Here is a 71,668-nt window from a genome sequence, read left to right as displayed (position 1 = left end):
TAGGGTCTTTACTTTATTTATGTGCTAGTAGACCGGATATTATGCTTAGCGTATGCATGTGTGCTAGATTTCAATCCGATCCAAGGGAGTGTCACTTAGTGGCTGTGAAGCGAATCCTTAGATATTTAGTCGCTACGCCTTGCTTTGGGATCTGGTATCCAAAGGGGTCTAACTTTGACTTGATTGGATATTCAGATTCCGACTATGCTGGATGTAAGGTCAATAGGAAGAGTACATCAGGGATGTGCCAATTCTTAGGAAGGTCCCTGGTGTCATGGAATTCTAAGAAACAAACTTCCGTTGCCCTATCCACCGCTGAGGCCGAGTACGTTGCCGCAGGACATTGTTGCGCGCAACTACTTTGGATGAGGCAAACCCTCCGGGACTTTGGCTACAATCTGAGCAAAGTCCCACTCCTTTGTGATAATGAGAGTGCTATCCGAATAGCGGAAAATCCTGTTGAGCATAGCCGTACAAAACACATTGACATCCGGCATCACTTTTTGAGAGACCACCAGCAAAAGGGAGATATCGAAGTGTTTCATGTTAGCACCGAGAACCAGCTAGCCGATATCTTTACCAAGCCTTTAGATGAGAAGACCTTTTGCAGGCTGCGTAGTGAGCTAAATGTCCTAGATTCGTGGAACTTGGATTGATTTATAGCATACATGTGTTTATGCCTTTGATCATGTCCCTTATGCATTTTGTTGATTACTTGTGGTGCTCAAGTTGTACATGCACTCCCCGGACCTCACAAGTCCTTTGCAAGTGATGCACAGATTTAGGGGGAGATGTGATACAACTTGACCCTTTGAGACTAACTGTGTGCTTGAGTTTGCATGATTTAGTCTCGAAGGTGGATTGAAAGGGAAAAGGTGGACTTGGACCATGCAAGACTTCCACTGCACTCCGATGAAAGAGTAACTTTTTTCCAAGTTCATCTTAGTGCTCTTAATGCCTTTTTACTCTTAGTTGAAGATTTTTGGTGAGGCAATGGGGTTAAAGGGCCAAGATTGATCCCATTTTGGTGCTTGATGCCAAAGGGGGAGAAAATAAAGGCCAAAGCAATAAATGGATCAGCTATCACTTGAGAATTTTGAAAATAATAGAATAGAGCTTCTGTTTTGTCAAAATACTCTTATTGGCTCTCTTTGTCAAAAGTTGGCCTCTCGTGGGGAGAAGTATTGATTATGGGAAAAAGGGGAGTTTTTGAAATCTTGAATCAATTTCTCTTGGATTGACTCTCTTTATGTTTTAACATGTGTGTTTGACTTGGAGATAGAAATTTGAGTTTGATTTGCAAAAACAAACCAAGTGGTGGCAAAGAGTGATCCATATACGCCAAATCTGAATCAAAACAACCTTGAGTTTTCATTTGCATTGATATTGCACTTGTTCTAGTTGCTTTATGTTGTGTTGGCATAAATCATTAAAAAGGGGGAGATTGAAAGGGAAATGTGCCCTTGGGGCCATTTCTAAGTATTTTGGTGATTGAGTGCCAACACAAGTGTTTTTGTGTTAATCTATGCAAAGTGGTGGACAAAGTGCAAATCAAGTCAAAAGGTATGTTTCTAGACTTAGTGCATTGTTTTATGGACTAATGTATTGTGTCCAAGTGCTGGAAACAGGAAAAAACAAATTGGAGAGAGGTAGCTTTGTTTCAGCCAAAGCCAGCTCTGTCTGGGTGCACCGGACTGTCCGGTGCGCCAGACTGGCTCAGGCGAACTTGCTGCTCTCGGGAAGAAATTAACGGTGTACGGCTATAATTCACCGGACTATCCGGTGTGCACCGGACAGTGTCCGGTGAGCCAACGGTCGGCCGGGCCAACGGTCGGCCGCGCGATCCGCGCGAGACACGTGGCCGAGCCAACGGTCGGGAGGGGGCACCGGACTGTCCGGTGTGCACCGGACAGTGTCCGGTGCGCCAACAGCTCCCAGGCGCCAACGGTCGGCTTCGCCAAATAAGGAAGGAGATCCGCACCGGACTGTCCGGTGCGCCAGGCGACAGAAAGCAAGAATTGCATTCCCGGATTGCTCTCAACGGCTCCTAGCTGCCTTGGGGCTATAAAAGGGACCCCTAGGCGCATGAAGGAGTACACCAAGCATTCCTTGAGCACTCTTGATCACTCACACTCCATTCTTGCGCACTTGTTCAACATTCTAGTGATTTAAGCTCTGTTCTAGTGTGCTAGTCTTTTGAGCTTAAGTCTGAGTCTTGTGTGTGCGTATTTGTTGTGATCTTTGTGTCTTGTGTGAGTTGCTAATCCCTCCCTTACTTCGTGCTTCTTTGTGAACTTCAAGTGTAAGGGCGAGAGACTCCAAGTTGTGGAGATTCCTCGCGAACGGGATTAAGAAAAGCAAAGCAAAACACCGTGGTATTCAAGTGGGTCTTTGGACCGCTTGAGAGGGGTTGATTGCAACCCTTGTCCGTTGGGACGCCACAACGTGGAGTAGGCAAGCGTTGGTCTTGGCCGAACCACGGGATAAACCACTGTGCCATCTCTGTGATTGATCTGTTGTGGTTATTGTGTTTTGTTGAGACTCCTCTCTAGCCACTTGGCGATTATTGTGCTAACACTTAACCAAGTTTTTGTGGCTTAAGTTTCAAGTTTCGCAGGATCACCTATTCACCCCCCCCCCTCTAGGTGCTCTCAGTTTCCAAGGATTTCTCCTTGGCAGACTCTGAAGGTCCAGTTTCGATCTCAGCCTGGTGCTTTGTAGCTTCGGCTCCAGAGGCTGTTGTTTCAATCTGTGCTTTTTGAGCTTCGGCAATTTTTCTCAGAGTAGAGCTTGAAGACTTTATTGTCTCCAGTACATCTAGAACATTAACCATCCTTTTTCTTTTGGGGTCACCACTGGACCTTTCTGAGTTTGTGGCACTCCAACTTCTGCCGAAGGGCTTAAAATCTCTGATATTTTTATTCCTTTAGCTTTCGGCTCTTCAATTCTTTCAGCCTTCGGTGTTGCAGTCAGCTCTTCAGATTTTTGCGCAGGTATAGGTTTTTTGGCTTCAGTAGCCGAAGAGGCCTCGTCGACAAACTCGGGCACTATGGCCGGTTCAATAAAGTGCGGTCGGTGAGTAAGGACTTTCACCCTTTTCCTCTTCGGCACAGGCTCGCTTGGAGCAGCTGAAGCATCATCTTTCTCGGAAGTTGCATCTTTTCTCTTTCGCCCCCGTAGAGGGTAGCGGTAGTAAGGGTACACGAACCCAATAGCATCAAAAACTCGGTTGAACCTTTTCTTCTTTCGGCCTCCGAAGGCCGCAGATAACGCAGTATCTTATGCCTTTGAGTATGGCCCAAGCAGTTCATCGCTTGTGGCTTCAATACATTTCAGCCAATCATCATCTGGCTCAACAAATTTACCCTCGTATCTGAAGGTGAATTTCATCCTAATCAGCCCACCTTTGTCAGGCTTGGTGATAGTTTCTTTTGGCATTTCCCACTTTTCTACACGTGGCCATACTCTGAAGGCTATGTGCTCCTGGACTAAATCCATTGTCCTGATGAAAGAGCAAACTACGCCGAAGGCCCTCTGGCATTCTTCGACTGCCTCGTCAATATCCACCTTCGGTTTCCGAAGGCCGAAGCGCTGCCAGATAGGGCGCATAATGATATCTTTAATATCTTCTCGTGCCTTCAAATCATTTTTCACATAGAACCATTCCTTCATCCAATCTCCGGGCCATCTCTTCCGAAAGGTTGGCACGGGACAACTTGACCCAGAGCGAGCACCGAAGCTATAACAGCCAAAATTGTTATGATATTGTTCTTTACCCCAGGGTTTCGTCTCATATAATAGTTCGTGTATATTGCAGAAACTTTTTGCATTTGGTTCCAAGCCTTGGCTCCTCACGGCCCATACGAAGATCCCCATTCTTATGATAGCTTCGGGAGTAAGTTGGTGAAGGTAGACCTGATATATCTTCAGAACTTCAACCACAAATTTGTTTAAGGGGAACCGAAGCCCAGCTTTAAAAAAGCTTCGGAAGATCACGACTTCATTATCTTCGGGAGTAGGCACAGTCCTCTCCCCGTCATCCGCCCTCATAGTAGACATGTCTCGAAAATATCTTCCCCTCATGTTATCAAGATGACTCTGTTTAATGCTGGATTTTCCGTAGACTGTGTGACTTGGTCTCCACGGTCGATCTTCGGAGTCTTCACCCCCACTTTCTGCATCATAGCTATCACTTTCACCGGTATCTTCAGATAAGCCTTCTAAAATTTCTCTCGTAATCTTCTCTATATTTGTCCTCGCTATCGATTCGAGAAAGCCCAGATTCTTCTCCTCAGAAAGGCTCAGTTTCATTTCAGCAACAACTTTCTTTTCCTGAGACATCCCTTCGAAAATGTTGAAAATGTGCTCTTAGGGCCGAAGCTAAAAATTGCAAAAGCTGGACAAGCGTTTGTAGGCAAAGAGCTATTTGAGCAGGCAAAGCAGGTGGCAGGAGAGCGTGCCAAATGAGCTCGCGGTCGGATCATATTTATACGCCAAGGGCGTTGCAAGTGGGACGGCCCCGCTTGTCATCGACTCGTGCTACTCTAGCAAAGGGAAGGTGTTTTTTCAGACCTTCGGCTTAGGGCCTTCGTCCATATCGCAATCTGAATTTATCATTCTAACAAATTAATATTGCGAGGGGCTACTGTTGGGGGCCTTCGGCTTTCGAAGGTCATCAAAAACATGATTTAACAATGTTTCTAGAGTATAATACATGAACAGGTATCTTCGGACTTGGATCAGAACTACAACATGAAGAAGCACAAAAAACACGAAGGGTGGCGCAGAGCCGAAGCTATGTGCAGGAGAGCTTCGGCATGATAGCAGAAAAGGGAACCGACTTAAAAAGGAAAAGGCTATTCAGACCTCGATGGGTTATTGTAGGGTCATTAGCAAATGTAAAGGGCATGGGTGTAATTTTACATGGGCTGTGTCCCGTGCCTATAAATAGGTGAACAGTATCCCCGTACTGTTCACGCTGACTTGGCATTTGCTTTTGCGTCACGCTTGTACTTTTGCCTTCTTTCAAGCCGAAGGTACATTTGTAATTTAATGTCATTTCTATTTTTCCATGTTAATAAAATAGAAATGAGCTAATAATGATATATAAATGTTCATGTTATCTTTCGCATTTCATGTGATTCTCATTTTCACTATCATGTACCGTAATAATGAAGGTATGTCCTTCATGACCTTCGTTCGAAGATCGTTATATCCCAAGGGAAATAATGCTTCGAAGGACGAAGGACATTAATCATTTAACCTCCTTTTGTGTTGCCTTGTTCTTAACTCATAGCATTTGAGAACAAGTCCCCAACACTAATCCTGCTAGCTGTTTTTCTGCTAAGTGTATTTGGAAGCATCGGTTTCTTGTATCTCGGAACCTCCGGATATATTCATTAACCGATTCATCCTTCCCCTGCCGCAGGGCCACTAAGTCTACCAAATCTAACTCATAGTCACCGGAAAAAAAGTGGTCATGAAATTTTTGTTCTAAATCCCCCCATGATGAAATAGAATTAGGAGGTAAAGTGGCGTACCATGCGAACGCGGTTCCTGTCAAAGATAATGAAAATAAACGTACACGAAATGCTTCTATGTCGACCAATTCTCCTAATTGTGCCAAAAACTGGCCTATATGTTCGCGCGTGTTTTTTCCTTGGTCACCCGAAAATTTTGCAAATTCGGGTATCCTGGTTCCCTGGGGGTATGGGTGGTGATAAAATCGGTTGTCATAAGGTTTCCGATATGTTTGCCCCCCATGTAACATGCTTACTCCGAGCTTATCTCAGAACGCCCCGGCTATTTCTTCCCTTACTATATCAATGGCAGCCGGTGCAAGACCACCGGCTCTCTGGTCAAACATAGGTGGGGTTGGCTGAAAATTAGCGTGTTGTCTTCCCCCCCCCCCACTGGTTATGTGGTGCATTGCCACTTGCCCTATATGGTTCATAGGTTTGGTCGTTCCTTTCCGGCCTTCTAGGTGGGGCCGGAAAGCTTTCCTGGGCTCGGGATCTTGAATTAATGGGTTGATGCATTGCATAGTGTGATGGGAAGTGTTGCTGGGATGGGTGAGGATTTAGGTAACAATCCTCCTCAAAAAGGTCATGTGCGGACTGTCCGGACATTGGCCCGGACCGTCCGTGATTATGTGCGGACCGTCCGTCGTTGTATGCGGACGGTCCGATTGGGTAGCTCAGATTCTATGCCATATGTGGTGGCTCGGGTGCATGTCTGGGTAACTCATTAAAAATGGGCCCGACTGTGGCTGGCCTGGACGGTCCACGATCACGGGCGGACAGTCCGGACATGTGCAGATCGGCTGATTTATTGCCGATCTGTGGTTGTGTTGGAACTCGCTCTCAGCAGCAAGAAGGCCAACAAGGGTAAACAGTGGTGGCAACAGGGTTACGTGCACGGGGGCAATAGCTCTGTTGATCTAGCCTCTCACGGGCACTGTGCGGGGGTATTTATAGGTATCTGAGTGTCCAGCGTCTTGTGTAAAGGACGCATGTGCCCTCAGACACCTATTTTATCCCCAGAATATTCCCATAAAGCAGGGTTACAAGCCGTAATTACAAGTATTCCTTTACAAGTTAGGCCCGTAATACAGAGGCGGCCACGCGGGGCCCGTTACAATGGGCCAGATCACACGTGGGCCTTGGGGCTGAACGAGGACGCGCCGTGGTAGGACGTCGCCGCAGGCCTTCGTCAAAATGCCGAGTCCTGCGAAGGGTGTCCCTGCCCGCTTTGTCTCCGTCGGACCAGCGGCTGCAGCGAAGGCCTCGAGCGAAGGGTGGCGTCTTTGCCTTCGCCCCAACATTTGCCCTCCGAGGGACCAGTTCGACAAAGTCACCTGGTGCCGAAGACGTCGCTAGATGGCGGAGACGCTGCCCTCGCTCGAAGTGGTTCCGCGGGGGTTTTTGATGTGACCGTTGATGGACGGCGTACTGTTGGATTGCGGGTTTCCCGAAGCGTCGCGGCCTGTCGGATTGCGGGTTTCCCGAAGAGCCGCGCCCTGCCTATAAAAGGGGGCGGGGGCGGCGCTGTTTGAACTCTGCCTTCCGCGCTCCGTGAAACCCTAGCCGCCCGCCGTCTTGCTGCTCCTTTTCCTCCGCTGCTCCCTTTGCTCGCCGGCGTCCTGGCTCGAGTGAAGCAAACCGCCCGCCGCCGACGACGGTACGTAGCAATGCCATCCTCTTCTTCTTCCGCCGACGCCACGCCGCCGGCCGCCGCCTCGTCTGAGGAGACGTCGAGTGACGTGATGGTGGAGGAGTTGCGCGCCGGCGACTCTGTTGAATTTGGTGTGTCACGGATGACGTCAGCCCGTATTGAAGATATGCAGCGGTTGGGCTACTTTGGCGGCGGAGTCGCTCGTGCTCCGGGGACGGAGGAAGTCCCCGAGCCGGAGGGCGAGTTGGTTGTTTTCGAGGCGTTCTTCGTCGCCGGACTCCGCTTGCCTGCGCACCGGTTTGTCGGCGAAGTCCTGCGTAGATTCAGCGTTCAAATACATCAGCTGACACCGAACGCCATAGTGGCGCTGGCGAAGTATGTCTGGGCGACGACTTCGTACGGCGGGCAGCCGTCAGTTGAAGTTTTTGCGAAGAATTATTGTTTGCATTGGCAGAAAAGGATGGTTGAGGACGGAGTTGCCCAATTCGGGTCATGCACATTCACGCCGAAGACCGGCAAGACCACAATGCCAGTAGTGGAGTTGGTCCCGTGCGCCCGCAACAAGTGGGGCAATTGGAATGAATTTTGGTTTTATGTTGCTGAGGCTAATGTCGAAGGCCATAAAGGGCTCCCCGTGTCCGAAATGTGCTCTCACTATTACTCTGCGTATCCGCCTTATGAAGTGGCAGAAGAGGATGCAGACGAAGGGGCCCTTCGGTGCGCCGCCGGTCAGAGCAGCGATCGAGATTTAGTTGAAGAGTTCGTGGCGTACGGGGTCTGGCCCTTGGCGCACGGCTGGTCGCTGGGCGAAGTATGCCCTCGCCAGATGCCCTTTCACGGAGGAAGGGTGGTGCGAAGTCCTGCCTTCGCACTGAATTTGCGAAACCGTGACCCGGCCGCCTTTGTGCGTGATGCGGAGGACTTGGCGGTGCGGCTCGTGGGGCGTTACGTGCCGAGGACGGAAGGCCAGCGCAGCTTTGACATCCGCGGGTCAAATGAACGTTTGAACAGGGTCTTCGAATTGAATCAACTGCCGTACGACGGCTACCCTGGTCAAGACGAAGCGGACCGCCGTGGGAAGAAACCGGCGGTGGAGACTGGAGGCGACCCTGCGCTGGTGGCCGCCGCCTCCTCGAAAAAGAGAAAATTAGGTACTGCGATGGGAAGACTTGGGGTGTCTGATAGTTTCGCTAGAGAGTTAATGAGGACGTGCGCGGCCCCGGGGGAGAGGATGTCTTCGCCCGAGCTCCGGGAGTCTTCGGCTCGGATGCTGAGGGTTACCGGGGGTTGTTGGCCTAAAGACATTCCTATCCCCTGCGCGGCTGAGGAGGACTGTTTTACATCTCGTATGGTTCATTGGTGGAGAGTTTTTCCTTATGGGCGAAATATCGGTCATGTTGTGTGGGCAGTGATGGACAAGGATCGCCAAGGGGCGGCGCGAAAACGCCAGGCGACTGTGAGGGTTCACGAAGCTCGGCCGAAAAAACAGCGGGGAACGGCGAAGGCGGAGGCCTCCGGCGGAGGCAAGCCGCCGCTGCCGGCGAAGGTGGGCGCCTCTGCGCCTGGCAAGGCGCCGGAGGTGACGGTGGGCGCCGGAGGCCCCAAGCTGACGAAGGTGGTGCCGTCTGTCAGCGGAGTGGCGGAGGCTGCGAAGGCGGTCCGAACGTTACCGCCGCCCGGCAAACGCGTTGCCGACTTCGGCACCGAGATTAATGTGGAGGATTATCTTGGGGGTAAGTCTATATAAATATATACACACATTTTTTTTTAATTTGTTGACGCGTTGCAGGGTCGGACGAGGGCCCGCTCACTCTAGTTGTGCCTGGCGCGGCGATCGCGACGGCTGCGCCAGCGCCGAAGGCGGGGGGAGAGGCCCTTGGCGCCGGAGGCGAGGTGTCTGCCCTAGCACTGGTCAGGGACGAGGTGGGCGTGGCGACCCGCCGGCTGAAGGGAGCGACGGAGGCGTTGAGTCGAGCGACGGAGGCGCTGAGTCAGGTCCGCCGAGCTATGCCCTCTCCGCCCCCCCCCCTTTTTTTTTACGTAACGGCCTTACGTGTGTTTTGCAGGTGGCTGACTTCACCAGCCGCACTGCGTCGGGGGCCCTTACGGCAGCTTTGTCTGCCGAGGTCGAGAGACTTCGGACGCAACATGCTGACGCTGTCCGTGAGAAGTCGGCCTCCGACAGCAAGTGCCGCAAACTGGCGGAGAAGGTGGCCGCCCTGGAGAAGGAGAAGGCTGACCTCTGGCGCCAGCTGGCGGGGGAGAGGAGGGAGGCCAACGAAGCCGTCGCCAAAGAGCAGGCTGCTCAGGCGGAGGCCAGGCTGGCGCGGGCGGAAGGCAATATCGCCAAGGAGCTCGCCGGAGAGCTGCAGCGGCGGCTTACTGCCCTGGAGAGCCGCGCGGAGGGGGCCGAGGCCGCGATGCGAGCGGAGGCCGAACGGACGCGCACGCAGCTCATGACTGCATATCGCGAGCTGGGTGTGCGGACGGGTGACTTCGAGGTGCCGGAGCGAGAGGCCGGACTTCGCTGTCTGGAATGGGTGCAGGAGGAACTGCAGGAGCTCCCCACCGTCTTGGCGGGGTTGATGTCGTTCACCTCCCTGGTCACCTGCGAGGCAGCGATGAACGCGCTCTCTCGCGAAGGCTGCCGGCACTTTGAGGCCCTCGACCAGGCAGATGAGGATTTTGGGCGAGATATCTTTGAGGTCGAAGACCCCGTGGTGAAGGAATCCGCCGGGGCCCTCTATGACCGGATGTGGGGTTCATACGGTTGTGAGGTGGTCCGGGCGCGGGCCGAGGCTGCGAGGGCTCAGGTAACGTTGTCGTTTGCTCGGCGTTTGCTGGATGCGGTCTGTGCATGTGTTTGCTGAATTTTTGTGCGTTTTGTCTTAGGCGGAGCGCGGCGAGCGGGTGGACGACTTCGGGGCGCTGAACAGCGCGCTGCCTGACCCGGAGACGACCCCTGCGGAGGCCGCGACTGGAGTCGCCCCGGGACCGACCCCGGAGACTGCGGAAGATGCACCAGGCGCCCCTGCACCTGCTGCGGCCGGCGAAGACCTTCCCCCAAAGGTGGCCGAAGGCGCGCCCGATGCCCCCGCAGCTGCTGTGCTGAGCGCGCCCGATGCCGGCGAAGATCCAGCGGAGGTGGGGGCGGAGGCAGCGGCGGAGGCCTCGGCGGAGGCTCCCACAGCGGCAGGGCCCTCGCAGGTGGCATAGGTGGTGTTTTAGGGTTGAGGAATTTTTGGATGTTGTACTGAACTTTGGTTGCTGCGCAGGTTCAAGATTTTGGGCCTGCGCACGCAACCGCTACTACTGAGTTTTTGGCGGCTTCGACCGCGGAAGATGGAAATGAATATGGTGGGTCTGTTTCTGAGTTTTTTGATTTTACTGACTCTGGGAGCTCGGTTGAGTGGTCTGAGGAGTCTTCGGAGGGGGACTTGGATTATTTTGCGGCGTTGGACGTGGCTGCGGCGGAGGCTGCGCCACACGCTGCGGACGCGCCAGACGTGCCCGGTCCTAGCACCGGGCACCGACGACGAAGGGCGGTTGCGAAGCGTAGGATTAGTGCGGAGGAAGGGGCCCGGCTTCGCGTTAGCAGGGCTGGTCGGCAGGAGCTGCTGTCTTTGCCGGCCGCCGCGGGTGCAGGGGAAGGGGAGCTGCGAAGCCTTTTTGCGGGTGAGGAGCTTAGGATAATGTTGTTTAATTATAGAGAGATGGGGATTATTCCTAAGGTTGAGCCGATGTAGGGCGCGGTGCCCTCGCTTGTGAATGTGTAAGGGCTTGTAAAATGGAGTTGTGTGCCCTCGCGTGCCTGTGCCTGCGAGGGCGCTGTGTACTTTGTCTGGTGTGATTGATTATGCTGTGCCAGCATGATTATAATTGGTCTTGGTGTCGTTTCTGCTTTTGTTGTACTGGGTCGGCTGCGCCCTTAGGCGGCTCTTGCGCGAAGTCTTTGCGATAGGCTTCGGATTTTTGCGCGCTTGTGCTTAGTCCGGCTGCACCTTTAGGCGACTTCTGCGCGGATAGTCTTCGCGATAGACTTCGGATTTTTGCGCACTTTTTGTGCTTAGTCCGGCTGCACCCTTAGGCGACTTCTGCGCGGATAGTCTTCGCGATAGACTTCGGATTTTTGCGCACTTGTTGTGCTTAGTCCGGCTGCACCCTTAGGCGACTTCTGCGCGGATAGTCTTCGCGATAGACTTTGGATTTCTGCGCACTTGTTGTGCTTAGTCCGGCTGCACCCTTAGGCGACTTCTGCGCGGATAGTCTTCGCGATAGACTTCGGATTTTTGCGCACTTGTTGTGCTTAGTCCGGCTGCACCCTTAGGCGACTTCTGCGCGGATAGTCTTCGCGATAGACTTCGGATTTCTGCGCACTTGTTGTGCTTAGTCCGGCTGCACCCTTAGGCGACTCCTGCGCGGATTGGTCGCACGCGAGGGTGGCTAGCGCTTAGCCTCGCGGTGACTTCGAATTGGTCGAATGCCGAAGACTGTTGTTGCGGTCTTTTTTCGACACATGCTTTTGCGGGGGATTTTTCTCACATATATTACATGGCTCCGCCTCGTTAAAAACCTCACCCCCCGGGAGGAAAAGAGTGCGGGCCGGTACAAGATTGTTTGCGGCGAATTACAAGGGCGAAATCAGCCCTAAATGGGTCAAACAAAAAATTTGCGAAGGTTGTCGACGTTCCAGGAGTGCTCTAGGTCCTCGCCGTTTGGCGTTGTGAGCCTGTAAGCGCTGGGGGAAGCTTTTGACTTGACTATGAAGGGGCCCTCCCACTTGGGCTCCAACTTGCCCTTGGACTCCGTCCGAGCTGTTCGGATGAGTACGAGGTCCCCCTCGCTGAACTCCCTCGGGATGACTGCGCGGTCGCGCCATGCTTTGGTCTGGGCCTGATATTTGTTTAGGGCCTGTAGGGCGAAGACCCGGTCTCCGTCAATGAGATCTTTTGAAGTTGGCTCATCCACGTCGGGGACGGCTGACGGAACTGTACGCGGGGACCCATGCTTTATTTCTTGCGGGGTCATGGCCTCCGATCCGTATAGAAGGCGGAAAGGAGTGAACCCGGTCGCTCTGCACTCGGTTGTGTTTAGCGCCCAGACTGCCTCTGGTAATAAATCGGTCCATCTGCCTTTTCTTTCATCGAGGAGCATCTTTTTGACAGATGTGAATATTTTCCCATTGGCGCGCTCCACGACCCCGTTGGACTGCGGATGATAGACTGAAGCGAAGGCAAGCTTGGTGCCGATGGAGAAACAAAAATCCTTGAAATCTTGGCTGTCGAACTGCTTGCCGTTGTCGACTGTTAGCTCGGACGGTACTCCGAAGCGGCAAACGATGTTCTGCCAGAAGAATTTTTGGGCAGTCTTTGATGTGATTGTGGAAACAGCCCTCGCTTCAATCCATTTGGTGAAGTACTCGACAGCTACGAAGGCGAACTTAAGGTTCCCCTGAGCGGTGGGCAGGGGCCCGACGATGTCCAGGCCCCAGCGCTGGAGAGGCCATGTATGGGCAATCAGCTTTGTATATTGCGAGGGGTTGCCTGACCGAGGGGAGAACTTCTGGCAGGCTTCGCAGGACCTCGTGACCCGATTTGCGGCGCAGATCATTGCGGGCCAGTAAAACCCTTGTCGGATCACCTTGGCAGCCAGGGCCCTTGGCCCTGCGTGCGAGCCGCACGTGCCACTGTGGACTTCGCGTAGGATCTGCATGCCTTCGGTTTCGGTGACGCATTTGAGCATTGGCTGACTGACCCCTTTCTTGTACAGTTGGCCCTCGATCAGAGCGAAGTCCCGGCTTCGATGTCTGAGGCGCTTTGCCTCACTGACGTCGGCTGGATGATAGTACCCCTGTAGGAACAGGGTTATTGGTGCCCTCCAGTCTTCTGTCATGATTAGGTTGACTATACGGTGGCCTTCGCTATCATTAGTTATCTGGAGCCCTTCGGGGCTCCGGACAGCTGGAGTGCCGATGGTGTGGAAAAACACGTCGGAGGGCAGGGGCTCGCCCCTGGCGGCGGCCTTGGCTAAGGCATCGGCCTCCTCGTTCTTGGCCCTATCCACATGCTGCAGGGTGAATCCCTTGAATTGTCTCTCGAGGCTTCGGATAGCCGCGAGGTATTGCATGAGGGCGGGATCTTTTGCTGCATAGTCTTTCTCGACCTGACCGGCAACTATCTTGGAGTCTGTTTTGATGATACATGTGGTGACTCCGAGGGCCCTTAGCTTGCGGAGGCCGAGGATGACTGCTTCATACTCTGCTATGTTGTTTGTACATTTGTCGGATTCCAGAGCGAAGCTGAGGCGTGCTGCATATCTGTGTTTGACTCCGGCTGGCGAGGTGACGACTGCAGCGACGCCTGCCCCCGCATGACACCATGCACCGTCGCAATGGATAGTCCAGACCTTTTCTGTGGATGGGTCCGGCTGTGTTACTGGCCCAGTCCAGTCGACGACGAAGTCTGCCAGGACTTGCGACTTGATAGCTGTTCTGGGCTCGAAGCTGATGTGGTAGCCGGAGAGTTCGGCTGCCCACTTGGCAATCCTCACTGATGCCTCCGGGTTTCTGAATAGTTCGCCGAGCCCCCTGTCTGAGGTGACTCGGACCTTGAATGCTTCAAAATAATGGCGCAGCTTGCGCGAGGACATAACAACTGCGTAGGCAATCTTCTCCAGCTCTGTCATGTTGCATTTGGACGGTGTCAGGACTTCGGAGACATAGTAGACAGGGCACTGTCTGACTGCGCCCTCGACTGTCTGCTCCTGTACCAGTGCCGCGCTGACTGCGTGCGGCGAAGCCGCGACATAGAGCAATAAGGGGAGCGAGGAGTCGGGGCTCATGAGGATGGCCAGCTCCGACAGGTACTGTTTTAGTGAGGCGAAGGCCGCTGCTTGCTCCGGTCCCCAAGCGAAGTCCTTCGCGCCGCGGAGTGTTTTGAGGAAGGGGAGACTTCGCTCGGCGGACCTGGAGATGAATCTGTTGAGAGCGGCCATCCTGCCTGTCAGGCGCTGGACGTCCCTGGCGGACTGCGGAGGCGACATATCGACGATGGCCTGGATCTTGGTTGGGTTGGCCTCGATGCCGCGGCGGGACACCAGGTAGCCCAATATCTTGCCCTGGCGAACACCGAAAACGCACTTTTCTGGGTTTAGGCGGAGTCGTGCATCTCGCATGTTCGCGAATGTCTCTGCCAGGTCGGCGAGATGGTCCTCCTTATTCTTGCTGGCGACGACGATGTCGTCCACATATGTGAATATATTTCTGCCGACCTGCCCCTCGAGCACTGTTTTGGTGAGTCTGGAGAAGGTGGATCCGGCATTCTTGAGACCCTCCGGCATTCTGACAAAGCAATAAGTGCCGAAGGGTGTTATAAAGCTGGTGCTAGCCTTGTCTTCCTCCTTCATGTATATCTGGTGATAACCGGAGAAGCAGTCGAGGAGGGACATGACCTCGCATCCGGCCGCGCTATCGACTATTTTGTCGATCCGCGGCAACGGGAAATTGTCCTTTGGGCAGGCCTTATTGAGACTGGTGAAGTCTATGCACATGCGCCATTTTCCGCTTTTTTTCTGCACCATCACAACATTGGAGAGCCACGTGGGGTAAGCCACTGGCTCGATGAATTTAGCCTCCAGGAGGCGATGCACCTCCGCCTTGGCGGCCTCTGTCTTTTCGTCTGACATTTTGCGAAGCTTCTGCTTTTTGGGTCGCACCGAAGGGTCAATCCCCAAGCTGTGCTCAATTATGGCTCGACTGACTCCGACCAGATCGAGGGCAGACCAGGCGAAGACATCTTTATTCTTGGCCAGGCAGCAGAGAAGTTTCTCTTCTTCAAGTGAGGTGAGGTCTTCGCTGATAGTTACTGTCTGCTTGGGCGTGGCCTGATCGAGGGGGACAGTCTTGGTCCCGTCTTGGCACTGCAACTGTGCCTTGTCGTGCTGCTTGTCGGCTGGGCTGGCCGGCGCAGGGACCTCGCGCTGGGTCGTGAGACAGTGTACGTTTCTCTGACCGGGCACGAAGTCCCGCTCAATGTTGCGCGCCGTCTGCTGGTTGCCGTAGACTGTGATGGCGCCTAGCGGGCCTGGTATCTTCATACATAGGTACAACCCGTGGATGGCAGCTTCGAACTTGTTGATGGAGCCCCGGCCCATGATGGCGTTGTATGGATATACCATGTCGACAATGTCGAAGGTTACTTGCTCACTCCGGGCATTGGGCGCTACACCGAAGGAGAGGGGCAACTCTATCTTGCCAACTGGAAAGGTGCCCTTGCCGCCGAAACCATACAACGGGTTGTCCGAAGGCTTCAGCAAGCTGTGGCTTATACCCATGCGGTCGAAGGCGTGGAGGAAGATGATGTCCGCCTGACTGCCGTTGTCGACTAGGACTTTGTGTAAGTCCCAGCCTGCCACGCTGCAATTGATGACCATAGCGTCGATGTGGGGGGCGCTGCGCAGGTCGACGTCTCGTGCGTCGAAGGTTAGCGGTATGTGGGACCACTTCGTCTGCACGACTGGGCCAGTGACGGCGACATGGTTGATGCTGCGGTAGTGGTCCCGCTTCTGCCGCTTGGTGTCGAAGTCAGTGCTAGACCCCCCTGTTATCATGTGAATGACTCCGCGATATGGTTGATCGGCGAAGTCTTCCTGCTTTGGGGCATGGGGGATGTTTTGATGTTGCTGGTGTGGTGGTGGGGGTGGAGGAGGTACGATTTGTACTTCCTGATGGTGTTGGTAAGCGTGGTGCGGTGGATGCGGAGCGGGAGCGTGGATATATGGTGGAGGGGGTGGCTGGTAATTATGCGCGACAATTCTGGGATTGTCGGCTGGCTGCGCCCGCGCCATTCTGTCTCTGGTGGCCTTCGTCTCGGGGCAGTCTTTGGTCTGGTGGGCGCAGTCTTCGCCGTGGAAAAGGCAATAGAATCGGCGCGGCGGCTGCTGCGCCCGCCCTCGGCCCCTGCCGCGAGTTCCATTTCCGCGGCCCTGGGGGGGATATTCCTGGCGGCGAGGGGGATCAGCAGCAGGCTGTTGGTTGACGATGTTGTGCACTTGCTGTTGACTGCGGCCATCTCGACCGGAGTCTGGTTGCGGAGTCCTCGTCCATGTGCGGCTGGACTGCGGGGCATCTTTGGGCTTCCGCTGTGACTCAACCTTGCGCTGGTGGAGCTCTTCGGATTTGGCATATTTTTCGAAGAGTTGATATAGCTCCTGCAAGCTCTTGGGTGGATCTCTGATACAATGGCTGTAGAGGACGCCGGCCCGAAGGCCATTGATGGCGTAGTGGATAGCGATCTGGTCGTCGACAGAGGGCAGCTGTGACTTGAGTGTTAAGAACTTGCGGTAATACTCCCGCAGAGTCTCCTTTTCCAGCTGTTTGCAAAGCGAGAGCTCGGCCAAAGCGTCGGTGTCTGGACGGTACCCTTGGAAGTTGAGGAGGAACTTGTCCCTGAGACTTCTCCACGAATCAATGGACAGCGGAGGCAATCTGGTGAACCAGGTGAGTGCTGGGCCCTCTAGTGCGATGATGAAAGACTTCGCCATTGTGGCGTCGTCTCCTCCGGCTGATGCAACGGCGACTTGATAACTCATGATGTACTGCGCCGGGTCGGTGCTGCCGTTGTACTTGGGGTATGCCCCCGCTCGAAAGTTAGCTGGCCAAGGCGTCACTTGTAGGTGTGGCGCCAGGGGACTTCGCTCGTCGAGGTAGTTGACCCCTTGGAATGGCGCGCCGTGCCGGGAGACGTAGTCATGCTGGGGGAAACGCGGGTTCTCCGGCTGCGCCCGGTGCTGCAGGGGTGGGCCATGCTGCCAGCCGAGGTGGCCTTCGCGCGTGTCCTCCGGTTGTGTGCGCTGTTGGAGGGGTGGCTCTTGCTGTAGACCGAGGTGGCCTTCGCGCTGCATCAGCGCGATCTCGCGCTCGAGGTCTTGGGCTTTCTGCTCCTCGTCGCGTATCATTTGCCGCACTTTGGCTAATGCGGACACACGCTGGCGCTTGGCCTCCAGTATCTCTTTCTGCCTCTGGAGATTGCGGTTCCTGAGGCGCAGGGCGCGTAGCTGCAGCTGTTCTTCTGTTGAGACGCCGAGGACCTCACCGTCCTCGGTGAGGTCCGCGCCTTCCAGTGGGGCGAAGCCTGGGGGCGGCTGTGACTGTCCTTCGGTTCCGCAGGTGCGGAAGGTGTCGTCTTCGCCGGTGTGGGGAACATTGTCTTCAGTGGGCTCTTGGTGGGTGGATTGGGTGAGGACGAGGGCCTTGCCCTTTCTTGCGGCCTGCAGTGCTGCCTTCGCAGCCTCGTCAGCCTTGGGGTTAGCTCTCTTGGGTGCCATCGCGGGTGGTTTTGTCGTAGCACGAACGGTGGGCGCCAAATGTTGGAACTCGCTCTCAGCAGCAAGAAGGCCAACAAGGGTAAACAGTGGTGGCAACAGGGTTACGTGCACGGGGGCAATAGCTCTGTTGATCTAGCCTCTCACGGGCACTGTGCGGGGGTATTTATAGGTATCTGAGTGTCCAGCGTCTTGTGTAAAGGACGCATGTGCCCTCAGACACCTATTTTATCCCCAGAATATTCCCATAAAGCAGGGTTACAAGCCGTAATTACAAGTATTCCTTTACAAGTTAGGCCCGTAATACAGAGGCGGCCACGCGGGGCCCGTTACAATGGGCCAGATCACACGTGGGCCTTGGGGCTGAACGAGGACGCGCCGTGGTAGGACGTCGCCGCAGGCCTTCGTCAAAATGCCGAGTCCTGCGAAGGGTGTCCCTGCCCGCTTTGTCTCCGTCGGACCAGCGGCTGCAGCGAAGGCCTCGAGCGAAGGGTGGCGTCTTTGCCTTCGCCCCAACAGGTTGCTCAGGGTACGTGTCCATCGGCATCCCATAAAGGGGTTGGTCGTGACAACCTATAGTCGATGTATTACGTGTGTTACCCCCTAACTCAACCTCATGCGAAGGAAAATTTGCAATGCTAGATTTATCAAATGCACGTGCTAGTCTCCTATAGTCGTTTTGCATACCCCCTATGATACTTTGCATTTGTTCTCGCTGTTCATCTACATAATTCTTAAGAGATTGTAGCTCGTTAGTATTACTTACATTGGGGATATCTGGTGTGGATCGGAGCGAAGCTAGATCCGTCGCCCGATGTTGGACGACCTTGTTGTTCCTGTCCACTTTGAAGTTGGCCAAGAACTTTGTTTTTGCCTCCTAGATCATCTGCTCCTTGTGCTCCTCGAACTGGAGCTGTTCATCAGCCGACAAGGTCTCCCAAGTCGGCTCTATGATGTTGCTAGGGGAAATATCAGAGCTATCTCTTGAACCGGCCATTGAGGGCCGATTTGATGAGTCTATATTTGTTTTCCCCAGCGGAGTCGCCAAAAGTATGTTGACGCCTTTTTGGAGCGCCAAACACTCAACAAGAACCGTGGCGGTGCCCTCTGCACAGGGGCGGACGGTCCGCGCGCAGGGGCCGGACGGTCCGCGGCCTGGTGCGAGGCGCGGCGATGCTCTCTGCACAGGGGCAGACGGTCCGCGCGCAGGGGCCGGATGGCTCGCGGCCTGGTGCAAAGCTAGGGCTCCTGCCTGACGGCCGGACGGTCCGCGCCCTGGGGCCGGACGGTCCGCGCGTACGCAGGGGCGGCGGAAGATCGCCGGCGGTGCCTGGATCTCGCTCCCAGGGGGGACCCCGTCAGGGAGGAGAGATCCTAGGAGTTGTCTAGGCTCGGGCCGGTCGACCTAGACTCCTCTAATCGACGTAGAGTCGAAGAGAAGCGGAGAATTTGGGGATCGAGAGGCTAAACTAGAACTAGACTAGAACTACTCCTAATTGTACTGGAAATAAATGCGAAATAGAAGTTGTATTGATTCGATTGCTGATTACAAATCGGTCGTATACCTCTCTATTTATAGAGGAGGGGGGCTGGACCCTTTACACAACTGAATTCCGAGCTAATTCCGCGAATCTAGCTAACAACCGTAGCACAAAACTCGGAACCCTAATCTACTCTGCGCACGCGCGGACCGTCCGGCCTACGGGCGCGGACTGTCCGGCCTCAGGGCCGGACCGTCCGCACGCTCAATTTGGTGTCAAACACTAACCAAACTAGATAGATAATCTGTTGGAGTGGAGATGTTATAAATAGAGTGTAATCTTTATAAAAAGGTAAATAGAGAGTCAAATAAAGAACCAAAAATAGTCTCTTGGAGATACTCTTAGCCTTCAAAAGGAGCGTTGAGGCCTTGAAGGACTTTGGAACTGCCACCTGGCCCCAGGGTCGACGAGAGGCATGGCGACCACTAGGATCCATCTATGGCTATAAAGGCCTGATTAGTTCAGCTAGTTATGGAGAAAATTTGACTATCGTGGATTATTATATACTGAGAAAGGTAAAAGGATTCATTAGGTTTAGGATTTAGAAAGTGACGGATTCCTTCTATCGTGACGATTTGACCGATTGTGTTTTCACGTTAATTTTAGATAATTTTCATCAAAACGATTCTATAGAAGCAGACTGAAAAGTTACTAGTGTTTGACAGCAGTTTCTAATGGTCAGAATTAATAAAAAAAAAGCTGAAATGAACAGACCCAAAGTAGACCGGTTCAAACATCAATCTATGTCTATAAAGTAGACCGGTGCAGACGTCAAGTCAAGTCCAGATTGGATCAAAATTGGATCGCAAATTGTTTGGCGCATGGCACTATTAGACGTATCGGATCGAGGTTTTTGGGCTTTTCAAGTTTTAGTTTTGGATCAGGTTTTTCAAGTTATCTTTTAAATCAAAATTATAGTCCGTGTTTGATCTGTATAAATTATTACGGATCAAAAACTATGATCAATACCTATCAGTTTGATCCGTATAAATTATACATATCAGTTGTATTAGGGCCCGTTCGCTTATACAGAAATAAACTCGGATTCGTTCCAGCTCATCAAAATCTATATAAATTAGAGAAATAATCCGGCTAGAAATCAATCCGGAGCTTCAATCCCTGAAAACCGAACAGGGCCTTCGGATCTGGGCCTTATCGGATCTGAGTCATGATGGTCGAACTCAGGTCAGGGCTGTGACGGGGGAACGGGTGACGGTGGATCTAGGGTCGAGGGTGGCGCTGGCGCGAGGGTTCAGAGTCAGGGCTGCAGCGTTACAGTTCTTCAGATCACGTTGTTAGTACCTCCCTCAACCTGACACTGACCATGAATGCCTTTTAGTTCCAAAAAAAAGAATCTAAGGGTTAGTTTGGAAACACCATTTTTCCAAAAAAAATTAGTTTATTCTCCTTTAAAAAATAGAAATCCCTTGGAAAAATGAAGTTACCAAACTAGCCCTAAATGGGGAAACTCCAATGGTCCAAAACTAGTACCAATCAATACAGGACCAGTGTGTTAGTATTTGTGTAAATACATGCTTACTGCCGCGTCCACCCAAAGTCCTAGTGTTACCGATGAACAACAACTGTTACACAAACATGAAAATGGGCGGTGGAGCACCGTTTCTTGGGTTACGAGCAAGGCTGCAGTGTCCTGTTCGATATCTGTTTTTTCGTTCGCAATCAATCAGGCGCTCGGAGCTGAGCTGGGTATCTTGAATTGCTTCTTCACGTAATGTGATGCCTCTGAATCATTTCTGTGACACAGGACCCTAAGGAGGGTTTTGGAGTCCGCTCCAAATTTGCTCTTGCCACCTTGAGTAACTTCTCGTAGGTCATCAATGAGCACGCGGGTCTGCAGAAATATGATGCACAATAACATGTGATGTTATACAGATAACATTAAGGTATATACAGATTTCCTTGAACATGAAGGATAGCTATGTATCATTGTATATTAAGAACAAAAAGGGGAAAGAACCCTTACAAACACACGCACTCACACCACAGAGAGAGACTCCTAGTGGCTGCTATTAGGCACAGGGGCAAGGAGAAATAAAATGCCCCTAACCTGGTCAAATCCCCAAAAATGTAATTCCTCCCTAGCGAGGGGCAAGGTCAGCTAGGCTAAAAGAGCTCACATGAGTGAGAATACTGCCATACTGGGCTAGTGAGCCCTACGGGTTTTTAGTCCGCTAGAATGAAATTATAACCGTTAGAGTGTGTTCCTATATGTATCCGTAGACGTACTGGCACCACTGTTGAGCTACCGGTTCATTAGGGTTAGGGTTTACCCTGGATCTCTATATATATGTAACCACCTCCTATGCAATACAACAAGCATTCACATTTACATTCTCTTACATGGTATCGGCTAGGTATTTCCTCCCTCCCTCAGCCGCCGACCAGCTCTGCCCCGACCACCGACCACCTGCTTCCGTGCCACCGTCCCCGAGAGCCTCATGCTTCCCTCGCGGACGCCCTCATCCCAGCCACCTCTCCCACCACGCATAGCAGCGCGGCCGCTGCTCCCCTCCCTCCCGCTCAGCCGCCTCCGCACGCTCGTCCTCGGCGGCCGCCACGGTCGCGCCCTCCCCTCCGTAGACCGCCGCGCACGATGGTCCCCCTGGCACGACTGTCCCATCCGCCCCCACCTCCAGCGATGGCAGCGGCGCCCTCCCTCAGCCGGCGCTCGCGCCCTGGGCACCACAATAGCGACGCCTCCCTCGTTCAGTCGCGTCGCCGCGGGATCCGGCGAACCACGCGCCTGGACACCGTGTCGTCCCCCTCTGGCAAATGCCTTGATCTGAACAACTGGCAACGGGTTACTGAAGATCTCCGCATATTATTCCAGGGACTGCGATGAAAAACATTCATAACCAATACCTTCAGCTCAAGCCTGCATAATGATCTTGGATCGTCTTTGCGGAGGGAGCGCAGGGATAGGCTCCACACCAACACATGCAACCCTTCTACTGCGCCGAGAAGTTGATCTCAGTGTATGCCGTCCGGCGCGCCTCTTGGTAGGTCGTGGCCTCGGAAGAACGCCCCCAACTTCCTTAGACATTTTAGCGATGAATTCCTTTGTTGGGCTTCTGGCGGGCAACCGAGCATTGAAGACTGAGGAACTGGCCCTACATTGACTTGTGCGCTGACGATGACGTGAATACACCATGAAACTGTGTGCAACCTCCAGAACCAAATCATCCCCGAGAACCACTAGTCTAGAACCTTTTATTGACACAAAAAGAGCTCGACGTAGATCCAGTTCCGACTGCGCCAAATCAGGGGAGAACTCCACTATGCATCTCGGAAGAGGTTCGTCGGAGATGATCACCGACTGCCTTGGGGGAGAGAGACCAACTTGAGCTTCACCTGAGCCATTCTCCCGATCATAAGTAGACTGACTGGTAGAACCCTGACGTTGCTTGTTACGCTTTCGACGCCTCCTGCCCCACTATCCACCGAAGGGGCCTCAGCATCCATCCTCGATGTTGAATTTGACGTTGCTGGGGCACCCGCGGTTGACGACGCCTCCACCAGGTTATTGGCTGAGATTGGCCGCCATACCTTGCGCAACACCGCACGGACGAGCTATTCTCTTTCCAAGATAGACGATTCCACGCCGAACATCTGCCAGACTCTTCGCTCCAGCCTTCTTAAATAGTCGATCCCAGACTGGAAGTCGTGAGCCTTCATTGGCAGCATCACAAGATGTGAAGCACTCCGAGACACGGTGTCGTAATTGCAAGCAATTGAAGCATCAAGGAGGAAGACGGCATCTGGTGGCACAATGGTAAGTAGACAAACAGTTGAAGCACTTTCCTCGGAGATCGTGAGGGACCATTTGACAAGGAGCTCACTCAACAACCTTTCGTCTACGCTCAACCAACCACAGTCATCTGCGTCAGATCCTCGACAAACTGGAACCAAAGCAGAACAAACATCTTCGCATTGTAGCACAATCCTCATCGGGGAAGTCCGAACAGTGATCGGCTCTAGACTACGATGTTCATGTGCTGTCGAGAGCATGATATCACGGTAGGGCGTAGGATGGGAATCCACTGCTGCACCATCAAAATCCACATTCGCAGAGGGGGTAGCGGAGACCCCATCCAAAAGAGCAGGTGATGGGCTACGGGAAAGCTCTTTCCAATGATCAGTCTTCGAGCGACCTCTAGGAACAAGAGGCTTGGCCAGCAATGACAAGGAGGGGGTAGAGCCAAGCAGTCCAGAAGGGGGTAAGAGGGGCGACTGAGCGTCCGTGGGGGTGGCCGTCCAGGACGGAGTGGCCATCGGCGGGGGGCTGGGGAGAGGTGGAATGCCTGACTGGGAGGGGAGACGAAGAGGCCCTCTCATATGTTGATACTATTCCATACTTTGATTGCAAAGTTATCAGCTTCCACATCTTGTAGGCCACTCTCTTTTTTTTCTGGAACGGGCAGGAGAGTTGCGCATCATTATGTTAAGAAGAAAAAGAAGGTCCAAAGTAGACCAAATACAGGGAACAAAGAGGACCACCAAACGGTGGCAAAAAAAACTACAAAACGACCTCCAAAGGAGACAGACTGCTAAAGGAACTCTCCCCACTATATCCCAGAAATGGGAGCCGTTAGGAGAGAGACTCTTAGCCCCTGCCATCTCCCACGGCTCCAATTCCTCCTTAGCTTTCCTAATGGCCGAAGCAACATCAGGAGTGAGCATCTAAAAAACGCAGCTGTTCCTGTGGTTCCAAAGTGTCCAGAACCCAGGATGATAAGGGAATTGAGCCCTTCCGCAGCAATGCCCTACAACTGACAGAGGCCTTCTTCAACCAATCCATGGTGCTCCTATCGCAGAGTGAGGCCCTGTAGATTGACCTGCCCAAGCCATCTGTACCAGAATTGTCTAGAAAAAACACACCCCACCAACAAGTGATCAATATCTTCAAATTCTTGATCACAAAGAGGGAAACAGTAGGGTGTGGGAGTCCCCGTTTCTGCAGCCTATCAGCAGTCCAACATCTTTTGTGAGCCACAAGCCACATGAAAAATTTACATTTCGTAGGAGGCCACGAATGCCAGATTCTCTCGCAAGGCTCAAACTGAGTAGATCCCAAAAAAAGGCTCTCATAGGCAGCCTTGGCTGAGTATTTACCACTGTTTGCCAGCCTGAAAATGTGAGTATCCCCTTTCTCCGGCTGCAGCTCCACTGAACGCAAGGCATCCCAAAGAGTGAGGAACTCTGCTATAACTCCAACAGATAAACTACCCTGGATATCCGAAATCCATCTCCTGTCCATGAGGGCCTCTTGCACATTTCTACTAATCTTGTAGGCCACTCTCAACGTAGGTAATCTCAATAACTCGAGATAGTCCTCTATTCGCAGTGCCACTCTCAACATAGGTAATCTTAATAACTCGAGAAGGTCCTCTATTCCCAGTGTCATTTGAACCGAGATGGAAGTGGCCTTTGCATAAGAATGAAGGGCACCAAACTCATTAGACCAAGGCTGATCCAGAAAGGTGTCCTCCCAGAGACTGATTCCGCCTGATTGGTTCACAGTCGTCGCGCAGCTAGCTCGCGTGCAACCAGGCTGGCTAGATACAGCGATTTCTGGCGTACAAGCGGACACAGACAGATAACCTCAAAATAACTTATTTTGCATCCACTCGTGCAGCCCGCGTCTCCCACGTGCAAGTAACCAAACAAATACTCAAACAAAGTCAACACGCGGAGTGGCCCAGAATAAGACTACGTGGGCAACCAATTAGGCGGATTGTGTCTCCCACTCCAACGTGTCATAGAGCAATACCCCTAAGAGCAAGGTTAATGATATAGCCCATAGCGGGCTTTATGAGGTGAGATATCCCACCTTGTCCCTGTCCTACCCCCAAACTAAAACCTTGTTCTATGCTACATTAGCATATAGATATTACATAGGAATTTTCATTTTCTAAAAGCTATGACAACACATGAGCACCTGATTAGTGAGAACATAATCCAAACTTTACCTCTTGCTTGATCAGATTTATTACAGGACGTACACGCGAGACTAAGTTTTCAACAGTTCCACGAGGCAGTCCATCTCCACCAGAAACAAAAAATTCCTACAGCAAGCACATGAATAATTAGATCACAGTTAATTGTTTGGTCAATAAAGACAACAGTGTCCAATCCTGTCAAAGCATTTTTTTTCTCGAACACGCAAGGGAGCTGCATATCTTTGTATCATAGGGAAAGAGAGTGGTCCGTACAAGAATCCCCCTTACCTGGACCAAGGTAAGACAGGGAAAAACAAAACCAGAAAAAAATTGAATGGAGTATGATCAAACAAACATGTCAAGGCATGGTACTCCATTCCAAATTATATGCCATTTTAAGTCTGTATAAGTCAAACAACTCATATTTTGACTAAGTTCTTAGAAAAAAAAATACATTGGCATGTATTGATTCAAATAAATACAGTGCAAAACATATATTTGATCAAAAGTTCAAAACTGAAATGAAACTAAATGGATGCCATAGGTGTTGTATTTCTATAAGTTCAGTCAAATTAAGAAAAGTTCATCCAACCATATATATACTCCGGTTGCATCATATGTGATAATGTTAGAGCTCCTGTGTTTATGGGCCTGGCCTCCTGTGTTTATGGGCCTGGCCCACTAGGGTTACATATGTTCCTGTACACTTGCAGCTAGGGTGACTACTGCATTCTATTGTATTACATGGTACCAGAGCCTAGGTTTTCCTTTTTTTCCTCCTCTGCCCTCCCCTACAGCCGCCGCCGCCCCCCCACCCCTACTGCCGCCGCCGCCCCACCATGGCGGGCCGGCCGCCGCCTCCTCCCTACCCCTCAGGCGTCGGCGAGTCTTTCCCTCCCCTTTCCTCTCTCCTACCGTGCCGCCCTCGCCGCGCCCCCGACAGCCGTTTCCCCCATGGTCGGCACGTCGCCGGGCTTCACTGCGCCGTCGGGCTTCACCGCGCCCATGGCGGCCCTCTTCCCCGCCGCCGGACCCCGCGGCCGGCGGGCTGCCGGGCCCTGCCACCACTTCGGCGGCCCTCCCCCCTGCGGCAGGAGCGCCGTCGAGCACCGTCGTGTCCCTGCAGGCCCTCCACTACGTGGTCAGCGCGCCGACAGCACTCCCCACGCCACCTGCGTGCCCCATCGCCGCTTCCGGCACACCGCCGGGGCACGCCTTTGTCATCACCGTTGCGCTGCCCCCTACTGTCGAGCCACCTCCGCCCGCGCCAACCCAATCTGCCACCCTCGCGGCCGCCCCTGGCCCCGACGGATCTTGGTCGGCTCCTGCGCTCTCCCTACTGGATGCCGCCCTGCTTCGCTCCCAACTGCTGGCGTCGGGTTATCCACATGTCCCGCTCGACACCACTGGCGCGGCCCCCGTGCGTGGCTGCGCCCTGCCGCTGACTGTCTACAGCCAACCGTCCACCATCACCTCCGCCCTGCGAGCTCCCTCGGATGACGTTGTTGCTCTTCTCGCCGCCACTCGAGCAGCCGTTACGGCTGCTCGCCAGCGGGCCCAGGACACCGCCCGTGCACTTGAGCAGGAGCAGGCGGTGCTCGACGCCATCGTGCGCCAGTACGCCGAGACCTACCGTCGTCTCGCTGGCAAGGGAGTCTCGGATGGCTCCCCCACGTCCGCTCGCCACCGCGCCGACACCTTCGAGCCCGCGCCTACCCCGGCCTCAACCCTCTGCGCTTCCCTTCACGCTCAGGCGGCGGCCCTCACCAGCATCCGGGCAACAGTCACCGATGTTCTTGCGCCGAACTCCACTCAGTACCCCCGGTGGCACGACCAAGTCCTGCAGACCCTCCGTCGCTACGCCCTCGCCGATCACGTCCTCTCCGCAGTCCCTGACCCGTCGGAGGATTGGCTTCTGATGGGCGAGATGGTGCTTTCCTGGATCCACGGCACCCTCACGACCGAACTTCAGGACATCGTTCGCGTGCCGGACGATACTGCTCACCGGATCTGGGTGCACTTGAGGCTCAGTTCCTCGGACACCGCCAGACTCGGATCCTGTACCTCGAGACCGCCTTCCGCCAGCTTGCTCAGGGCGATCTCTCTGTGGACGAGTATTGTCGTCAGATGAAGACGATGGCGGACACTCTCCTCACCCTCGGGGCCCCCATCACCGACGAGTGTCTCGAGCTCAACCTCCTCCGAGGCTTGAGCCCTCGCTTCGATCGTGTGACGCCCATTCTTACCCGCATGAACCCTTTCCAACCTTTGCGGAGACCAAGAACGATCTGCTTCTCGAGGAGCTTCGCCTCTCCGCTACTGCCATCGCCGCTCCCGCCACGGTGCTCCTCGGGCTGCCCCCTATGCCTCCGGGAGGGGTTCCTCTTCTCCGCACTCTGGTCCCCCGCCGCTTGGAGCTCTTCGGCAGCCTCCTGGCTCCGGGGGGGGGGGTCGCGGCCGTGGTCGCAAGAGTGGACGCAGTGGCACGCCGGGCGGCCGAGGCAGCTCCCAGTGGCCCTCTTTTTACAATCCGTGGACTGGCACCATTCACATGTGGCCCAGGCCGTCCGCGGGTGCCTCGGCCCCTCGCCCCGCCACCCCTCAGCGGATCTTCTTTGCCGCTCATCCTCCGGCAGCGCCCTCGGCACCTCCTCAGCCTCAGCAGGGGCTCCTCCCCCTTCCGGAACCTCCGGCCCAGCCCGTGTGGGGGCCCTGGACTAATGGGTGGGACACGCAGTCTCTCGCCAACTCCTCCACGATGACGATGGCCCCACCCACCTCGGTCTCTAACTTGGTGGCTGACTCCGGTGCCTCCTACCACACCACCCCGGACGCAGGTATTCTGTCTTCCACCTCTCCCCCCCCCACCCTTCCCTTCCTTCTTCCATCGTGGTTGGAAACGGCTCTGCCCTTCCCGTCACCTCAGTAGGTGACGCGGTCCTTCTCGGTCCTTTCCGTTTATCCAACGTTCTTGTAGCCCCTCACATCATTCAAAATTTTCTTTTCGTCCGTCAGTTCACTACTGACAACTCTTGTTCCATGGAATTTGACTCGTTTGGTCTTTCTGTGAAGGATCTTGCCACCAGGACCCTTCTCGCTCGGTGTGACAGCCCCAGGCCGCTCTACACACTTCGCATGCCTGCTTCCCCTACATCGACCTCTGCCCCACATGTTCTTGCAGGGGCCACCTCTTCTGTCACTTGGCATCGTCGTCTCGGTCACCCCGGTCGCGATGTGATGTCCAAGCTCTCCAGCAGCACCTCTGGTTCAGGTTGTAGGGGATCTTTTGAGCACCTCTGTCATGCTTGTCAGTTAGGTCGCCATGTTAGGCTCCCATTCCCCACCTCTTCTAGAGCAGCATGCACTTTTGATCTGATACATTGTGATGTATGGACATCTCCTGTAATCAGCATTTCTGGTTCTAAGTATTATTTACTCATTCTCGATGACTTCTCCCATTATCTGTGGACTTTTCCTTAACGTCAGAAGTCTGACACTTTTCCCACCCTGTCTCACTTCTTCGTCTATGTCTCCACTCAGTTTGGTCGCACCATCCGGAGCATCCAGTGTGACAACGGGCGCGAGTTTTATAACGATGTGTCACGTGACTTCTTCCTCTCTCGCGTCGTCCACCTCCGCATGTCATGCCCCTACACGTTTCCTCAGAACGACCGCGCTGAGCGTATGATTCGCACGACGAACGATGTCGTGCGATCTCTTCTTTTCCAGGCTTCTCTTCCCACTCATTACTGGGCTGAGGCCCTCGCCACTGCCACCTACCTCCTCAACCGTCTCCCCACCAAGGCGGTTGCCCACCCCACTCCTTACTTCGCTCTCTTCGGGATCCATCCCTCTTACGACCATCTTCGTGTCTTCGGGTGCGCTTGCTACCCCAATCTCGCATCCACTGCTCCTCATAAGCTCGCCCCTCGCTCCACTCGTTGTGTCTTCCTCGGCTACTCACCCGACCATAAGGGGTATCAGTGCCTTGACCTCACCTCCCACAGAGTCCTCATCTCTCGTCATGTCGTTTTCGATGAGTCGGATTTCGCCTTTTCCTCCTCTCACGCTGCTTCTCTCACCGAGCTCGACATGTTCCTCGACCCCGACCCTGTGTCCCCCACCATCATACCCTCCTTACCCACGGGTCGTCCACTTCCCCGCCTCGCGCGGTCCTGCCTGCGACGCCCTCCCCCGCACAGCCCCGTGCGACCTCGGCGCTTCCTAAGTAGCTTAATGCGGCCCTGCCTGCGCCGCCCACCCCGCACAGCCGCGTGCGGCCTCGGCGTCCCCTGTGTCGCCTCGCGCGGCCCTGCCTGTGTCGCCCACCTCCGCACTGCCACGTGCGGCCTCGGCATCCTCGGCGCCGCCCTCCTCCGCACTGCCACGTGCGACCTCGTCGTCCCCTCTATCGCCTCGTGTGGCCCCACCGTCTCCCGCACCGCCTCGTGCGGCACCGGCGCCTTCTGCACCATCCCACGCCGCTTCGTCGTCTCGCTACACCGATCCCATCCAGACGTATCAGCGTCGTGGTCGACGCGGTACCCCGGCTCGCTCTCGCGCCGCGGCCCCGACCTATCACCCCGTCGTCGTCCACCGGGATCCTCGACACATCCACTCGATGGTCACCCGGCACGCGGTCGGTGTCCTTCGGCCACCTGATCGCCTGATTCTCTTCGCGACCTCTTCTTCTGCTCTTCCGCTGATGCCCACGACTGTCCGTGGTGCGCTTGCCGACCCACAGTGGCAACGCGCCATGGAAGCAGAGTACGCGGCTCTCCAGGCTAATCACACCTGGGACCTGATGCCTTCTCCCCCTGGCGCCAACGTGGTCACCGGGAAATGGATCTTCAAGCTGAAGCTGCACGCCGACAGGTCCCTGGAGCGGTACAAGGCCCGTTATGTCCTCCGGGGCTTCACCCAGCGCCCTCGACTACGACGAGACCTTCAGCCCGGTGGTCAAGCCTGCCACCATCCGGACTGTTCCGACTCTGGCACTGTCCAGGGACTGGCCAGACCACCAACTCGACGTGACGAACGCCTTCCTCCACGGCACCCTGACAGAGACGGTCTACTGCACCCAGCCCATTGGGTTTGTCGACCCTGCTCACCCCGACATGGTCTGCAAGCTCAACAAGTCCCTCTACGGCCTCAAGCAGGCCCCCCGAGCTTGGTACAGTCGCTTCGCCACCTTCTTGTGTTCGCAGGGTTTCGTCGAGGCCAAGTCGGACATGTCCTTGTTCATCCTCCGTCGCGGTTCAGATACAGCGTACCTCCTTCTCTATGTCAACGACATCGTCCTCACCGCTTCCTCCCCTGAGCTTCTGCGTCGCATCATCTCCTGTCTCCAGCAGGAGTTTGCGATTAAGGGCCTAGGGGCGCTCCACCACTTCCTAGGGGTCACCGTCGAGCGCCGTCCCCAGGGCATGTTTCTCCACCAGCGGCAGTACACCGTCGACATCCTTGAACGCGTTGGCATGGCTGACTGCAAGCCTTGCGCGACCCCGGTGGATACGCAAGGCAAACTTTCTGTCGTCGGCCCCCTAGTCGTCGATCCCACCGGCTATCGGAGTATTGCCGGGGCCCTTCAGTACCTCATCTTCACCAGGCCCGACATCGCCTACGCCATCCAGCAAGTGTGCCTCCCATGCACGACCCTCGGGAGCCGCATCTCACCGCGATGAAGCGCATCCTACCGTACTTGCGGGGCACTCTCGACTTCGGGCTCCTTCTACGCCGGTCCTCAACCACGGAACTTCGCGTCTACACCGATGCCGACTGGGCGGGCTGTCCAGACACGCGTCGGTCCACCTCGGGCTACGATGTGTTCCTCGGCAACAGCCTCATCTCCTGGTCGTCGAAGCGCCAGCCGATTCTCCCGCTCCAGCGCCGAGGCCGAGTACCGCGCCGTAGCCAACGGCGTGGCCGAGGCGGCTTGGCTCCGTCAGCTACTACACGAGCTCCACAGTCCGCTGGCCACGAGCACCCTCGTCTTTTGCGACAACGTCAGCGTCGTCTACCTCTCCACCAACCCCGTCCAACACCAGCGCACGAAGCATGTCAAGATTGATCTTCACTTCGTCCACGAACGGGTCGCCTGTGGCGCTGTTCGCGTTCTTCACGTCCCGACCACCTCCCAGTTCGCCGACGTCTTCACCAAGGGGCTCTCGTCGGTGGTGTTCACGGAGTTTCGATCCAGCCTCAACATCTGCAGTGGCTAGAGTTTCGACTGCGGGGGGTGGGGTGTTAGAGCTCCTGTGTTTATGGGCCTAGCCCACTAGGGTTACATATATTCCTGTACACCTGCAGCTAGGGTGACTACTGCATTCTATTGTATTACAGATAATTATGTAGCTCAAAGCGGTGAATTGAAAAAAAAAATTATTTTTCTAAGGTGACACCATAGTATGTGGTTAATATGCTGCTGGAAGTTTGCATAGATTATTTGAACATCTTAGAGAGTTTACATAAAAAAAACTTGAAACTATATTGTTCTAAATCTTGTCGAGAGCTACAATTTTCAGTAAAATTATTATACCCATCCGACCTCGTATGATAAATATATGAATTCTCTAACGTGACAAGCCCTGGCACATTCTTAATATGTTGTTCAAAGTTTGTATTGACTTTTGAAGCATCTAGGACTGCAAATAAAAACTCAAAAATAGGAAGTTGTAGACCTCATCTAGTGTTACAATTTTTGTAACAAAACATCTCCAGCCAACGGTTTATGAAAAAGATATGATTTTCCTCAGATTTATCCTAGCCATGCCAGTCCAGGTGGCATGGCAATTCTGTTTTGCCACGCCAACAGGAATGGCATGGCAAGCTTTCCGTGTGGAATATGCGCCAATAGACCCTTCCTACTCCAGCATGACATAACTTGCTGTGCCAATGCATGTGACACAAAGTGATTTGTCACGTCACGCAGATTGGCGCAGACAAGGGTTATAAATAAAAAAATAAAAAAGTGGGTGGGGTTATTTTTAAAATTTAATTTTAAAAGGGGTTACAAATATAAAAGGTCCGATAAACACCCATCTAGCATAAAATGGAACCACTATTCTGATGTCCCTTAAGAAAATAAATAAATTACAGCAAAGCAGGCAATATGATTCTGTAAATGATATAACCTTCAGGGTTTCAAGATCTTCCTCCAATAAAGCTGCATCATTTGGAGAGAAGACACGTGTAGAACCTCCATCCAGTATCACACGAAGGAAGCCATCCTACCAGTCAAGAGAGCTTCAAGAACATAGTCCAGACTGTTATGAAACCCTGTCCTAAAACTAGTAGCTAAAGTGATTACCAGGCATGCTTGCAGAAGCCCTGTAACCACACGATCCCTCAGTTGTTCCACAATGACATCACAAAGTTGATTAAGGACCTGAAAATAAGCTGTAACATAAATAAGGAGCACCATAGTTCAAGAGAAATTAATGTGCCCCTAGGTTTTTAATGTAACAGTAACAGCTTATGGTTGCACTTTGATCTAAATGCCAGATAGAACTCAGAGTAAGAAAATCATGTTATCGTTCCTCTTTAGCAACAGAATGAGAAACATACAACATGTTATCGTTCCTCTTTAGCAACAGAATGAGAAACATACAAATATGGACACATGTCACACATCATTGCATGTTCACAGTTAAATATGATCTTTAACATGCTTGGGGATGCAGTCACATGACATACCCATAAATTGTTCAGGTTAAACACAAACATGTTGTTTTGCATGCTTACCAGTTTGAAAGAAAAAACAGAGAAAATGAATTCCTTGAAAAGCTAGTCGGTAGATTTTCCATATTATGTAACGTACCAAATCAAGCACTTCAGTTATGGTGTCCAATCGAGCTTGAGCAACACCATTTCTGTATAAATTCTCAACAAATGGCTGCTGCAGGTCCCAGAATATAACCTTTGTCCCTGCGTAAGAAAAGGAAAGAAAAAGGTTCAAATTTTAATAGCAATAAGTTTCTACCAAAACATTGCCTCTATATATTTCCTTACCAGTAAATTCACAGAGACGATCAATAGCAGTATTGATTTCTTTTCTGCTGCCATCAAATTGATTCTTCTGATTAGGGACGGCACTCTTTGACTTTTCACTTTTTCGTCCTGGCAAATAAATTACAAGCATATATATTGGCTTTAATCTACAAGAATTGGACTAGGAAGATGTAATACCCAAATTTGTAAAAGCATAAGAACTAAGATTATTCTCCCTATATGTGTTGCCTTTACTCATTGGTACATGTGAATAACCACATTGAAAAGTGAATAATTAACAAGTGGCACATAAACAACCTGTGCATCATGCTGGATCTTACCTTGTGTGCATTTAGTGATGATATAAAAATATGGTAAACAAAAAAATAGATATCCTTAAACTTACTACTGTTAACTATACAAATACAGTGTAAATGATGAGCCATCAAGTTTGAATTCAAACTTGAATTCAATTGGATTTGAAAATGAAGAAAATAGAAAGAAAAAGATAAAAGAAAAAGAATTAAAAGCCAGCTGGGCCTCGGATCCCTAATCTGGCCCAATAACATTTTCATCCGCGCGGCCCTGATTCAATCCCACACGCGCGCGCTGGGGTATCTCACCGGTTGGTGGGCCCGACGCGTCAGGACTTCCTGCTTCCCACCTCGCGCGGCCATGTTCCACTGATTGGCGGGACCCACGCGGTCAGAGTCTTCCTCTCCGCATAGTTCGCGTTCGGGCGTTACAACGAACACGCGCGGATCGATCGGGGAGCTGGGGACGGAGTCTTCCGCGCGCCCCGGGGTATAAGGACCCACGCGCCGCACCTCCCCTGCCCTATTTCATCACCGAGACGACCAGGGCACAGCTCCGCTACGCGAATCGCGAGGAGGGTCGCTTACGGGTGTTCTGTCACCGCGAGCTCGACGTCGGATCGCTCTTCGCCGCCACCTCGGTCGGTCTTGGAGAGTGCGGAGGCTTAATCAAGTTGTGGCGGAAGTATCCGCGGCATCGGTGTGGAAGGGGTGTCTACAGAGGCCACGGAATTCCTCACCGGAGACCCGCGGACGCGCAACCTCGGGGTCGTGCCGCCATTACCTCAAATCCGAGGTAAAATCAACTCCCTACGCTCTGTATTACTCTCCTCTACGTCTAGCTCAGCTCGGAATTAGGTTTGGGGGGCTGGAACACGGGAATTGGGCCGCCGGCCATGGCCTCCGCCGTAGGCGCGGGGCGGCGCCGCCGTCTCGGGTGCTCGGGGTAGGGGATAGATCGCCAGCCGTTGATCTGGCGGCCAACAGTTGAGATTAGAATCTGCGTACCGTTTCACTCAGGGTGATCATGGCCATTAGATTTGGATCGTAGGGTTCACGATTGATTATGACGTAGATTCATGTGGGCCGTGCGATTGAAATCCGAGGGCCCGCATTCCATACCGCTTCAATATGAACCGTGATCTAATCTGGATTGTTTAAATTGAATCGGACGGCCAGGGTCGTTGGATACCCCTTCGCCGGGTCGTTTTGCAAAAGAGCCCTCGAATTTTAAGGGATTCAACCCGCAGTCCACTGGGACTGTTCGCGGGGTCTTGGGAACACTTGCACCGAGACACCTGGGTTTTCTAGAATTTGAGGCCCAGGCCAGAGAATTATAAAATCAGAGAAAACTTATTAGAAAAAGGATTTTTAGTGTGAAAATAAATCATAGAACTTGTTTAATATGTAGAAAATGCATATGAACTCCAAATTGATCCATTCCAGTTCCAAAGTTTTTATAATATTATTGTCTATCACTTAGAGTCTCTGTTTTGTCATGAAAACAATTAGAAAATCAATTTCTCATTTAATCCCATTTCAAGCACATTAAACCTTAGAAAATCCATAACTAAAAATATACAACTCCAAATTTAATGATTCCAATTCCTGTGATCTTATTTTAATGTCTAGTTTATTACTATAGATTTTATTTGCATGTTTGATGTGATGTTAATTTATGCTATGCTATGTGTGTATTGTATTGATGCGAATAGACGAGCAAGCCACTATGGAATCTGAGGTTCAGCAAGTAGAGATAGCTGAGCAGGAGCTCATCGAAGGCAAGTTGTGCCCTTGATCACTTCTTTTTACCCACTCATGTTCTAATTAATCATAATGATCTGCATAGGTTAATTTTGATGGGTCCTAATAGGATACCCTAGTTTGATTATCTTTATACCTTGTTACCACTGAACTTTTTGGGTAGTACTTGCTAGTGCTTTATGTGGTTTTGGGTATGAAGATACATTACTCATGATTATACTTTTGTTATCCGGTGTTATTTATCATTCATGATAAGATCATTATGTTAATTGGAACATGGAGAACCACCCGGGAAAACAGTGCTACCACAAGGGTTTAATGGGACGCCCTTGGCTGATTAACTAGGAAAGCTAGTGGAGGGCTACCTTACCCGAAAGGGGCAAGGGCAGTAGGGGAGTGGTCAGTGTAGGGAGGCCCTCGGGAGGATTTTGCTGCGATGGCGGTCCTGCAAGGGATTCCTGCATTGGAGCTTCCTATAAACTGTAGCGGGTAGTCTGAAGCTAGTGGAACTTTGTAAAGGCCTCGTAGTGGTACCCTGCCTCGCTTCCTTGGTAGAGGTGTATGGGGTCTGATCAACTCCGTGGCAAATGGGTAACACGACTTGTGGGTAAAGATGCGCAACCTCTGCAGAGTGTAAAACTGGTATACTAGCCGTGCTCACGGTCATGAGCGGCTCGGACACTCACATGATTAAATTATGGAACTTAAACTCAATTTGTCATATGCATTGCATCGCAGGTGAGGTTGTTACTTTTGTTCTACTACTTAATTGGGCTGGTATTTACTTATACTTAGTAATTGCTAATAAAATTTTGACCAACTTTAAAAGCAATGCTCAGCTCTAACCATCCTCTTTGGTAAGCCTTACACTTCACGTGAGCTCCCACCTTTGGCGAGTTCATGCACATTATTCCCCACAACTTGTTGAGCGATGAACGTATGTGAGCTCACTCTTGCTGTCTCACACCCCCCCACAGGTCAAGAACAGGTACCACAGGATGAGGCGCATGAAGGATGCTGTGGCAAGTTCGTGAGAGGTCTAGGTCGTCGTCTCCCAGTCAACTTTGGGTTGCTGGATCGTTTCCTCATATGATGTAATTATTTAATTATTTTTGTACAGAACTCCTGTTATATATAGTAAAGATGTGACATTCGATCCTGTGCCACTATGCATCATATGTGAGAGACTTGGTCCCAGCACACCTGGTGATTATGTTCGCGCCGGCCCGGGTCTTGGTGCCCCGAAATCCGGGTGTGACAGAAGATCAAGTAATTTTGGGAAGTTAACTATCAATAGATAAAAGGGCAGAAATGGTGCAGTGGCGAGAACCAGTGGCGTAGCTAGAATTTCTTCGTGAGGTATGCCATTAGAACTTTTTATAAATAATTTAATATAATATATAACAATTTAGTATATAGTTCAAAATATAAAGATAAAAATAGCATATAACACTATAGATTTAACATTTAAGTCTATAAATGTATATATTAGAATGCAAATATAATATATATCAGTATTTTTTATATGGATCTTGGTGGACTGGTGATCCGGTGGCCCGGCTTAGGATATGCTGTGGCCCACCCGGACCACCCACTGTCTACGCCACTGGCGAGAACTGTCTCACTGAGTCACTAGGTCATGGGTTCGAAACAGTCTCGATGCATTTGCCGGGGAAAAGACTTCCCTTGATTTATCCCTTCCCCAGACCCCATGGGAGCCTCCAGCACTAGTCTGCCCCTTTTTTTAACTATCAAGAGATAAATTGCATGAAACTACTAGAAAGAGAACTTACTGATGTTAGTGTTTTCACTTTTCTTCCGAGCCCACCTCTCATTAATGCTGTCCTCCAACTTACTCAACTGGCTGATACCGTACTGCATAAAAAAGTGCTTCTGGTTAGAAAGCTCAAACAAATACGAAACTTAGGCCCTGTTTGGTGCTGTTCCAAGGGGCTCCGGCTCTGGTTCCTAAAGCACTGTGCAACGCTGTTTGTCTGTAGCATGCTGTGGCTGGGAGAAAAATGTCTCTGGCTCCAGCAAAAATGAACTGGAAAAAGGAGGAGCTGCATATTTGGGGCTTCTCCCAACTCCGCTACAGTATTGCTGCAGGGAAGGAGCTCAGGAGGTGCCCTTCCAAACATGATCTTAACACAATAGACAGGAAAAGCATTTGAAAAAACTAAAAGGATGCTGCGTGATCCATTGATGTAAATCCTGGCAAAAGCAGAGCACTATAGACACCATGATAGAATATTAGGCTTCAGAACACTCAACTGTAGATAGAAACTATTTTTTTCTCGAAAGGCGCAGGAGAACTGCGCTCCATTATATTAAGAGGGAAACAAGGTCAAAAGAAGACCAGATACAAGGACTTCCTTACGGAGGTCGAAAACTCAAAAACCAAAAAAAGATCCATCTAGCAAACTAAGCTACACTTCTGACCAAAGAAACCTTCTCCCCTGGAAGGCTGGAACTAAGCGTCAGGGGAGGAGGCCGCCAAGAAGGAGAGGCTTTTGGCCCCAGCCATTTCCCACAACAATATCTCTTCCCTAGCTAAACTAAGAGCTAGAGAAACATTGGGGGTCCAACCCTCAAAGATACATTTGTTGTGATGATTCCAGATGATCCAAGCCCCCAAGGCGATGAGAGAATTTAGCCCCTTGATAGGTCTGTTGACAGCCCATGAAACTTCTTCCCAACATAACATGGAGGGCAAACCTGGCTGTGGGGCGAGCAGTTGCAGCCCCAATTGTCTCAGCAGCTTGAACCAGAACTCTCTTGAGAAAACACAAGCTACTAAAAGATGGCCCAAAGTTTCAGCTTCTTGGTCACATAATGGACACTTGGATGGGTGGTCAAGACCTCTTTTAGCAAGTCTGTCAGCAGTCCAACACCTCTTTTGAGCTGCAAGCCAGAGGAAACATCTGCATTTTGGTGGGGCCCAGGTTTTCCACACCCTAAGGTAGTGGACAAAAGAAGTTGATCCTACAAAGAGACCCTCATATGCAGATTTCGCTGAATAAATACCATCTGAGGCTATGCTGGACACATGTTTGTGAAATCCCTTGTTGTAGCACTACATCAGATAGAATATCCCATAGCTGAATATATTCCACTAAGACTTCAACAGTTAAGGCTCCCTTGATGTCTGAGATCCATCTTCTATTCAGTAAGGCCTCTTGGACTGTTCTCCATTTAGCAATCCTCCTTGGTATGGTTTGGAATAATCTAGGAACAATATCGCTGATTTTTGCCCCGAAAGCCACTTATCTATCCAAAACAAGGTATTGGCCTCATTTCCCACCTCCGAGATCAGAACAGTGGAGAAGAAAGCCCTCGCTTTATAGGGAACTTGAATCGGTAGGTTAGCTCAAGGACGCCTAGGGTCGGTCTTATGCAGCCATAGCCATCTCATACGAAGCGCCCAGCTCAACTCATGTAAGCTGGAAATACCCAAACCTCTCAGCTTATGGGGCCTGCACACTCTTCCAGAAACTAAATTACTAGGAAGTCAATCACAGCAGCCCCAAAAGAAGTGTGCAATGATCCTAATTATCTCGTAATTTTGGTGCCTTGGAAGGTATGGAAACATTGTATTGCTTGTGTATTTGAAAGCATGAGGCCAGACCTCTGGTGCTCAGCAGGGGCCTTCAAGATCTGAGAACTTGTGAGTTGTGACTAGGTTGTAACCTCCGGGAATTTAAGCTCCAGATAATGTGGGCCGTCTATTTTTCTGTTTTCTGTGGTGTGACAGTATGCTGAAGGATCTGTAGGGTGGGTGGGTGTGGTGTCTGGGTGTGATTGGGGTAGGGTCTTTTTCTGACTTGTATAATTGTTTCCTTCTATTACAAGGTACACACAAACACAATACGCTAACACCCCCTGCAATCGCAACTCTACCCTACACAGATGTTGACACCGTCTACCTCCTCTACGTGACGACATCGTGCTCACGACGTCTAGTGCCGCCCTCCTCTAACAGACGATCGTCGCCCTGCAACACGAGTTCGCGATAGACCTCGATCCTCTCCACCACTTCCTCGGAGTCATCTTGGAGTGCCACCCCTAAGGACTCTTCCTTCACCAGCTCCAGTACGCCATCAACATTCTTAAGCTAGTTGGTATGTCCGATTGCAAGCCCTACTCCATGTCTGTTGACACTCAGGTAAAGGTCTCCGACGACGATGGTGCCCCGGTCGACGACGTGACTGCCTACCGAAGCCTTGTCGGGGTTCCACAATACCTCATCTTCACCCGACCCGACATCGCGTACGCAGTCCAGTAGGTATGCCTTCACATGCACAGCCCGCGGGAGCCCCACTCACCGCTGCCAAGCAGATTCTTCGCTACATCCACGACACCCTCGACTACGACCTTCTTCGGCCCTCTCCGACCTCTGAGTTGGTCGTCTGCACCGACGTTGATTGGGTCGGCTGCCCCGACGTGCATCGGTCCACCTCTGGCTACACCGTGTTTCTAGGTGCCAGCCTCGTCTCCTGGTCCTCAAAGCGGCAGCCTGTCGTCCCCCGCTCCAGCGTTGAGGCCGAGTAGCGAGTATCGCGTTGTGGCCAACGGCGTGGCCGAGGCGTCCCGACTCCGTCAACTGCTCTAGGAGATCCATAGCCCCCTCGCGTGTGACACATCATCTACTGCGACAACGTCAGCGCGGTCTACCTCTCCTCCAACCTCATGCAGCACCAACGCATGAAGCATGTGGAGATCGATCTACACTTCATCCGTGAGCGTGTCGGCGCCGACAATGTACGTGTCCTCTGCATACCGACAACTTCGCAGTTCGCCGACATCTTCACCAAGGGGCTCCCCAGTCTAAACATCGATAATGCCTAGAGTTGTGACTGCGGGGAGTGTTAGACATGTGTGTGTCTTAACTGTAATGGGTTTAGGCCCAACCCATATACTATTTCATCTATTAATATAGCAGCCCAACCCTTGTTAGGGTTAGGGTTTCTATTCAATCCAATACTTGGATCATGTAAAATCTCAGGAACAGATGTGTTTGAAGGGGTTCCTCCTCCCTTGGCAGCTGCCCAGTTGTTCTTTAAAGAACAGTTGTAGCATTGGTCTTTCGTTAGTGCCCGAAAGCTTAAGAAGTTTTTTCTGGTGGGGGGTATTGGTTGGCCTTTTTCTGGTTGGTTCATGCTACACAGTAAGGGCTAGTTTGGGAATCCCGTTTTTCCAAGGGATTTCTATTTTCCCAAGGGAAATTAGTTCATTTTCCCTTGGGAAAATAGAAATCCCTTGGGAAAATGTAGTTCCCAAACTAGCCCTAAAGGTGTTTAGCTTATATATATTTTTCTTGCAACGACTTCATACTTCCTAGAGATCGTAACATGGTTGCCTTGTACGAGGTTTCTACCCCTTTATCTCTCTTTAATAGTTTAATATAAAGATATGAAGCTCTCCTACATGTTCAGGAGGTAAACACTTTGAAGCCTGCAACACAAATTTACAGGACTGTGTCTGCAGTCCCAGTGCCGACCACTCCAAAATGCCCAGGAACTAATTATAAATAATCATGAGCTATGGCAATAAGAGACTCACATATAGACTGTTAAGACGAACACAAAGCTTTGGCATTGTAAGCTGAGTAATTTCGCTAGCTTTCCTCTCATCAACTGTTCTAACTTCTTGGACCTCTTTTTTTACAAAAGCCTTGATTCCAAGCTCCTTTTTATATCGAGTAAGAACAGGAATAGGCGGAGCTAAATCTTCTTTATCAACTGCAAACAGAAAAAAAGCCATTGTCACTTGATAGCTAGACAAATGAAGATACTGTTAAATAGAAAAGAAGTTAGCAAAATGAGACAAATATTTCTCTATTCTTATACTGAAAAGTAGGTGCCTATACTTGTACAGTATACATTATCGAGCAGGCATCCACAAGAAAATATCTGCCTTAGATATCAAGAAGCTTTAAAGAAAAGAACATGATCATGCAAACCTAGGGGTGCAGTAACCAGCTGTGTATAAACTTGGAATGCCTTGTCAAGACCACGGCATAGACTATTTAATTCTCCATCTCGCATAGGAACCTTAAATGCAAAAAATTGATCTGCAGTCTGCAATAGTTCGAAAGAATCAGCATTTTGCTCTTTAGAGATAGGTAGGTGGGAAGCAGATTATAAACAGCTCAGTTAAATCACCAAAAAAATTGATACAGCAGCTGAGTTATATGTAATATGCTGTATCACAAGAATTAAAGCTACGAAGGAAAGAGCATGGAGAAATATTCATGGAGTGTAGGTACAGCAACTGTAACAAACTCATCATTGTCCCATGTTAATTATTGGTACTTATATTGCACCTAAAAAATAGAGAGTAAAGCCTACAAATTTGGTTGGAGCACTCGGCACCAATTTGCTTGGGACACTATCTTGACACCCTCGGTACAATTTAAATGTTAAATTACATGGCATTTGTTCCCTTTTCTTAATGAAATGACAAATTGCATCATTGCACATGTGTGAAAGGACCACTCATAAAATCAGTAGACAGTATGTAGTAAAAAGAAGTAAATAAGGAAACATATAGAATGATGTTCAAAGATGATTTCATGGGCTCTGCAAGCTAAATGGCCGTGGTTGGAAAAAACAGACCCTAACAAACCTTGGCATGGGCTAAACTTTCCTATACCAAAACAAGTCAGGAACTTCTTTGCATCATCGATTATTTCTGTGATTGGAAATGGGACCAATACTTTATTTTGGTCGGATAGATGGTTAGATGGTGGTTGCGTCAAGGACATTGCTCCCGCAGTTGCCACTAAGGTGGGTAAGAGCGCTCTTTCCACTAGAACTGTGGCCCATGCTGTTGAAAACTGGGGGTGGGTCAGTGACATCGAGACCCCTCTTCCTTTGATTGGGGTGCAACAATTCTTGCAACTATGGGATGCTATAAGAAGAGTGGTGTTAACTCAAGAAGTTGATAGGCATGTGTGGCTGCGTACCTCCTCTGACCAGTTCACTTCCAAGTCATGTTACAAGGCCCTTTTCATGGTATCCATTACCTTCGAGCCATGGGAGTATGGGAGAGGCCGTGGAAGTCTTGGGCTCCTCCAAAATGCAAATATCTCCTATGGTTGGCAATACGAAATAAGTGTTGGACATATGATAGACTGGATTGGAGAGGTTTGGACCACGCAGAGTCTTGTCCATTATGTGACCAGGGGCAGGAAACCGTCCAACATCTCCTATGCACATGCATTTTTGCAAGATAGTTTTGGCATATCATCCTTTCACCCTTGGGGTTTGGTAATCCCTCTCCGTCAAGTGATGAGATCTCTTTTGCAGAATGGTGGAGAAAGGTGTGTAAGAAGGTGCACAGAAGCAAGAGAAAGGGTATGAACAACATCATCATTCTGGACCCTGGTGCCTTTGGATTCACCGTAACAAGGCAGTCTTCAATGCAGAGAATCCTTTCTTAAGCACAGTTCGAAGTGTTTTTTTAGAGGAATTGGTGTGTTGGAGTAAGGCTGGAGCTAAACATATTGAGAATTTAGGCCTAGAGGTTGCCCTTAATATGGTCAGGGCGTAATGTTTGTAGAGAGTGGGGTCTGCCTGCAGTTTTATCGCTGTAGCCAGCAAGAGTGGAGGCTGCAGTGTTGTTTTTCTTGAATACGCAGGAGATCTGCGTATTTTTGTATTAAGAAGAGAAAAGGGGTGAAACCCCAAAAAAACACGAACAGCAGACTTACAGACACAAATACACCACTCTTAAAACAACTCCTCTAGATGGAAAGAAGAGAGAGCTTTAGCGCCAGCCAAACGCCAGCACAACATCTCTTCCCATGCAGCCGAGAGGGCGATCACAACACTCGGGCTACAGCCATCAAACACACACCTATTTCTATGCTTCCAAATGGACCACGCACCCAAAATGACCAGCGAGTTGAAACCCTTCGACAAAGGCTTGCCCACCATCTCAGCACTCTTCTCCCACCAAGAGTCAAAACAGCTATCCCCAGTAGAAGGACAGAGCACCTGGAAGTCCCCCGACCGAAGGAGAAGAAACCAAAACTGCTTTGCAAAACTGCACTCGACCAGCAAATGATTAATTGTCTCATCGGCCTGGTCACAGAGCGGACAGCAGATGGGGTGGTCCAGCCCCCTCAAAGCCAACCTGTCAGCTGTCCAGCATCTATTATGTTCCACGAGCCACAGAAAAAATTTGCATTTACCCGGAGCCCAAGACTTCCAAATCCGCTCAGCCGGGCCAAAATCAACCGCTCCAAGGAGAAGAACTTTGTAGGCAGAACTAGAAGAGTAGTCCCCAGAAGCATTGAATTTCCAAATATGCCTATCTGGAATACCAGGCTGAAGAACAAGACCCTCCAGCAGGTCACAAAGGCCTAGAACTTGCGCAAGCGCCCTAACTGGAAGCGCACCCCTTATGTCTACCACCCAATTTAGGTCAGTCAGAGCATCTTTAACCAGCCTTTTGGAAGCAATACGCCTAGGAACATGCTCAAGAACCTCAGGTGCCACCTCTCCGATGCATCTACCATTCAGCCACCGATCCTTCCAAAAAAGGATATCATTTCCATCACCCAACTCAGACACAACTGCAATATTAATCAAAGCCTGCACCGTTCCACAAGCCTGAACAGGGAGGACCGACCAAGGTTTAGAGTGGTCGGTTCTCTGGAGCCAGGGCCACCTAGCCCGAAGAGCCACGCTCAACAGCCGCAGATCAGTGATCCCAAGCCCACCCAAGTCCTTAGGCCTAGTAACCTTGCCCCACGCCACCAAACAGTGACCCCCATTGGCTTGTCTTCTTCCTTTCCAAAGGAAGCCCCTTCTTATCTTGTCAATAGCTTTAACAGTCCAGCTAGGGAGGTCCAAAGCCATGGCAGCATAGATCATTTTCGCTGTGAGAACCGACTGAACATACACAGCACGACCCGCTTTTGTCATAAGGTCGGCCTTCCAACCCGGAAGCACATTAGCTGCTTTGTCCACCAATGCCTGCAACTGCACCTTCGAAAGCTTTCCCAAAGACAGAGGTAAACCAAGATACTGACAAGGGAAAACCGACAAGGGACATGGCAGACAATCTCGGACCCGCACCAAATCATCCTCGGCACAACGAATGGGGAACACACTACTTTTCTGGACATTAGTCTTGAGCCCCGAAGCTTCCCCAAAAAGTCGAAGGATCTCTAGGATTATATTTATATCTGAAGCCACAGGCCTAAGGAAAACCACAGCGTCATCCGCATAAAGAGAAAGCCTGTGATGCAAAGCTCCAGACGAAAGACGCTGGAGTAACCCTTCATCGGAAGCCTTTTGAATGAGCAGATTTAGAGCATCCATGACCAAAATAAACAACATAGGAGAGAGTGGATCGCCTTGCCTTAGACCCCTTTGGTGCGCAATGATCTCCCCAGGAACACCATTCAGCAAGATTCTAGTGGAGGAGGTAGCCAGCAGCCCACTAACAACATCACACCAAATCTGTCCGAACCCCATCTTCCTCAAAACCTCAATGAGAAACGGCCATGAAACCGAGTCAAAAGCCTTGGAAATGTCCAGCTTGAAGAGGATACGAGCCTGCCTTTGTTGGTGGAGAAACCTAGCAGTGCGTTGGACCAACATGAAATTGTCAAGAATGAATCTTTTTTTGATAATTGTTGTTGCAGGGCAGTTTGTGAGTGAGTGCGTTTTTTCTTGCCTTTTTTAGGCTTTGTATCTGGGTCCATTTTGGACCTTTTACTCCTCTTAATTAAATGATGTGCAGCTCTCTTGCGCGTTCGAGAAAAAAAAAAGATGATTTCATAATCTCTAACACACAAATGTATCTTCATGTATCATTACATAGAACCCAAGTTTTATGACTCGCCTTTAGAGATACAATTTACAAATGACTTTTTGGTACTTTTCTATCACATTTTTAACCACTCATTTTTTTCTCGAACACGCAGGAGAGCTATGTATCATTATATTAAAGAAAAAGAAGAGGTTCATAGACACCTCAAACAGTTCCACACAAACCCGCACATCCTAACCAAGACTTAAACCCCAAATCTCACACTTGCTTAAATAAAAATTGGACCCTTGACCAACTGGACCAAAAAGAATTTACCTACTAGTTGGCTGGAGCGCTAGGATGTTAGAAAGTCCACGGGCTCATGCCAAACTCAAAAGGTGAATCTCATCCTTGACCCAATTGAGGACCTCACTAATGCTAGGTTGGATACTATTGAAAACACAACGGTTACGATGATTCCAAATGGCCCAAGCCCCCAAGATGATGATCGAATTGGGGCCTTTTGCATTGGTCCATCCAGAGCCTTGTTTGTTCCTCCCCACCATTCATCAAAGGAAAAAAAGTCATGTTGGGGAGAAAGGTATCGGAGACCGACTGTTCTAAGAATGTTGAACCAAAACTGCAGGGCAAAAACACAAGAAACTAGCAAATGGTTCAAAGTCCCCTCTTGATCACACAACAAACATCTATGTGGGTGAGGCAAGCCTTTTTTAGCCAGCCAGTCAGCAGTCCAGCATCTTCCATGTGCCACAAGCCACATGAAGAATTTACATGGAGAACTGCGCATCATTATATTAAGAAGATAAATAAAGGTCTAAAGAAGACCAAAATATATAATACCTTAAAGGCAGTAATAAGCAAAAGAAAATAGAAAAAGGGGGGAAGCAAAACAAAACAGAAAAGAAAGAGGTGGGGGTGCTGGGAGGAAGAGAAAGAGGGGTGCTGCTAGCAGCACCAAAACATCCAAGCCTAGGGCCACAACTGCCTTCTTTGCGACCAGGAGAAGGAAACTATAAACCACCTGCTGGTGGGTGGTGTTTTCGCTAGGAAATTTTGGTTTGTCATGTTGCAAAGAGTTGGTTTAGTGGCCATGGCGCCGCAACCTTCGGACCAACTCTTTGATACATGGTGGAGCAAAATTTCAGACTTGGTTAGCAGTCTTCTTAGAAGAAGACTTAACTCTCTATCATCCTTGAGACTTGGACCTTGTGGCGCCAAAGAAACGACTGTGAATTCAACAATGTCTCTCCTAGTCTATCCAAAACTCTTGTGATGGCTAATGAGGAGCTTTGGAAATGGGACTTGGCTGGTGCCAAAGGTTTTTCTGCTCTCTCAGTTGTAGATCAGGAGGGTTTCCATTGAGAGGGTCGTTGTTGTTGGTCGGTTTGTTCAGATTATCAGCGCAAATGTAGCTTAATGCCTATGGAAGTGTGTGTTCTGTTTGTTCTGTTCTTGTAAATTTCATCTATTTCTCCTATTAATGAAATAATGTGCAAGCACAACTCTCCTGCGTATTCAAGAAAAACAAAACTGCTATATAAATTCATATTATTTTTTTAGCATTGACCTTGTAAAGTTTCATAAAAAGTAAACCTCAAATTTATCATATATCTTCTCAAATGATATATATAAAATTCGAATACAGATACGGATAATTTTTCATTTTTTTTGTTGTAGAGTGCAAATAATGTATAAAATAATTTATGAAAAAAAATTATTCTTACATATAATAATGTGCTTGATAACACAAGAAAAGATTAACATCAAATTTCGTACATATCTATTTTAAAATATTAGATTTGTCCTAACAGTTTGGGTACCCGTTTTCATCCCTAGCAACCATATATATTTGTCATCTTGACCTGGGTAACAATGTCCAGCCAGCCGTAATGTCCCATACCTTTAGGAATTGAGTCAAGATTGTTACTGTAATAGCTCCTCTTATGCAAGGTTTTAAAGTCGAGCGACTAGTCGACAACTAGTCGAAAAGTCGGTGCAGAGGTGATAGTCGATCGGAGCGACTCGACTTTCTATGCTAGTCGCTCCTAGGTGACGCTGCGTCGTCGCCCAGCTGCTGAAATGGGCTCTAATGGGCCATATGTGTATGATGTGTGCCCTATGCGCCCAGGTACATGTTTCCTCTTTCTTTCCCCTGCTGTCACCGCCACTAAAAGAATTGAATGATTTGGTTTATGTCCAATACAACAAGATAACAGAAAGGTTCAAAACAAGATGTGTGGAAGGGAAAAATCTGAACCCTTTGATCTTAGAAGAGTTCCAATGGGACAATAAATGGGTTCAAATGTCAACTAACAATGAAGTTCATCCTAGAGATCATGAATTCATGATCTTTTCTGGTCCCATGTTGATGAAGCCATTGGTGCAACAACATCTCGTTGAAATGGTGTTGCAGTTGTTGCTTCAACATCCACCACAGCCATAATTTCAAAACAAGAACAAGGGGATTAAGAGAAGAGGAAGAAGCTGAAATTGACTTTGTTGCTCCTAATGGTCTACATGTTGACGATGACTATGGCCAAGCTCTTGCTACATATGATAAAGCTGCTGCAACTACAAGTGATGAGGATATGAACGACATAAATGAGATGGACTTAGATATTGATTAGGCCTTACAGGCTTAGGACAGTATGCATATTTATCAGTTATTCAATTTATCATGTATTTGTTGGACATGTATAGTTGCTTGCTACTTGCTAGACCTATATTTTATTTATTAGTTTTTGATATATCATATATGTTGCATACTTGTTGGACAAATGGGCGCCTAGGCGTCCAGGCACCTGACTGGCAACTCGCCTCGCCATGATGTCGTGATAACCAAGTACATAAGTGCTCCAAGGAGTTAAAGCGCAAATACTCTCATCACATACACTACTAATGTTGTGGCATGGGAATACATCCAAAGAGTTTATTATAATGATTGCATAGTTAAGTTATAATTAAACAACAAAAATATTTGGTGCGTAGGCGGGCGCATGTCCTGCACATCGGGTCCATTTTGGATCGTCAAGCTTAGTTCTAATGGCAGGCTTATAATGGCGGACTTCTTCCTCCTTACTCGCCTAACCTTCTTCTTTGGCCCTTCGCTTTGCATCCCACTCAACACTGTTGTGACAACGTCTACAGTCCCTGCAAGGCTACGAATTGGGGGTCCAAGGTTTGGGATTTTGGGGACCTATAAGTTGAAGTGGATTGTCTACCTTGTACCTTCTCCCAACAACTTAAACTTTTGGGTTGAACTGGTTAGTGCATCCACTCTAACAAGGTTTCAAAGTCAGAGGTCTCAAGTTTGAGAATTTTGGCAGAGGCTTCATTTGTGCCTCCGCCCCTTTATTTCCACGTTGCATGTGAGTAGGGTATTGAAGTGTATAAGTGGATTGTCTATCTTCTCCCAACAGCTTAAGCTTTTGGGCTAAACTGGTTAGTGCGTCCACTCTAACACTATGGCTGTGAGGGATGTCCTTGGAGGTTACCGGCATGCGGTGTTGACGGCTGGTGGACGGGATGGTGAGGCAGCATGGTGCCGGTGCCACTAGCCATAGTGGTGGTGGACACTTGTTGGGCAAGGAAGTGGTAGCGTCATGATTGGAGTACTTCATGTTAGCTGTGGTGGAGGGCAGCAGCTCTGGGGACCGAGAGGGGCGTGGAGGGGATGGAGTGGGCGAGCAGGATCCATGGCGTTCTGGGTGGGGTTCAATGGAGTTGGATATGTATGGTTGAGGAAGACGCACAGCATATGCGCCAACGTTATCCTCTGTCATTTCGTTCTGGTCAGGAGCTACACAAGGACAGTCATGATCTCAAGGGCGTGCAACCTCCTGGGCACTCTTTCTAATTTTTTATTAAGCAATGGCATTCTTTCACCCAAATTCAAATGATCAGCATGTGTGGATATTTAGCAACGATGGTCTGTACACCTCCAAATCTGCCTATAAAGCTTTATGCATTGGAGCAGAATCCTTTGAGCCCTGGAAAAGAATTTGGAAGAGCTGGGCAGCGCCTAAGTGTAAGACCTTTGTTTGGCTGGCCATAAATAACAAATGTTGGACAGCGGACAGACTTAAAAAAGGGGACTTCAGCATCCTGAATTTTGTGTTCTATGTGACCAGGAAGACGAAACTGTGCAGCATATTCTATCTAATTGCGTCTTCACAAGACAGTTTTGGCATAAGATTTTAGCCCCCATTGGTCTCTCTTCTGTGGGTCCTAAGAGAAGAGATTCAGTTTTTGCTGAATGGTGGAGAAAGGCTTCAACCAAGATTCCTAAGAGCAAAAAAAAGGGGTTTAATAGTATGATAATCCTTGGGGCTTGGAGTATTTGGAAGCAACGAAACAGGTGTGTTTTTGAAGGAGCTCGACCCTGCCTTAATACCTTAGAGGATGGATTTAAAGATGAGATGAGATTGTGGATTTCTGCTGGAGCCAAGAACTTGCGCTCTCTTTTTGACCCTGGATAGAGAAAGGAAAGCCTTATAGCCTACTAAAAGACGGGAGTGTTGGGGTCGTTTGTGTCTGTGTGGTGTGTGCTTTGTAAGGGTAAGTGTGTGTTTGTGTTTAGAGTGTGTGTTTGTGTTGTGTGTGTTCTGTTTGTCCCGGGCCACAGGCCCTTTTTCCCTCTACTTTAATTTAATGATACGCAGCCCTCCTGCGTATTCGAAAAAAAAAACAACACGGAGATTGCAAACATAAGATCACAACACATTACGAAGTGCAGATATAATAATTCTAAGATTACAGCATGAAAGAAAAACTTTATTTTAATCAAAACAACTTTAGCATGAATGAAACTTTGAAATAATGAGGGAAAAAAGCACCTCTTCTATGATTCTATAGACTTCTACAATAGAATTTCCATGGCGTTGTTGAGGGGATATAGGGTCCCAAACCTGCGAAGCATAAAAATTAGAATAGAGAAGGTAGGAACATAGAAAACGATAATTGTAGTTTAAAAGTATTAACTAATGTAACAAAGAAAAAATAAGCCAGTAAAGAACTGAGAAGGAAATGCAAGCAATGGTCCAATGTTTTCAAGTCATCTGACTAGTCGCGATTAGTCAACCTTATCGGTCCTATGGACTTGATAAGTCTCCCCGATGAGGTCGACTAAAAACCTAGTCGTCCGATTAGTCGGTGACGAATCACGACTAGTCGTCCGACTAGGGTGGCCATCGACTAGCCCGATGTGTGATGTCATGGGCTCTAGGGCCAGCCTCTCGAAGAATTTGGTCTAGGCCCATTAGGGTTCAGAAACGTGCAAAGAATACTATAGTTGTAGATCTAGATATTGTCGAAGAGGGCAATGAGGAGATGAAGATGAACCAGCAGCACATGGAGGAGAATATGATTCTAATGAGGATATGGAGGAAGAAGCACCTGTTGCAGCTGGGCCATCTATTGCAACATCAGCTGGAGATGAAAGAGAAGGCTTCCAATTGGATTGGATGATGATCTACATGTTTGGTAAATGCTTCAAATCTGAAAATTATGAATACCCTATTCTCTTTGTCATTTAGATGCATTTGAACTCTAAGTCGTTGATGTTCTAGACTTTAATATGGTTCAATAATGTAATCTGGAGTTATAGACCAATTTACTTGGTTGTTGACAGCTTGGTTGAGTTATCTCTCAGAAGATCGGCTCCAATTCTTCTATCACCCTGACCACAAAAAGCTCCAACTAACTAAGCTAAGTTATCCTAACCTAGCCCACCATAGTGACCCATGTTAAGGTCCATAACTCCATATTGGCCCATATAACTACTCTTTATATATGAAGGACACCATGGGCCCAAATAGGACACTCGAGATGGTAGCTAGAAAGGGCAGGGCCAAGCCTAGGCCGAGAGCCACCACGCCTGGGCCCTGGCCGGCGATGCCCAGGCAAGGTCAGCTGGACCTGGGACGGCTAGGCCCCAAGCCGTCGAGGGGGAGGCGGGCAGAGGGGCGCTTGGGACAGCGACCACGGCAACGCCTGTAGTGGGGAGTAGAAAGGCGGTCGCGGCGGTTCTCGAGAAGGCGATCGCGGTAGCGCCTACGCCCAACAAGAAGGGTGACGACCCTGTGCCGCACAAAGAGGATGGCAGCCCCGCGTCGGCCGCGACGACAGGAGAAGAGTGGGGTGCGGTAGTGGTGATAGCCGCCCAGCGACGAGAGAGGCGAGAGGGGAGGGTGGAGGAGGCGCCGGCGACCTACATGCTAGGAGGTGATTATGGCACTAGGGATGGGAGGGAGAGAGGCTGCTGGCTCTGATACCATGTTGAGGAATGAAAACCCTAGTCCATAGAGTGAGCTGAGTGTTGCATATATTAAAAAAATAGAGTTACATGGGCTAGGCCAAGGCCCATAATACTTAGACAGAATACAATAAACTAACACATATGTTTTTACTTTGTTAAACTAAAGGTCAAACTAGCAATTAAGCTAAAAGATACTTTGAGTATATAAAGAACTTGGATGTTTCATTTCAAATCCCATGGTGAATGGTCGTACTAGTAATAAGACAATTAGGGCAAAGAAATTATATAAAAACAAAGAAGTCACAAATGTGTGTTACCTCTTGGTCAGCAGCCCTTTTAACCCAAGTTTCAATTCTCTCAAGTTGCCCATTTACCCAGCGTAAAACTAATGTACCAGATTTACTTTCAATCTAAGAAAAAGAAAGCAGAGAATTAGGATAAACAACACTACACCAACAATGCACTTAAATACATAACACATTATCTATCTTTCGTTGTGCACCACACATTGATTGATAAAATGGCAAAAAATGTAGGGTAAATAAATGGGTTGCTTTGCAGTTATCTAAGTTTTAATACTGCTTAATGAAGGTTAAGCTGACCTGATATGGAACTAGTTTATGTCTGCATAGGCTATCCAAACCATCATCTCCCGTGACGGAGGCCATCACAGACATTACGTATTGCTCCAAAGCATCAGCTGCCGGAAATACAGAAACCACATCCTCCGTAAGATGCTCAGCATGCTCAAGAAATGGTCTCTGGAAAACGCTTCTATGTAAGCATGCAGAATCACAAAGTTACAAAGTCAAATTCATTTAAAAGATATGCTGGATATAACCTACCAATTTATTTCCATAAAGTTTATGAATGAGGGAAGCAGAAACAACTGCTGCCTGTGGATGCCATTTTGTCAAAACAGGTGTAAAAATGGCTGTATCTTTTTTCAGCAGTTTCTTTGTCTCCTCAGCTAGAGATGCTAAAACATGCTCATTTGTAGTGTCTGCTTTGAACTCTACAGAATGTGCCATCTGAAAGGAAAAGAGTAGAATGTTTCGTCAACCAATGAAATAGTAGGATATTTTTCTTGCAAGAAAAATATGATGGTAACATATCATCAAAAGGAACACAAGCATGTACCAATTCTTTATTGAGCTATATGAATTTTAACAATGTTGTCCAATTCAGGTTTAGACACAGGGAAGTGATCCACAGGAATGTTTAGACACAAAGGCACCACTACAAATCCTTCACAATCACATGGTAGAAGAATCCACAGGAATGTTTAGGCAAAGGTGTGAAAGGGCCTCTAGCTGAGTTCGTTAGATGGTCGGAGTAGCACACCTCATGTCCTAAGTTCGACTCCCCATGAGAGTGAATTTCAGGCTGAGGGTTGTGGTCGTTCTTACATGGGCTACAGTGCCGTTGTGTATGGGTAGGGCACGGGTTCAGGGTTTTCTCGACCTACGTGAGAAGGTCTTCTTCTTAATGTAATGTCCGGGTGCTGTCTTACTCTCCGCAAGTCTTTTTTTTTTGTTTAGGCAAAGGCACAAAAACAACAATCCAGACCATACATCTCATATCAGGCTTGGATGTCCTCTACCATAAAAATATCATCACATCCAGCTGAAAAGAATCTTGTCCACACTGGGAATAATACAATATGATGCTTCCCTAGTTCCCTAAGAATCAAGGTTGTCAAACAGATAGAAATGAAATGTGAAAAGGCAATTTACAGGTGCAATGACCAGTGACAACTGATAAAGATTCAAGGTTTCACATAGAACATAAATGTGTGACCGATAACCATTTCACGGCAAAATGGGGGTAAATCAAAGGTAAGAAATTCTGTCCATATAAATTAGAACTACACTACCAATGGAATAATGGCTGCTGCACAGATGTTACCTTCAAGAAAGTATTTTTGACTGAAGAAGTGATGTATCGGTCAATCTGATCTCTGTCAGGAGACTCCGCTACCTGATGCACAAAAGCAAAGGAGTGCCCAAAATTAGAAATTCTAAATGTGCAAACAGTGAACAGTTCGGCTCTCTATACTCTGCAGTGATCGTATATTCAAATAGAACAAGAAATTGTTGCTGTTAAAGTGATATGGCAACAACAGTGGTCAGAAACAAAAGTAAAGTAAAAGGACCTTGTCATTTTCTTCACCAAGGATCCGCCTTGTAAGCATTGCCACTGTCACAACATCAGCCATCAAGCTGGAGCCCTGTAAAAATAAGAAAGTCCCAATGTGCAGAAAATAATGATCTCTTGTTGCAACCAAATGAGAGATAAAAAGGTTCAGTGTGGTATATTATATATATATATAACAATATAATGTCTAAAATGTGTAGAGGATATGCCAGGAGCCAGGTACTGAAGTCTGAATAATAGCAACATGCACCCATGGGTAAAACGGCGGATCAAGAGAAAAGCATGTGGTAAATACTATGCATGGGAAGTGAAAATGAAACATGTAAAAGGCCAAAATGAGAAAGAGATGAAGATGACAATGTTCATAAGAGATTTCAGAACTAAATTGATTGATCGGACTAGAAAGGTCATGCAATTTCATTTAGCTGAATAACGATGGCCAACCTTATGCACATTTGTGCTGTGGATTAGGTTAAAAATAACAAATGAACAAAAAACTCATGAAGTGGGACACGTTACAAAAAAAATCTTCAGTAAAAGGGTATTGTAAATATTGTTACATAAAGTAAACAAATTAATAAAATCAAACAATTGTCGAAACAAAGGGATTAGCTTTCAAGTAGTAAAGGGTATATTTTCTTTTGAATAACTGCCCATGCATACAGTGTAGCACAAGCCAAACCAGGAGGTTGGAAAACAAACCTCGGAGAAATGTAGGTGATAGTCATTTAGTTTCTTGTCCGTCCATTTCTGAATTGGAGACAGGAAAGACTGGAAAAATGTGAAGTCTTGATAGCTACCCTCAGCATCAACAGAACTACGCAGGCTTTTCAAGTGTAATCTTTCTTGCGGACCACGCTGTTCTTTCAAAGGTATCTTCCTCAAATTGTCAATCACGACTTTCAGAAGTCCTTGCTCACCTGTAAGAACAAACTGAGTTGCAGAACCTATGTCAGTTATCATATTCTTTTTTCTTGAACATGCAGGAGATTATCACTCTTATGGAGACAACTTATTTGAGCTAAACCGGTAGCACAGTGCAGAATAGGACTTTGTAGAACATCTAGCCTCCAGTGAACTATTGCATATGAAAGAGACTATTTGCCTCAATAGACAAAAAAAATAAGTATGGTTAAGATTTGGTTCTACACTAGTAGATTTCCTACTTCATGATAGGTTTAACTGACAAGGCCATCGGGATTTTGTGCAAAGGGAACAAGGGATAGTTGTCAGGTAGGCTTGAGTTGAAACCCAACATAAACCACAAGTCAAGGTTCAGACAAATGAATAGTTGCTTTCCATGCACTCATATTCAAGGCTAAATCTTTATCAATATCCTTGTCTTTGATTTTATAACTAACATCTTCATCAATATCCACGTCTCTCTGTATCATTGATCCTAAAATATCAAAAGGTGTCCTTCCTAGGCACTACTTAACCTTCCAACTAGCATCTCCTTCCTCATGTGTCGTAGTGTTGAATCTTTGGACTCTAGAGTCTCCCACAGACCCACAACTCTAGTTCTCTATTTATTCTTACCTGGTTTCAACAACTAGTAATACATTGTCTGTAAAAAGTATACACCAAGTGATATCCCCTTGTATGTCCCTTGTGATCTTATACATCACCAAGGCAAAAAGGTAAGGGCTCAAGCTGATCCTTCATGTAGTCCTATTCTAATCGAAAAGTTATCCATGTCTCCGTCACTTGTTCGAACACTAGTCACAACATTGTTGAATGTCCTTAATGAGTCCAACGTACTTCATTGGAACTTTATGTTTTCAAAGCCCACCACATAACATTGCTTGGTAATTTGTCATAGTATTTTTCAAGTCAATGAAAAACAATGTGTAGGTCCTTCTGCTCCCTATATTGCTCCATCACTTGTCTTATTACAAAATGACTTTCATGGTTGACCTTCCGGGCATGAAACCAAATTGGTTCATAGAGATCATCGTTATTCGTCTCATGACAATACTCGACAACTCTCTCATATAGCTTCATAATATGACTCATCAACTTAATTCCCCGGTAATTAGTACAACTTTGAATGTCTCCCCTGTTCTTGTAAATCAATACCACTTCACTCGTCAAACATCTTGTTTGACCGGAAGATATGATTGAACAACTTCATTAGCCATACTATAGTTATGTCCCGAGGAATCCCTATGCCTCAATTGAGATACCATCACAGCCTATCGGCTCACCCCCTTTCATCTTTTTCAATGTCTCTCTAACCTCATATTCTTGGATCCTACACACAGCGTCAATTGGTATCATCAAAATAATCATCCAACTAAAAGGTTGTGTACCCATTCTCTCCATTGAGTAATTTGTCAAAATACTCTCGCCATCTGTTTGATCTCTGATCTCATCCTCATTCACCAAGTGGTACTCCGTTTCATTCTTGATGTGCTTAACTTATTTGAACGCTAATCCTAGACATGTATATATAAACACAAAACTTGAACCCCTATCCTGAACAACCTCCTCCCTGCTTTTGACAACTGCACAACTTTTAAGCAAAAGCCCAAGATGTTAAAATAGGCTCAATTCAGTATGCGGTTCATGGACAATAATCAGCAGTGATGAAACATATTGGTTGCTGTTGTAAAGATATTTGGGGGTAACACAGAAAAAAAACAGAATTTCCACAAATTTAGCCTTAATTTTACTTCATCATGGATTCACCTGTCGAAATAATACCCATGCATAGCATGTATCATGAACAGTCTCTGTGATTCCTAGTGTCCGCCAAGTTGACCTTAAGAGTTCAAGGATTTCCTCTGCCTCCTGGTGGATTAAAGAAAAAAACGTAAGAGAAACATCATGACTAATGGTGAAATTAGTCAGTGGAAAACTGCAAATATCATGGATTTGAAGTGACCTCTGTAAGTTTTCCCTCATCCAAGATGTCAAAAACACTGCCAAGCATCTTCTCATACAATGCTACATTCAGATGGTATCCATCAGCCCAGTGACAAACCTCACCAGTAAGATCACCCCGGGCAGGCCTTTCAGATAGAGAAGTGGCAACTTCTCTCAGTGATCTTAAGCATTCTGTCCGTTGAACCTCTGCAGCAGATGGTGGCAAGGACTAGAAAAAATACACAAGGATAATCCTTAATTAGTGGAGATTCCGTGTAAGGGTTATAAGAGGTCAAGCAATACTTTTGCTGCGTATGAATAAAACCTCGGATTCTTCAATCTTTCTAAAAAGGCTCCTTATCTCATTGACTTTTCGACCTAACTCCCCAAATCCAACAACTGGATGGTTTATGAGGCCTTCCTCCAGCATGTTTAACTAAACCCCACAAAACATAGATGAAGGATATAATGTTATGAAATGACGATATGGTTCAAGGTCATTCAGAAAATACCAAGCAATGCTAACCTGTCTCTTCTGCCAACGAAGGTATGCTTTCATGTCAGAAAATTCAGTTCTGGATATGCAGCATAATAGTTCCAATGGAATCAAAAGATTGTCCATCCGTTTTCCAACTTTGCCAACCATAGCGTTGAGTAATCCTTGCCTAGTTCGAATATCCATGGACTCTGTTATCTATCCAAAAAAAGGAGGATGCAATCAGCAAATGTAAAATGAGCATATTTAAATGCTTTGTGATGTCCTGAATCACCAAGATACAACTTAGAAAATTGTAGACTTCCAAGTGGCAGGTGCCAACAACCAAAAAATAGCTATCCACTTAATAATTTTGAATAGAAAGTCAGCCACTAAATTCAATTAGAGAAATAGAAGTACCACTATATTCAGCAATTTTCCCCAAAAAAATCTGGTAAACTACACATGAAACAGGTGCTTATATTCCTTTGACTGAAGGTACAAAAATCTCTTTATGCTCCGTTTGGATGTCAATATTGGAGGGCATGGAACTGAATTGGGTTCAATACCAAATCAGTCATAGTATTGAAATGAGATGTAATTCCAATTCGATTGTTTGGATGTCACTGAATTGGACTTTAGAATTGTGCGGTCTAAGTCCACGCAATTTAAAGGGGTGACGCTCTGTATTGGGAAAGGGAGTTTCTATTTATAGTCCAATTCCACTGAATTGAGTCTCTGGTTCCAAATCTCAATTCCATGTGCAACCAAACAAGAGAATTCAGGAAAGCTGATTCCAATTCCCAATTCCGTGCTCCAATATCTACATCCAAACGGGGTATTAAGAAATTTTGTTCATCAAAATGAGTTAGTACCACAGACATGCCATCAAATCACATCAAAAGTTTGCATTTAAAACACTAATGGCAATAATGACATTTCAGACTACAAAGTTCTTCATGAAGTTTTGTGTAGTACTCAAAATAAATTTAGAAGGTAGAAGTATACAAATGTAGAATATAATTCAAATTGAGTGGATTAATAAGTTAAGAAATGTGGCATGCTAATCTAGTCATCAGGGGCAAAAAAGTTAGGACATCAAACCTCAAGTTGAGCTCGCATGGTTTCAAGCAAACCAACTAAACCAGGTTGCCGTTGAGTGTTGATATCCACACTTTCACTCTTACTACGACCGAGTTTCCTCATCAATCTGTGTCTCTTCTCTTTTTTCTTTTCTTTCTGAGGAACTATAAGGCCCCTAAATGTACCAAAATAGGCTAGGTTATATTGTACCCTAGGAAGACTTGTTGTCTTGTAATGAAAAAACTACATGGATGTAAAGAGATGCACAGGCCTACCCCGAAGCACCAGCAGCAGCAACAAGGATCTCATATGCTGCCTCACGAAGATCATTGTCTGTGATACCTGAAAAGGTAGCGTAGCTGCCAATAATTTTCAAGCTCAAAGTTGAACAAGGTTCAAGAAGTAACTGATGACTAATGGCCTAGTTATCCCAATAATTACTTCTTTAGAGTGAAATCTTTCATGCAACTAAAAAAATAAAACTAAAGAGGAGGGACGTCTAGTGTGCAGCTAGAGCCATGTTTTGACTGTCAGGTCATTTGTATATTTTTCCCATGACGTGTTAGTTGTACTGTTGATCATTGTGAAGGGTGCTATAACCCTCTTGTTACTATTGTTCATCTTTTTATTACTGATTGAAATGATATGCAGCTCTCCTACACTGCACATTTGAGAGAGAGAAAATAGCACACGCCTAGTATGATATGACAAAATCACCCAAAAAATACCCAATCTGAAACAGAGCAGATGAATGATCATCAAAAGACATAGCACTTCATCTGTATCTGTTATTGAACATGTAATTTCAGGATAGTTGTTCATCAATTCATAACTTGTACCTGTTTCAAATGATGGTAACAGCAACGATAGATCACTAGCGTCAGTTTGATGTCTTCTAGAAGCCCTTCGCCCATCAAATTCATCTTCATCATCCTCAAAGTCTTCAATGTCATCTATAGTTAACTCCTTCTCGGTCGGAGAATCAAATGGTTGTGATTTTGGCAAGTTGGTAGCTGTGACTGGCGATGACACAATAATTGGTGCTGGTTCCACATCCGGTGGTGGTATCACAACTGATGATGGTGCAGTGGCTGGGATAGGTGGTGGTTCTCGTGTTGGAGCTGGTCCTGAATATTCTGGTTTTGTAAGCAAATAGAACTCATCCACAGCTCCAGTGTTATTCTGGCCAAAGAAATAATAGTGTTTAGGTACATGGATGTGATAACGGATAAAATATATGCTCCGAGAAATTTTTTTTTTACATCAAAATAAGGGAGACAAAGGTATCTAGATGTTGAAATGAGATGTGGTACAAAAGAACTAACTCAAACGAGAACCAACAAAAAAAACTTTTTAGCAAGACAAAAAGACTTAGAAAACAAAATATAAACCAACTCACCACATATGGATAGTCAAGGCTATCATGAAAAAGGCGGATGGCGTCTCCAAGGTCAAGAGGTTCACCTAAATTTTCTAAGCATTTCAGAATTGATGCAAGAATAAACAAAAAAGGAACTTCGATAATGCTACACTTCACCTTTCTTAGCACAGTTGAGGACATAATCAACACTAACTTGATCTATATCTACATCATCCAAAGAGATTGCACCAGGTGGCATTGCAACTTTCTTGATCAAGTTGCCAGAAAGAATGTAGTTGAGTAATACTTGACGGTCACGGCGATAACGTTGCAGCAGCTCAACAACATTTTCTCTGGTTAATTTGAAACATAAAACAGTCACTATGCAATTAAATGTAACATCCTTATGAAAGAAGGGTTACTCTGCAGCGAATCTTACTCGTCCATATTATGTATGCTGGGGCGGCAGCACTCTAGTTTTAAAACCCTGATAGAGGTGCTACCAAATTCCTCACAATCAGCACAGCTGGAATAGCCACAAAAAAAACATGCTATACTATTACATCAACCGAAAACCACATACAGCATGGTAATAAGAGATGTTCGGTAAGCAACTCCAAAAGTCTTGATTAAGTATGCAATGTTGTGTACAAAAGATATTCAGTGAACTGCAACTATTATCTAGTTGTAGATGTTTGTGTGAACAAATTGAGGTAATCCATATGGAATTTCACTCTGACAAATTCATGGCTAGCAAATACAAATCCACCCTGAACAGTCAGACATTCAACATTTATGACTTGGCAACAGAAAATGCACTGACCATAGCTCCCAGGACACTCCTGATCCAACCAAATTAGCGAGCAAAGCAACACCACACAGCCATCCACGTAACCTGTGCCAAAATGAGAGGAAACACACAATGCCAAACACATCCAGCGCCCTATTTGACTTTCACACGCTAATTAAACCCCAAATTGCCAACTCACACACCATCCAGCGTCCCATTCCTGCCAGACCCGCGTGCACCCGAAATTAAGCAACGGACGCCGAAGCAACGAGCCCACTGCCCACCGGTGGTCCAAACCGCAAAAGCTCTACCCGTCCGCTTCCCCAGGACGCGCCCACCACTACAGCGCAGCGCCAGCAGCCAGCGCGTCTCCAAATGAGATCTGGATAGAGAGGCTAGAAGACGAGGGGGTAGGTACCTGCACGGAGCCGAGATCTAGCGGATTGGAGAGCAGGTGGAGTTCGATGGGGGTGGAGGAGGTTACAGACGCGTGCTCGCCGGTGGAGACAAAACTAGCTCGCCGATGGATACCAGACTAGCTCGCCGGAGAGGCATGGGAGTCGGAGAGAGAACGCGGGCACGTGACGTGAGCAGTGGAGCCGCCAAGTACCAAGTCGGACCGAGACACCTCTGACGTAGTGACGTGCCAAACGCCCAAACTCTAGTCTTAGATTAGAGTAAGTTGAGCCAGATCATATGATCTAACTTAGTTCAAAATAAGTTACATTATATAAACAAGTATCCCCTAATTCCACAAGAGTGTTAAAAATTTCCTAAAAATGATTATTCGTGGTATGCTAAAAAATTTAAGAGTAAACTGTACCAACAGTCTCTTTGAATAAATGCTGGAAAATTAAAAATTAGGCTAAGCTAAAAAAGAATGATGGGAGGTGAGATTAATTGGCAGGAAATCTCTACTACTCTATATGTTTCTAGAGTGGGCGTCCACATGCTCTGGTGAAGCATGCCTCCGCTCGGCTCTTCTCGCCCCCACTCTCCTCTCACCCGCAATTCCTGCGGTCTCACCCCAGATCTGCGTCCGCAGATCCGCATCTCTAAACCCCGCCCCAGCTCTCTCCATGAAAGTTGACATGCTCCGCCCTGAATCCGTGTCTGCGACATCCTCCACCTCGGATCACCGCGTCCATGCTCTCCATGGACGGCAAATCCGCGACGTGGATTGGGTACCCCGCCCCCGCTCTCTCCTTGGAAGTCTGCGATAGCCCGATCTCCATGGAAGGGTCATCCACTGAAAGTCGCCTAGAGGGGGTGAATAGGCGGAATCTAAAAATTATAAACTTAAGCACACACTACAAGCTGGGGTTAGCGTTAGAAATGAATTCGAGTCCGAAAGAGAGGGGAAAACAAATCAACCAAGAAATAAAACGGATGAACGCGGTGATTTGTTTTACCGAGGTTCGGTTCTAAAGAACCTAGTCTCCGTTGAGGTGATCACAAAGACCGGGTCCCTTTCAACCCTTCCCCTTCCTCAAACGGTCACCTAGACCGAGTGAGCTTTCTCCTTAATTCTCAGGTCACTTAGACCCCACAAGGACCACCACACAATTGATGTCTCTTGCCTTGCTTACAAAACACTTGGGAACTGTTGGGGACTTGTTCTCAAATGCTATGAATCAAGAACAATCCCAAAGTATTAAATGTTAAAGTCCTTCGACCTTCGTCCTTTGAAGCATTATTCCCCTTAGGATATAATGATATTCAGACGAAGGTCATGAAGGACGTACCTTCATGATTGCAATATATATTAATAAATGAAGAAGCATATAGAATATGAGAGACAATATAAACAATCGTATAATATTGTTAATTCATTCTTATTATATTATCATAGAAAGATAGAAACATTATTGAATTATAAAAATACCTTCGGCTTGACATAAGGCAAGAAGTACTAGCGTGACACAAAAGCAAGTACCAGTCAGCGTGAACAGTACGGGGTACTGTTCATCTATTTATAGACACGGGACACAGCTCGTATAAAATTACATCCAGACCCTTTACATTTGCTAATAACTTTAAGGTAACCCACCGAGGTCTAAATAGCCTTTTCCCTTTTAAGTCGGTTCCCTTTTCGTCGTTATGTCGAAGCTCCCTTGCACGTAGCTTCGTCGCTGCATCAACCTTCGTATTATTTGTGCTTTTCACCCTGTATGATTCTGACCCGAGACTGAAGGCACATGTTTACATATTACACTCGGAAAACATTGTTAAATTATGTTTTTGAGGACCTTCGGAAGACGAAGGCCCACAATAGTAGCCCTTCGCAATATTAATTTGTTAAAATGACAAATTCAGATTGCGATATGGACGAAGGCCCTAAGCCGAAGGTCCGAAAAAACACCTTCCCTTTGCTAGAATAGCAACAGTCAATGACAGACGGGGGCCCTCCAACTTGGAGCGCACTGGGCGTATAAATAGGAGCTCACACCGACTGTACTTGATACACTGCTTGTGCCATTTGCCTTATTTTCTCAATTTTATAGCTTGTGGTTACTAGCGCTTGATAGCTCTCAAGCTTTTGATCTTCGGTTTGAAGGACACGTTTTCGTCATCTCCAAAGAGAAGATGTCTCAAGACAAGAAGACAGTTACTGAGATAAAGCTAACCGAAGAGGAGAAGCTCCTTGAGGAGAAGACTGCTGGATTTGTTGAATCAATAGCAAAAACAAATACAGAAAAGATTACTAAAGAGATACTGGAAGGCTTGTCTGAAGATACTGATGACAGCGACAGCTATGATATGGAGAGTGGAGGCGAAGACTCTGAAGATCGGCCCTGGCGACCAAGTCACGCAGTCTTCGGGAAATCAACTATCAAACAGAGTCATCTTGATAATATGAGCGGAAGGTATTTTCGAGATATGTCTATCGTGAGGGCTGACGTAGACAGAGTCGTTCCTGCTGAAAGTCGCCTAGAGGGGGGTGAATAGGGCGAAACTGAAATTCTCAAAAATAATCACAACTACAAGCCGGGTTAGCGTTAGAAATATAATCGAGTCCGCGAGAGAGGGTGCAAAACAAATCACAAGCGAATAAGGAGTGTGACATGTGGATTTGTTTTACCGAGGTTCGGTTCTCGCAAACCTACTCCCCGTTGAGGTGGTCACAAAGACCGGGTCTCTTTCAACCCTTTCCCTCTCTCAAACGGTCCCTCGGACCGAGTGAGCTTTCTCTTCTCAAATGCTTGGAACACAAAGTTCCCACAAGGACCACCACAAGATTGGTGTCTCTTGCCTCAATTACAAGTGAGTTTGATCGTAATGAAGAATCAAAGAAAGAAGAAAGCAATCCAAGCGCAAGAGCTCGAAAGAACACAAGCAAATCTCTCTCACTAATCACTAGGGTGTTGTGTGGAGTTTGGAGAGGATTTGATCACTTTGGTGTGTCTAGAATTGAATGCTAGAGCTCTTGTAAGTAGTTGAAGTGGGAAAACTTGGATGACTTGAATGTGGGGTGGTTGGGGGTATTTATAGCCCCAACCACCAAACTAGCCGTTTGGTGGTGGCTGACTGGCGTATGGTGCACCGGACAGTTCGGTGCACACCGGACATGTCCGGTGCGCCAGCCACGTCACCAAGGCCGTTTGGTTCCGACCGTTGGAGCTCTGTCTTCTGGGCCCGCCTGGATGTCCGGTGGCACACCGGACATGTACTGTAGAGTGTCCGGTGTGCCAGCGCGCGCGTGCCTGACTTCTGCGCGCTTCTGGCGCACATTTAATGCGCCTGCAGGTGACCGTTGGCGCGAAGTAGCCGTTGCTCTGCTGGTTCACCGGACAGTCCGGTGTACACCGGACATGTCCGGTGAATTATAGCGGAGCAAATTCCCGAGGCTAGCGAGTTCCAGAGCCGCTCTTTCTTGGAGCACCGGACACTGTCCGGTGTACACCGGACAGTCCGGTGAATTATAGTGGAGCGCCTATGGATTTTCCCGAAGGTGAAGAGTTCAGCGTGAAGTCCCCTGGTGCACCGGACACTGTCCGATGGTGCACCGGACACTGTCCGGTGGCACACCGGACAGTCCGGTGCGCCAGACCAGAGGTGCCTTCGATTATCCCTTGCTCTCTTTGTTGAACCCCATACTTGGTCTTTTTATTGGCTAAGTGTGAACCTTTGGCACCTGTATAACTTGTACACTAGAGCAAGCTAGTTAGTCCAATTATTTGTGTTGGGCAATTCAACCACCAAAATCATTTAGGAAATAGGTGTAAGCCTAATTCCCTTTCAATCTCCCCCTTTTTGGTGATTGATGCCAACACAAACCAAAGCAAATATAGAAGTGCATTATTGAACTGGTTTGCATAATGTAAGTGCAAAGGTTGCTTGGAATTGAGCCAATATTTATACTTATAAGATATGCATGGATTGTTTCTTCAAAAAAAAATTTGTCATTTTGGACCACGCTTGCACCACATGTTTTGTTTTTGCAAATGTTTTGGAAATTCTTTTCAAAGTCTTTTGCAAATAGTCAAAGGTAAATGAATAAGAATTTTGAGAAGCATTTATTAGATTTGAAATTTTCTCCCTCTGTTTCAAATGCTTTTCCTTTGACTAAACAAAACTCCCCCTAAATGAATTTCTCCTCTTAGCGTTCAAGAGGGTTTTGAGATATCAATTTTGAAATGCTATTTTCTCCCCCTTTTGAACGCAATAAGATACCAATTTTAATTTTATCAATTGAGAATCATACCAATTGAAAAACTCGTTTTAAAATTAGTAGGTGGTGGTGCGGTCCTTTTGCTTTGGGCTAATACTTTCTCCCCCTTTGGCATGAATCGCCAAAAACAGAGTCATTAGAGCCCTTAGAAATATTCTCTCCCCCTTTGGTCATAAATAAATGAGTGAAGATTATACCAAAGGAGAAGAGTGATCTCTCCTCCAAAGATGGAGAGTTGCCCGGAGCGATGGCGAAGGATGAGTTACGGAGTGGAAGCCTTTGTCTTCGTCGAAGACTCCAATTCCCTTTCAATACACCTATGACTTGGTTTGAAATAGACTTGAAAACACATTAGTCATAGCATATGAAAGATACATGATCAAAGGTATATAAATGAGCTATGTGTGCAAATCAACAAAAGAAGTTCCTAGAATCAAGAATATTTAGCTCATGCCTAAGTTTGTTAAAAGTTTGTTCATCAAGTGGCTTGGTAAAGATATCGGCTAATTGATCTTTAGTATTAATGTAAGAAATCTCGATATCTCCCTTTTGTTGGTGATCCCTTAAAAAGTGATACCGAATGGCTATGTGCTTAGTGCGGCTATGCTCAACGGGATTATCCGCCATGCGGATTGCACTCTCATTATCACATAGAAGAGGAACTTTGGTTAATTTGTAACCGTAGTCCCTAAGGGTTTGCTTCATCCAAAGTAGTTGCACGCAACAATGGCCTGCGGTAATGTACTCGGCTTCGGCGGTAGAAAGAGCAACGAAATTTTGCTTCTTTGAAGCCCAAGACACCAAGGATCTTCCCAAGAACTGGCAAGTCCCCGATGTGCTCTTTCTATTAATTTTACACCCCGCCCAATCGGCATCCGAATAACCAATTAAATCAAAAGTGGATCCCCTAGGATACCAAAGCCCAAACTTAGGAGTATAAACTAAATATCTCAAGATTCGTTTTACGGCCGTAAGGTGAGCTTCCTTAGGGTCGGCTTGGAATCTTGCACACATGCATACGGAAAGCATAATATCCGGTCGAGATGCACATAAATATAGCAAAGAACCTATCATCGACCAGTATACCTTTTGATCGACGGATTTACCTTCCGTGTCGAGGTCGAGATGCCCATTGGTTCCCATGGGTGTCTTGATGGGTTTGGCATCCTTCATTCCAAACTTGCTTAGAATGTCTTGAGTATACTTCGTTTGGCTAAGGAAGGTGCCCTCTTGGAGCTGCTTCACTTGAAATCCTAAGAAATATTTCAACTCCCCCATCATAGACATCTCGAATTTTTGTGTCATGATCCTACTAAATTCTTCACATGTGGACTCGTTAGTAGACCCAAATATAATATCATCAACATAAATTTGGCATACGAACAAGTCATTGTCAAGAGTTTTAGTAAATAAAGTAGGATCGGCCTTTCCGACTTTGAATCCATTAGTGATAAGGAAATCCCTAAGGCATTCATACCATGCTCGTGGGGCTTGCTTAAGCCCATAAAGCGCCTTAGAGAGTTACACATGATTAGGGTACTCACTATCTTCAAAGCCGGGAGGTTGCTCAACATAGACCTCTTCCTTGATTGGTCCATTGAGGAAGGCACTCTTCACGTCCATTTGGTAAAGCTTGAAGCCATGGTAAGTAGCATAGGCTAATAATATTCGAATTGACTCAAGCCTAGCTACGGGTGCATAGGTTTTACCGAAATCCAAACCTTCGACTTGGGAGTATCCCTTGGCCACAAGTCGAGCTTTGTTCCTTGTCACCACACCATGCTCGTCTTGCTTGTTGCGGAAGACCCATTTGGTTTCTACAACATTTTGATTAGGACGTGGAACTAAATGTCATACCTCATTCCTAGTGAAGTTGTTGAGCTCCTCTTGCATTGCCACCACCCAATCCGAATCTTGAAGTGCTTCCTCTACCCTGTGTGGCTCAATAGAGGAAACAAAAGAGTAATGCTCACAAAAATGTGCAACACGAGATCTAGTGGTTACCCCCTTATGAATGTCGCCGAGGATGGTGTCGACGGGGTGATCTCGTTGGATTGCTTGGTGGACTCTTGGGTGTGGTGGCCTTGGTTCATCATCCTCCTTATCTTGATCATTTGCATCTCCCCCTTGATCATTGTCGTCATCTTGAGGTGGCTCATTTGCTTGATCTTCTCCTTCATCAACTTGAGCCTCATCCTCATTTTGAGTTGGTGGAGATGCTTGCGTGGAGGAGGATGGTTGATCTTGTGCATTTGGAGGCTCTTTGGATTCCTTAGGACACACATCCCTAATGGACATGTTCCTTAGCGCGATGCACGGAGCCTCTTCAACACCTATCTCATCAAGATCAACTTGCTCTACTTGAGAGCCGTTAGTCTCATCAAACACAACGTCACAAGAAACTTCAACTTGCCTAGAGGACTTGTTGAAGACTCTATATGCCCTTGTGTTTGAATCATATCCTAGTAAAAAGCCTTCTACTGTCTTAGGAGCAAATTTAGATTTTCTACCTCTTTTAACAAGAATAAAGCATTTGCTACCAAAGACTCTAAAATATGAAATATTGGGCTTTTTACCGGTTAGGAGTTCATAAGATGTCTTCTTGAGGATTCGGTGTAGATATAACCGGTTGATGGCGTAGCAGGCGGTGTTGACCGCCTCGGCCCAAAACCGATCCGAAGTCTTATACTCATCAAGCATGGTTCTTGCCATGTCCAATAGAGTTCGATTCTTCCTCTCCACTACACCATTTTGTTGTGGGGTGTAGGGAGAAGAGAACTCATGCTTGATGCCCTCCTCCTCAAGGAAGCCTTCAATTTGAGAGTTCTTGAACTCCGTTCCATTGTCGCTTCTAATCTTTTTGATCCTCAAGCCGAACTCATTTTGAGCCTGTCTCAAGAATCCTTTTAAAGTCTCTTGGGTATGAGATTTTTCCTGCAAAAAGAACACCCAAGTGAAGCGAGAATAATCATCCACAATAACTAGACAGTAATTACTCTCGCCGATGCTTATGTAAGCGATCGGCCCGAATAGATCCATGTGTAGGAGCTCCAGTGGCCTGTCGGTCGTCATGATGTTCTTATGTGGATGATGGGCACCAACTTGCTTTCCTGCTTGGCATGCGCTACAAACCCTGTCTTTCTCAAAATGAACATTGGTTAATCCTAAAATGTGCTCTCCCTTTAGAAGCTTATGAAGATTCTTCATCCCAACATGTGCTAGTCGGCGATGCCAGAGCCAGCCCATGTTAGTCTTAGCAATTAAGTGTCGAGTTCAGCTCTATCAAAATTCACTAAGTATAGCTGACCCTCTAACACTCCCTTAAATGCTATTGAATCATCACTTCTTCTAAAGACAGTGACACCTACATCAGTAAATAGACAGTTGTAACCCATTTTGCATAATTGAGAGATGGAAAGCAAATTGTAATTTAAGGAATCTACAAAAAAAACATTGGAAATGGAATGGTCAGGTGATATAGCAATTTTACCCAAACCTTTGACCAAACCTTGATTTCCATCCCCGAATGTGATAGCTCGTTGGGGATCTTCGTTTTTCTCATAGGAGGAGAACATCTTCTTCTCCTCTGTCATGTGGTTTGTGCACCCGCTATCGATGATCCAACTTGAGCCCCCGAATGCATAAACCTACAAAACAAGTTTAGTTCTTCACTTTAGGTACCCAAATGGTTTTGGGTCCTTTGGCATTAGAAACAAGAACTTTGGGTACCAAAACACAAGTCTTTGACCCCTTGTGCTTGCCCCCAACGTATTTGGCAACTATCTTGCCGGATTTGTTAGTCAAAACATAAGATGCATCAAAAGTTTTAAATGAGATGTCATGGTTATTTGATGCACTAGGAGTTTTCTTCTTAGGCAACTTAACATGGGATGATTGCCTAGAACTAGATGTCTCACCCTTATACATAAAAGCATGGTTAGGGCCAGAGTGAGACTTCCTAGAATGAATTCTCCTAATTTTATCCTCGGGATAACCGGCAGGGTACAAAATGTAACCCTCGTTATCCTGAGGCATGGGAGCTTTGCCCTTAACAAAGTTGGACAATTTCTTAGGAGGGGCATTAAGTTTGACATTGCCTCCCTGTTGGAAGTCAATGCCATCCTTAATGCCAGGGCATCTCCCACTATAAAGCATACTACGAGCAAATTTAAATTTTTCATTTTCAATTTCATGCTCGGCAATTTTAGCATCTAGTTTTGCTATATGATCATTTTGTTGTTTAATTAAAGCCATGTGATCATGTATAGCATTCACATCAACATCTCTACATCTAGTACAAATAGAATTGTGCTCAACGGTAGATGTAGAGAGTTTGCAAGATTTTAATTCTACAACCTTAGCATGCAATATATCATTTTTACTTCTAAGGTCGGAAATTGTAACATTGCAAACATCTAATTCTTTAGCCTTAGCAAGCAATTTTTCATTTTCAAACCTAAGGCTAGCAAGAGAAGTGTTTAGTTCTTCAATCCTAGCAAGCAAATCATCATTATTATTTCTAGGATTGGGAATTAAAACATTACAAGCATTTGAATCAACCTTAGCTAACAAATTAGCATTTTCATTTCTAAGGTTGTCAATAGTTTCATGGCAAGAGCTTAGCTCACTAGAAAGTTTTTCACATTTTTCTACTTCTAGAGCGTAAGCATTTTTGACCTTAACATGCTTCTTATTTTCTTTAATAAGGAAGTCCTCTTGGGTGTCCAAGAGATCATCCTTTTCATGAATGGCACTAATCAATTCATTAAGTTTCTCTTTTTGTTGCATGTTGAGGTTGGCAAAAAGAGTGCGTAAGTTATCTTCCTCATCACTAGCATTTTCATCACTAGAAGACTCATATCTAGTGGAGGATTTGGATTTAACCTTCTTCTTTTTGCCGTCCTTTGCCATGAGACACTTGTGGCCGACGTTGGGGAAGAGAAGTCCCTTGGTGACGACGATGTTGGCGGCGTCCTCGTCGTCGGAGGAGTCGCTAGAGCTTTCGTCGGAGTCCCACTCCCGACAAACATGGGCATCACCGCCCTTCTTCTTGTAGTACCTTTTCTTCTCCTTTATTCTCCCCTTCTTGTCATCGCCCCTGTCACTGTCACTAGAAATAGGACATTTTGCAATAAAATGACCGGGCTTACCACATTTGTAACACACTTTCTTGGAGCGGGATTTGTAGTCCTTCCCCCTCCTTTGTTTGAGGATTTGGCGGAAGCTCTTGATGACGAGCGTCATTTCCTCATTGTCGAGTTTGGAGGCATCGATTGGTTGTCTACTTGGTGTAGACTCCTCCTTCTTCTTGGCGAGTTCTCCCGACATCACTTCGAGCGGTTAGGCTCTAATGAAGCACCGGGCTCTGATACCAATTGAAAGTCGCCTAGAGGAGGGGTGAATAGGGCGAAACTGAAATTCTCAAAAATAATCACAACTACAAGCCGGGTTAGCGTTAGAAATATAATCGAGTCCATGAGAGAGGGTACAAAACAAATCGCAAGCGAATAAGGAGTGTGACACGTGGATTTGTTTTACCGAGGTTCGGTTCTCGCAAACCTACTCCCCGTTGAGGTGGTCACAAAGACCGGGTCTCTTTCAACCCTTTCCCTCTCTCAAACGGTCCCTCGGACCGAGTGAGCTTTCTCTTCTCAAATGCTTGGAACACAAAGTTCCCACAAGGACCACCACAAGATTGGTGTCTCTTGCCTCAATTACAAGTGAGTTTGATCGCAATGAAGAATCAAAGAAAGAAGAAAGCAATCCAAGCGCAAGAGCTCGAAAGAACACAAGCAAATCTCTCTCACTAATTACTAGGGTGTTGTGTGGAGTTTGGAGAGGATTTGATCACTTTGGTGTGTCTAGAATTGAATGCTAGAGCTCTTGTAAGTAGTTGAAGTGGGAAAACTTGGATGACTTGAATGTGGGGTGGTTGGGGGTATTTATAGCCCCAACCACCAAACTAGCCGTTTGGTGGTGGCTGACTGGCGTATGGCACACCGGACATGTCTGGTGCGCCAACCACGTCACCAAGGCCGTTTGGTTCCGACCATTGGAGCTCTGTCTTCTGGGCCCGCCTAGATGTCCGGTGGCACACCGGACATGTACTGTAGAGTGTCCGGTGTGCCAGCGCGCGCGTGCCTGACTTCTGCGCGCTTCTGGCGCGCATTTAATGCGCCTGCAGGTGACCGTTGGCGCGAAGTAGCCGTTGCTCTGCTAGTTCACCGGACAGTCCGGTGTACACCAGACATGTCCGGTGAATTATAGCGGAGCAAATTCCCGAGGCTGGCGAGTTCCAGAGCCGCTCTTTCTTAGAGCACCGAACACTATCCGGTGTACACCGGACAGTCTGGTGAATTATAGCGGAGCGCCTCTGGATTTTCCCGAAGGTGAAGAGTTCAGCGTGAAGTCCCCTGGTGCACCGGACACTGTCCGGTGGCACACCGGATAGTCCGGTGCGCCAGACCAGAGGTGCCTTCGGTTATCCCTTGCTCTCTTTGTTGAACCCCATACTTGGTCTTTTTATTGGCCAAGTGTGAACCTTTGACACCTGTATAACTTGTACACTAGAGCAAGCTAGTTAGTCCAATTATTTGTGTTGGGCAATTCAACCACCAAAATCATTTAGGAAATAGGTGTAAGCCTAATTCCCTTTCACCTGCTCCCGAAGAAAACGAAGTTGTGATCTTCCGTAGCTTCTTCAAAGCTGGGCTTCGGTTCCCATTGAGCAGATTTATAGTTGAAGTTCTAAAGACATACCAGATTTTCCTTCACCAGATCACTCCCCAAGCAGTTATTAGAATGGGGATCTTCGTCTGGGCTGTGAGAAGTCAAGGTCTAGAGCCAAGCGCAAAATGTTTTTGTAGTATGCACGAGCTTTCGTATGAGATGAAGCCCTAGGGTAAAGAACAATATCATAACAATTTTGGTTGCTATAGCTTCGTTGCTCGCTCTGGCGCAAGCTACCCAGTGCCAACGTTTCGAAAGAGATGGCCCGGGGCCTGGATGGAAGAGTTGTTTTTATGTGAAAAATGATTTGAATGCGAGAGAAGACTTTAAAGAGATCATCATGCGCCCCATCTGGTCCCGCTTCGGCCTCCGAAAGCCGAAGGTAGAAATTGATGAGGCAGCCGAAGCATGCCGAAGGGCCTTCAGCACAG

General features: G+C 48.0%; 1 protein-coding gene across 2 annotated transcripts; it reads right to left on the bottom strand.

Annotated features, from left to right (window-relative positions):
• Positions 1-20,413: 20,413 nt before the first annotated feature.
• On the bottom strand, positions 20,414-60,530 carry LOC103630192 (uncharacterized). Of its 2 annotated transcripts, XM_008651269.3 has the most exons (28): positions 60,255-60,530; positions 59,870-59,941; positions 59,486-59,572; positions 59,224-59,399; positions 59,086-59,150; positions 58,526-58,868; positions 57,962-58,028; positions 57,708-57,861; positions 56,655-56,822; positions 56,454-56,564; positions 56,148-56,357; positions 55,952-56,053; positions 53,963-54,193; positions 53,259-53,333; positions 53,012-53,083; positions 51,949-52,134; positions 51,706-51,864; positions 51,421-51,513; positions 49,683-49,754; positions 41,024-41,141; positions 40,624-40,802; positions 36,855-36,936; positions 33,005-33,112; positions 32,814-32,920; positions 32,304-32,381; positions 32,128-32,223; positions 25,025-25,120; positions 20,414-20,886 (listed from the first exon to the last, which is right to left on the bottom strand). In XM_008651269.3, the coding sequence occupies exons 3-28, from the start codon at positions 59,491-59,493 to the stop codon at positions 20,719-20,721; spliced, it is 3,324 nt and encodes a 1,107-aa protein (XP_008649491.1). In that variant the 5' UTR covers positions 59,494-59,572; positions 59,870-59,941; positions 60,255-60,530; the 3' UTR covers positions 20,414-20,718. The 2 variants fall into 2 exon arrangements, with proteins under 2 accessions (XP_008649491.1, XP_008649492.1); XM_008651270.2 differs by lacking the exon at positions 59,870-59,941 and having other exon boundaries at positions 60,255-60,515.
• Between the last annotated feature and the right edge of the window lie 11,138 nt (positions 60,531-71,668).

The sequence above is a fragment of the Zea mays genome, chromosome 6 (genome assembly GCF_902167145.1).
Source record: "Zea mays cultivar B73 chromosome 6, Zm-B73-REFERENCE-NAM-5.0, whole genome shotgun sequence".
Lineage (NCBI taxonomy): Eukaryota > Viridiplantae > Streptophyta > Magnoliopsida > Poales > Poaceae > Zea > Zea mays.
Note: the sequence above shows the minus strand (reverse complement) of the source record. Positions and strands in the feature narration are given on the sequence as shown.

Coding starts and splice junctions, on each gene's coding strand:
- LOC103630192 (XM_008651269.3), bottom strand. Junction 56,054..56,147: donor ATGAGGGAAAACTTACAGAG/GTCACTTCAAAT, acceptor TTAATCCACCAG/GAGGCAGAGGAAATCCTTGA. Junction 53,334..53,962: donor ATCACCTACATTTCTCCGAG/GTTTGTTTTCCA, acceptor TTATTTTTACAG/GGCTCCAGCTTGATGGCTGA.